The 72,089-nt window shown below is 41.4% G+C and overlaps 1 protein-coding gene across 3 annotated transcripts; it reads left to right on the forward strand.

The window, feature by feature from the left end:
* Positions 1 to 5,686: 5,686 nt before the first annotated feature.
* On the forward strand, positions 5,687 to 46,671 carry ZDHHC1 (zinc finger DHHC-type containing 1). Of its 3 annotated transcripts, none has more exons than XM_063437342.1 (12): positions 5,687 to 5,757; positions 7,817 to 8,215; positions 16,766 to 16,987; positions 17,667 to 17,842; positions 19,449 to 19,550; positions 20,135 to 20,259; positions 21,819 to 21,977; positions 24,643 to 24,764; positions 25,963 to 26,045; positions 27,093 to 27,186; positions 38,290 to 38,404; positions 46,093 to 46,671. In XM_063437342.1, exons 3-12 carry the CDS (start codon positions 16,766 to 16,768, stop codon positions 46,608 to 46,610), a joined length of 1,716 nt encoding a protein of 571 aa, XP_063293412.1. In that variant the 5' UTR covers positions 5,687 to 5,757; positions 7,817 to 8,215; the 3' UTR covers positions 46,611 to 46,671. The 3 variants fall into 3 exon arrangements, with proteins under 3 accessions (XP_063293412.1, XP_063293411.1, XP_063293413.1); XM_063437341.1 differs by having other exon boundaries at positions 5,740 to 5,806; XM_063437343.1 differs by having other exon boundaries at positions 5,740 to 5,806; positions 38,293 to 38,404.
* Positions 46,672 to 72,089: the final 25,418 nt, after the last annotated feature.

Raw genomic sequence — 72,089 nt, forward strand, 5'->3', positions numbered from 1 at the left:
ACGTGGTTCGTATGCAGAACGGCGACCACACAGGCACATACAATGGATCAATTAAGCTGCGGTTTGCAGAGTGTAAACGCTTAATGAGGCACATACTTCTCACTGGGGTGGTCTGATGGTTCGGTAGCTTCATTCGTATGAAACTACCGAACAATCATACAAACACTACATACACTTTACAGATATACAGGGAAACAATTGCACGAATACATTTTCTATACGAATTTCTAAGGACAGCCTCAATACAATCTGCTACATTCACAATCTCAGTAAATTAGAATATTGTGAAAAGGTGCAATATTCTATGCTCACAGTGTCCCACTCTAATGAGATAAGTAAGCCATAACACCTGCAAAGGGTTTCTGAGCCTTTAAATGGTCTCTCAGTCTAGTTAAGCAGGAATCACAATCATGGGGAAGACTGCTGACCTGACAGTTGTGCAGAAAATCCTCCATAAGAAGGGAAATCCTCAAAAAAGGTAACTGCGAAGGAAGTTGGATGTTCCCAAAATGCTGTATCAAAGCACATTAATAGAAAGTTACGTGGAAGGAAAAAGTGTGGAAGAAAAAGGTGCACAAGCAGCAGGGATGACCGCGCCCTTGAGAGGATTGTCAGGAAAAGGCCATTCAAATGTGTTGGAGACTTTCACAAGGAGTAGACTGGGGCTGGAGTCAGTGCATCAAGAGCCACCACACACAGACGGATCCTGGACATGGCCTTCAGATGTCGTATTCATCTTGTCAAGCCGCTCCTGAACAACAAATAACGTCAGAAGGTTCTTACCTGGGCTAAAGAAAAACAGACCTGGTCTGTTGCTCAGTGGTCCAAAGTCCTCTTTTCTGATGAGAGCAACTTTTGCATCTCATTTGGAAACCAAGGACCCAGAGTCTGGAGGAAGAATGGAGAGGCACACACTGCAATATGCTTGAAGTCCAGTGTGAAGTTTCCACAGTCTGTATTGATTTTTGGGAGCCATGTCATCTGCTGGTGTTGGTCCACTGTGCTTCATTAAGTCCAGGGTCAACGCAGCTGTCTACCAGGAGATTTTGGAGCACTTCATGGTTTCTTCTGCAGACGAGCTTTATGGGGATGCAAACTTAATTTTCCAGCAGGAAAATGCCTGCCCACAGTGACAAAAGCACCAAATCCTGGTTCAATGACCATGGGATTACTGTGCTTGATTGGCCTGCAAACTCGCCTGACCTGAACCCCATAGAAAATCTATGGGGCATTGCCAAGAGAAAGATGAGAGACATGAGACCGAACAATGCAGAAGAGCTGAAGGCCGCTGTTGAAGCATCCTGGTCTTCCATAACACCTCAGCAATGCCACAGGCTGATCGCTTCCATGCCATGCCTCATTTAGGCAGTATTTGCTGCAAAAAGGGGCCCAAACCAAATACTGAGTCCATATGCATGCTTATACTTTTCAGAGGTCCGATATTGTTCTACGGATTGCATGTAATATTCTAATTTACTGAGATTGTGGATTTGGGGTTTTCATGAGCTGTAAGCCATAATCATAGCACTTATGACAAATCACGAACTATCTTGCTTTGCATGTAATGTGTCTCTCTCATATATTAGTTTCCCCTTTTACGTTGCATTACTGAAATAAATGAACTTTTGCACGATATTCTAAATTTTCGAGTATCACCTGTATACAGGCTCAAAATAGTAATACAACAGAGGCACTTATAAAAGAGTCCTTCTCTTCTCCCATGCATGGTCCCTCAGGTTTTAACCCTTCAGATGCAAACATAGCAGTTTCAGGGAAACTGCTATGTTAACATTTGGGGTTGATCCAGCCTCTAGTGGCTGTCTTCCGGACAGCCACTAGAGGCGCATTTGCGATGCTGGAGGCATATTTCGCCTCCATCGCGCAGAGCGTCTATAGGAAAGCATTGAGAAGTGCTTTCCTATGGACACTTTGAATGCGCACGCGGCACTTGCCGCGTATGCGCATTCGGCTCCGCTGACGTCGGACGGGGAGGAGAGGTCACCAGCGCCAAGGGAGCCCAGTGCTGGATTAAGTTTTAACCCCTTCAGCGCCACGGGAGGGGGGCCCTGAGGGTGGGGGCACCCTCAAGGCACTATAATGTCAGGAAAACCCGCTTTGTTTTCCTGACACTATAGTGATCCTTTAAGCCATGCTGAAAGTGAAGAGCGTAGTGTGTTTACAGAGCAGTTAAAAATCAATGCTACTTAAAGGGATCCTATGTGCTGGAACTGACCCATTTTCTAATGCAATATAAAGATGTTAAAAATATGCAAGGAAAATAAATCAATAAATAAATGGAGGGAAAAAAGCTAGATAGAAAGTTTCTGCAATCAGAAACTGGTGGCAAAACACTTCCAGAGCATTAAGAGGCTCTGCAAGTCAAGAGCCTCTCATTTTGGTCTACAAGGTTTAATTTCTTGCCTAATAAAGTCCTGTTCAGCTAGACTTTATAGGATGTGCGATTTAGTACCCAGATGTAGTTCAGCTCATCAGTTTGCTCAATGTGAATACGGTGGCTGCTAGCTTAAGATAGATATTTTTGTTGTTTTTTTTAATTTTATCATTTTGAAAAATTTATGGTAGAAGCTTTCCACACATCCTCCCCCCCCCCCCCCCCCCCCCCCGTCAGCCCCACACACATTACACTTTGTCTCATAAATCCAATTCAGTCAAACCCCACATCAATGCTATATCCATTTCTAAACACATCACACTCAGCCAACCATATGAAATCACACTTTGACAACTTCCCCATACACATACATTTGGGGAGGGGGCTTTAATTATTCCACTGTAGTTTCTAGTTCGCCTCCCTAAAAGCTCAGAATTTCTCTCCAGGAACACCACAAGCAGGGATAAATATATTCCTGTGTGTCCAACTCGTCTGGTTACAAATACATGTCTGTTAGTCTACCCATTGTACAGTACTGCAGAATTTGTTGTCGCTTTATAAATAATAATTCACACTATCAGTCCTCCCGATACCAGGTTACAGAGCGAGGCTGTCAAGGGAGGACTATTCTCAAACCATTTTGTGTGACTAATATAAGTAACTACTGAACTCAATCACTAGTAAAATAAGGACTGCAGTGGATTTTACTAGTGATTTAGTTCAGTAGTTACTTATGATATTATTTTCCATAATAACCTAAGGTGGTGGCTATATTTTCCAGTGAGGTGGTGGTTATGGTAGTTTTATTTAGTCTCTCCATTTAACTTCAGCAGGGTATTTCATCATCCATTTTGGTGTGTTAACCTGTCTAATAGTTGTTTATACTCATTTTGTGTGACTGGTCAGACATAAAACGGAACATTTTAAGAAATTAAAAGCACACTTTTACTAAGCTAGTGGTTGTGCTAAAACCTCAGCAGTGACATTTTCTATTTAAATAAATTCATACAGTTATTTTTCCTCCGATCCATAAAGAAAACAACTATATATTTATCAGCCCTTTCTGTAACTAGTGACTGATAGAGAGTCATCATGAAGCACTATGTGATTAGCAACCGTTGCCTAGCAGCCAATACATGCAGCTTCCTGTTTGGATCTGTGCATCCATCGCAAGGCAACTCCACCCACCTACACTGGGTACACAGGATCACATCAATGGAAAAACATCACATCACTTACAATCATAAGTGTGCAGTAGATTTTGGTGAAATAAAATTACATTTCCATGGTTATTCATTAAAGTGAGAATGCAATGTGAATTTCAAATTAATGGTAACCGTAGCTGAAATGAAAAAAAAATAGGCAGATGTGCTTATAATTTGGCTATTTTGCCCTTAAATTTGAAATTCACTCAGAGTCTCACATTAGTGACTAACTCTGTTAGTGATGATAATGTGTATACCGAGATAGACCCGAATGTTTATTTTCTTCATAAACAATACAACTTAAAGTTGTAAAACGTACAAACGTATCCCTAACCTGTTATTATGGGGTGCCTGGGAAGACGCTCTGCTTATACTTTACCAACGTTAATTAAGCACCCTTTTCGCTTACAATACTTTATGTAAATCATCAGTACAGTTTGTATTTTCACTTGATTACTGGATTTCTAGATTTATCACAGACAAGATTTCTAGAAAAAAAATATATGTCAATTCCGCATTCCATCAAATCGATAGCAAAAATTATTTTAAATCTGGATTTACGTTTTAAATCATTTAAAAATGTTCCCACTAGAAAGTAACACATTACAGAATATTATAGCGGTTGGGAATACAAACGTGTTCCTCAAGCTATAGTGATCCCCTAACAAATTAAGTCTAAATTTAAAAGGCAAGTCTTAGTGATCTCAGCTGCCAGTCCAAAGCTTCTTGTACAGTGTGGTTATTTTATACAGTATTATATTACTTGCTGTGTTGCTGCACTAAACATACTGTGGTTTTAATTTGTTTATTTTTAATAAACTTCGTATCCAACTTTACATTGTATTTAATGACTCTGGGTTAGTTACAACTTACTTATATGAGCTATTTATTGTGAGACAGCAATTTTCCAGTGTGCTGCTTTTGTTTGTATATTTATTTATAAAAAATATTTTACCAGGAAAGATACATTGAGATTTCTCTCGTTTTCCAGTATGTCCTGGGTCCACAAAACATTGCGTTGATACAATAAGGTAAACTACAAAAACAATATTAAAGGACCACTCTAGTGCCAGGAAAGCATACTCGTTTTCCTGGCACTAGAGTGCCCTGAGGGTGCCCCCACCCTCAGGGACCCCCTCCTGCCCGGCTCTGGAAAGGGGAAAAGGGTTAAAACTTACCCTTTTCCAGCGCTGGGCGGGGAGCTCTCCTCCTCCTCTCCGCCTCCGTTCCTCCCCGTCGGCTCAATGCGCACGCGCGGCAAGAGCTGCGCGCGCATTCAGCCGGTCACATAGGAAAGCATTCATAATGCTTTCCTATGGACGCTTGCGTGCTCTCACTGTGATTTTCACAGTGAGAATCACGCAAGCGCCTCTAGCGGCTGTCAGTGAGACAGCCACTAGAGGATTAGGGGGAAGGCTTAACTAATTGATAAACATAGCAGTTTCTCTGAAACTGCTATGTTTATAAAAAAATTAGTTAACCCTAGAAGGACCTGGCACCCAGACCACTTCATTAAGCTGAAGTGGTCTGGGTGCCTAGAGTGGTCCTTTAATACACAATATATACAAAATTTAACATAGAACAGGTAGGAAATATATATTCTTACTACTACGTTATTTATATAGCGCCAACAAATTCTGCAGCGCTTTACAGTATATATATGGGGAATATATATATGGGGAGGGGTGAGGGGGTGATTGAAAACCCCTTTCCACCTGAAGTCGAGGGGGGAATATTTTTTGTAATGTTCAACCTTTAAAAGATTTCTGCCAATATCAACATCACTGTTTGTTTTTTTTTTTTTTTTTTTTTTTTTATTTCCACTCAATAACCTGGTAACTTGTCCATGCTTTATACATAGTGTACATTGTTATTAAAAATATATATATGATTTGTGAATGTATACTACTGTGCGTACAGATAACATTGCTACATAACAATTACAGAGCAGGTTTGTGCTGCTATGTTACAAAGCACAAACTAGCTTCCCACACTGCTGCCTTGATTGTTTTAGCTACCAGCTCAATCTGATAATTGTAAAGGTAGTTTGATCCTTACCAGACACCATACTGTATCCTCCCAAACCCCCCTCCTTTCAGTGTACACTTCATGTCTGCAGTGTTGTTAGTGACCTCCCATTGAGCCCAGGATACAGAGGAGGTAATCAGTTTCTGTGCTTGTTGGTGCTGCTGTGTAACTATATCAGGGGGTGGGTGAGCGAGCATCTATATATTTTATTCTCTATAATAAATGTGGGGCTGGTGCATAGGATTGCAGTAAACAGAAGGGAGTGTATTCTGTGTAGCACAGGGTAACTGTTTTACCTGATGTATATTTACTATTGTGGCAGGAGGATAAGATCAATGTCTTTTTATATGGGGATTGCTGCTGCAAATTATATGAAATTCGAGGAGTATATGCCGCTTTTTTTTTTGTTTTTTTCTAGGAATAATTGTGTTTTGTATATCTGTTCAGCAGCTCTTTGAAGATTATATACACACATACAGTATATTATGGAAATATACTGTCATTCATGGATTCTGGAGAATTAATAAAAAATAAATAAATAAATATATACACACTAAAAACTAAAAGAATGTTGCTTGAGTGATATAAATATCTCCAGAACTCCAAATTGGTGTCTCCCCCCCCCCCCCCCCCATATGATTACAACACGCCTGTAGTGCCACGAAGGCGTGTACAAGCTATTCAATGTCATGGCAGGGTAAACAGCACATTTAAAATATATGTAATGTTATTGAAGGTTGGTGCAAGCATTCAATAAAACCGGTCAATGTCTCAGTGCTGCCTGAGATTATTGGGAGTTAAAATGCCAGGCAGAGTCCATTTCAGTTGCCATCAGTCAAGTGGTACCCCAGACAGCATGGCGGTGATACGTGCCAAATTACATCACCAGCTGTGCTAAATGGATTCTAAAACTTGATAAAAAAAAATTAAATAAACACAAATACATACACACACACACACACACACACACACAATAGCCAGCACTTGTGGAACTTGTATGCAAATAAAATACAATGTATTAATCCATAGATAACGGCATTGTGGTCCAACCTATGGGAGCTTTACACTATTTTGGCCAGGATCTATGTACCTTAGATTTAAGAAACAGTGTTGCCATGTTTCAACTTTTCAAATATCTATCTATCTAGTGTGTGTTTTGTAAAGAGTAAATATTAAAGAACAATATAAGTATTTTCATTTAATTTCTAAGTTCTGCAGAAGTCAGAACCAAGGTGAGCAGGTGCCCTGCGGGACCCAGGGAAGAGGGCAAACCATTGCACAACTGTTTGGCTATTACCAGGACAGTCGCCAGGGTACTCCATGGAATAACTACCACTATGATGCTCAGATTTAATTTCTAGTCTCGGTTTTATTAATTGGTAAATCACTGTTAATTTTTTGTTATGTGATCGGAAAGTACAGGGATTTGTCCATGCATTGATTTGTAAAGATCATCGCAGTCAAATTGAAACGGCTTTGGGTAGACAGCGTTAGAACCGTTCCATTTTTGGCCCAAGTTTTACAACTCTCCTGATAATCCCGATATCGTTGTCAGCTCACTAGAATTTGCCAACTACATTAGCCATAATGTTTTGATGTACTTCAAACATAACACTTTTGACAACAAAAAAAACCCCGAAACATCTGTTTCTTTTTGGTCCTTCAAATCAATTTTAGGTAGCACTACCTGTGCGCAAGTAGTTCGGCTTCTTGGATTTTTTTTCTGTAATACCTTTTCCTGGTTTCATAAATGGACAATCTCCCCGACCTCTGATAACCGGTTGTTGACGTATATTGAAGCAGAATTGGCTGATATATCTCTCAGCTTTTCCTTGTTCCACATTTCATTATTAGTCAGTCATGAGTAGATAAAGGTCACATGTTCTCGCACTAGCCATGTTTCTGCACAATCCCTCTGTCCCTAGTTTGGCGGCCTGTTTGAAATTCAGAATTTCATCCTTAGTAGTTTCTGGGTCTAACACAGGAGGAAAACGTTTCTATTCAGAACAGCGTGAGTGCATCAATGGATGCTCTCCTGCTGCCCATAGTAAAATGAGAGCATTTCAATAGCGCTTTAATTATGGACTCTCCACAGTGGGGAAAGCTAGCCAGAATGTAAGTCAGTGTGTCATGCCGGCTGTGAGGTTAAACCAAATAATCACCTGTGTTTTTTTTTTTTTTCCACCCACAGTTTCTTATTTTACAGTCCAATTTCTGCAAATTGATATGGGCCTTGAACACAAATCCTCACCCAATTCAGACTGGTCCAGACAGTGTTCCCGTACTCTACACAGCTATACCCAGTTATGATCATGGAAGTTTTTCCAGACTGGATTTTAATTTTTTTCCATACCTCAGAAACAATGCCATCTTAAACCACATGGATTATTAACCCTGCGACTATCAGACTTACAGGAAGTTTTCAAGTTGTCAATTTGCAAGTTTCAACTCATTTTAGACCTCATGCATCTTCACATGCACACATATTTTGTGGGCAGCTACCAAAAAAGAGAAAAGTCTTCATATAATAGTTATTTTTCTTCTCATCGAGAGCTTCCAGCAACCAGCCTGATAGGCTGAATCAACTCTGGTAAGTTTACAAGCCAATGGCAAAAGCAACAGTTTTCCACATTTATCCTGTTTGCACCCTTCCTTGCAGTTTCTGACCTTGCTGACTTTTTCATCTCAAAGTAAAATGCTACCCCCTCTTATTTTTTCTTGCAGTGGGGGTGTAGAATCTAAATAGGGACTAGAACACTATAGCGTTACGAATATATGTTTGTATTCCTAACGCTACAGTGTTCCTTTAAAGCGACACTGTCACCATTTGGGGACTTTGTTGCTATGGTGACATCACAGTTATGGGTGCAGTGGTCGACAGGGGAAGGTAAAGGAGAGTTTACTTACCTGAACCTGTCCCTCTAGGGTGATGGCATCATTGTCCAGAATGGTCGTCCTTGGAGCAGATGTCACTGCAGTTCTCATGCATGCGCAAGAGTACAGCTTTGTGGTGTATTGGGGATCCCGCGATACTGCGGGATCCTCTATAGAGGCAGCTAATTCCCTGCAGCCGTGCTCAGATCTCAAGCTGGTTACAAAAAGAACCAGGGCTATTTGCATATCAGAATGAAATCTTGGCTAAGTTAGGAGTTACAGATATTATTCACAGAAAATATCTGGCAAAGGTCTGCTGCCAGATGTTAAGGGAATAGCAATATTTTACCCCAAAGGATTTATCGTTATTCTTTTGTATTACTTTGTGTTGAAACATACTGTTTGTCATTTGCAAGCAGATTGGAATTTTACATGCATGACTGTTTTGTTTATCCCCTAATGAGGCTATAGTATATATAGAAATAATAAAATCATTTCTTACTAACCTTCCAGCCACTAGTATATGTCTGGAAGAAAATGGAGCTGTGTGCTACAAAAGTCCTTCTGATCATCAAACAGAGCAGCTCCTACATATTGTCAGGAGGACTGAGGCAAAGTTGGGAGCAATCCCGTTGCCAGTGACACCAATTGTAGAGTGTCCCATTAAATGGCATAGGTGGTTTTGTTGCTATTTTAGTTACTCACAGTATCCAGGGTAATCAAGTGGAACCATATCTCCAGGGCTGTGACACTCTTCATTATCCCGTTTGTTAAGGTATTAATTTGCAGGCTGCATGTGGCATTTTGAACTCAGCCATACAAGTTGGACACAGAGTCTACTGAAATGTCAATCAATACATTAACCATGCGGTGGTGATCCTAGCCAGTGGAGCCCGATTGATCCCATTCCCTACTAGTGGTAATGGCTGCTAACTTTCAAGATGTGATACAAATGAGCCTTGCCCTTTATTTACAGAAAACATTATTCATTCGCTTTCATAATCATCGGCTTTCCAATTCCTCCACAGTAAATGGAAAAGGCTGCCAGATTCGCCATGCTAACACAGATCACTTTAGGTTGACTAGCCGCATATGTAAAGTGCTACCCTGCAGTATGTAGAATGCCTAGGCTCAAGGTTTCCACAATGTTTAATAACTTGTTTTCCTTCCTATAGTGTTTGAATTTTATATACTGCAAGACAGCACCTTTCTTGCACTGCCCATCAATACGTTGACAAGGTATTAACAGTAAACATTTAGTGGATGTGCAAGCTGGGGTTGATTCCTTAGAGGTAGTCAACCCTGTATTGTAATGTATGATAAGTCTTTTAAAAGGGACACTGTAGTGTCACCAAGACATCTTTAGTTCACTGAAGCAGTTATGGTGTATAGATGATGCCCCTGCAGTCTCACTGCTCAATTCTCTGCCACTTAGGATTTAAATCACTTTGTTTATACAGCTATAGTCACATCTCCGTGCATGTGACTTACACAGTCTTCCTAAACACTTACTGAGAGGAAAAGTCATATGTTTAAACTATGGATAGAACTATCATCAATGACGATATTCAGCATTTTACAGATTATCGAAATCTGCCATGTAATTTTCCAATATTACTGATAATTTACCTCCTCCAGTCACCACACACTGTCTTCTGCGGAGCTCAGCTATAGGCAGGGAGCGGAGACTGAATAATCTACTGTATTGTACTGGGCTGGCTGACTTGGTGATAGCTGTCAGCAATCACACTCCTATTAATAACAGCACTGTACATGCGGAGATCTCACTCACCCCAGCAATGTACAGGCTGTCTAAGGGTGATAGTAGTGTGATTGCGGTCAGTATGTTCAGTTAATGCTAGATTTGTGTAGAGATGTTACTTTTTTTCAAAACTTTAAATGTAAGACAATTGTATCGACAATTGTCCCAAAAGGCGACCCATAGTCGGTATCAGCTCTGAAAAAAATTATATATCAGTTGATCCCTATTTTAAAACATGATGTTTAACTTAGACTTTCTTATCTCCTGCTATGTGAAATAGCCTTCTAGATCCTGCAGAAACAAGGAGTGATTTATCTCTGAAGTGGCAGAGATTGATCAGTGGGACTGCAGGGGCATGATCTATACACCAAAACTGCTTCATTAAGTTAAAGTTGTTTTAATGCCTCTAATGTCTCTTTAAAGCACAATATGCTTCTTTCAGCAGTCATATTATATCCCATAATATAATCTCTATAGAACTGCCACAAACCTTACCTCAATGTCTTCACATTACACCTCTTTTTCTCTAAGAATTTTCACAATCCTGAAGCTGTTTAGGATCCTAAAGAGTTTTTCTAACTACCAACCCAGAAACATTTTAAACAGAAAAAAGGAGCTACCAATTCTCGTAGATCCTAATACAAGAGCTTACATTCTTCTAGCTCTTTGCATGAGCAGCTTTTTTTTTAACAGGTGAAATCATTCTGTTGATTGAATTCAGTGACTCTCTAGCTTTAACGCTTTGCTTACCAGAGTCCAGCAGTTGTAACAGAGTTGCTACGTAAACTATCAGGGTTACTCACTAAACTCAGAATATCCGAATGGCAAAACGGAATAAAAAAATAGCCAAATTGTGACGAGGTCAACTATTTTTACTCCAGTTTTTTTTTCATTCAGATTTAATATGCAAAAATTCTGACTCCCCAGCAATACTTATAATTAACATGTAACCAGGGAAAATTAAAGCACCACTCCACTAGATAAAAACAGCACTATTTAGTAGATATGCCCGCAATAATAACATGCAATAATTTAATTATGCATTTTTCTTTGGGGATATATCTAAAAATGTCTTGCACAAATTGTTTACCTGTAGTCTGCAGCTTTTGTAACCCCTCCCCTCTTTCAGGCCTTCTTCCACAGTTGTAATGACTGGTACCTAACGTGGGATAAAGTCCTATTTCGTTGTGTCATTTATCTCTCTTCCTTTGAAATTTGGAACCCCTGAAGCATTGGTTACTCCAATCATCCTTTTTCATAAATATAAGTTTTACTTACCTTAAATCCAGTGCTGGGTGAAGCCCCCAGAGCTGCTCCACATGCCCCACGCCATGCAGACATCCAATGATTGAACCATTTAACCGACTCAGAGAAGGCTGGGGATGAAGGGAGAGAGGGTAAAAGATAAAAAATAAAAAAATAGCAGAGATTCTAGGGAGGAAGGTGGGCAGCAGTTAAGAAGGTTTGGATGAAGAGAGGGCAGACACAAACTTCCATTACACCAGAAAGTAAAATATGCACAGAATTGATATTTGGCAGTCTGAAACAGAGTTCTTGGATGACAAAATCATGTATGCTGGGAGTGTAACTATCACCTGGCATACAAGTACAAATATCTCAGTATGTGCTGATTAAGTGCGGGAAGCTCGAATGCTCTTGTGCATCTGGTCCCTAACGCTATTCTATGATGAGCATTGGACTGGACCATCGCTGGAGGTCAGGCCTCCTCTGTGACAATGTGGGAGGAGGAGAGGTATGTAGAGCTGAGAGAGCCTCTCATTTTTATGGCACACACTGGGAGTGGGCCCACTATAACTAGGGACAAAGACAAGTAAACATTGCAAATACAGGTATGTTTTCCTAATGCTCCACTGGAATGGGGTTTTTTTTTTTTGTGTTTTTTTTTTTTAACAATTTAGTAGATATACCCAGAAAGAAAGCAGGCATGTTTTATAATTATTTCTGCACGTTTCTCCAGTCAGCAGTTTTTGCAAGCCCTCACCTTTTTCACGAGCACAGACTACTTGATCAGACGCTTCTCATTCAGAGGTATCTGTGCTGTAACACCTATTGTTCTCAGAGAGCTGTAATACTGCTCACTGAAAAGTCAAGCACACCTTCTGCTCCTATTAGCTCCGTGGATGACACAAAGGGCAGGGAGGTGCTGGTAGAACAATATTGTTAAAAACTTTACTTGGCACAAATATTAAAGTCACTAACTATAGTCACCAAAACAACTTTAGCTTAATGAAGCAGTTTTGGTGTATAGATCTGTAGTCTCACTGCTCAATTATCTGCCATTTAGGAGTTAAATCACTTTGTTTATAAACCCTATTCACACCTCCCTGCATGTGACTTACTTCCTAAACACTTCCTGTAAAGAGTCATCTAAAGTTTATCCTTCCTTTATTGCAAGTTCTGTTTAATTTAGATTTTCTTATCCCCTGCTATGTTAATAGCTTGCTAGACCCTCCTGTATGTGATTAAAGTTCAATTTACAGAGATACAATTGTTTAAGGTAAATGACATCTGATTGAAAGTGAAACCATTTGTTTTGTTTAATGGAGGCTGTGTTAATCAGAGTCAGGGGAGGTGTGACAAGGGCTGCATAAACAGAATCAAAGTGATTTAACTCCCAAATAGCAGTGAATTGAGCAATGAAACCTGAGAAGCATGATCTATACACTAAAACTGCTTCATTAAGCTAAAGTTGTTTAGGTGACTATAGTGTTCTTTTAAAAACTCATAATAAAAATAAAACACAAATACAGCATATAAACAGGGCCCCCGTAAATCCCCCAAACACACTCTGTATTGATATACTGTGATCTTCCGCACATCTGAATACACTCTGCCCCTGAAGATGATAAAAGAAGCTCCTTCCGTGACCTGTTTCGCTCCAAGTCATGTGCTTCATCAAACAGCTGAGGATTCGGTGGATTAACGAAGTCCTGTTTATTTGCTGTATTTCTTTTTTTTTTTCAAATAAGAGTTTTTAAGCTTCTTGCTAAATAAAGTGTTTTATGCCTTTCCTACCCTTCAGACTTTCTCCCCGGATACTGAACAAGAGGTTGCTGCGCTTCTCATTTCCTCTCGCCCCACCACTTACCCGCTTGATCCTGTCCCATCTCTCCTTATCAGATCTCTCTCCCCTTGTCTTGTGCCTTCCTTAATACACATCTTCAACTGCTCTCTCTTTTCTGGCATTGTCCCTGCTAACCTTAAACATGCTACTGTAGTACCTATCCTGAAAAAAACATCCCTTGAACCATCCATCCCTCTATCTATCATCCCATATCCCTGCTCCCTTTTTACTCAAAGCTTCTGGAAAGACTTGTCTTTACCCGTATGTCTCATTTCCTCAATTCCAACTCTCTCCTTGACCCTTTTCAATCTGGCTTCCGTCCCCTCCACCCTACTGAGACTGCTCTTATCAAAGTTACTAATGACCTAATCACAGCTAAATCCAAAGGCCACTACTCCATAGTCATACTTCTTGACCTCTCTGGTGCCTTTGACACCGTTGATCATGCTCTACTTCTTCAAACTCTTCAATCACTCGCTCTCTGTGACACTGTCCTCTCTTGGTTTACCTTCTATCTCTTCCAACACTCATTCAGTGTCTCCTTTTCTAATAATACCTCCTTCATTCATCCTGTCTCTGTTGGAGTCCCCCAAGGCTCTTTTCTTGGTCTCCTTCTATTTTCTCTTTATACTGTCTCTCTTGGCAAACTTATTGCCTCATTTGGATTCCACTACAACCTGTACGCTGATAACACCTAGCTATATCTCTACTCCCCAGACCTCTCCCCTGCCGTCCTGCAACGTGTCACTGCTTGCCTTTCCTCCATCTCTGACTGGATGTCCTCCCGCTTTCTAAAACTAAATCTCTCTGAAACTTAACTCCTTTTCTTTCCTCCACCTAATACTGATCCTCTTCTTTCGCTCTCCCTTCAAGTCAGTGGTATCCACATCAATTCATCCTTGCAAGCGCGCTGTCTTGGTGTCATATTTGATTCTAGCCTCACCTTTGAGCCTCACATCCAGCATGTTACCAAATCCTGTAGATTCCATCTTAAAAACATAGCCTGCATCCGCCCCTTTCTTGCGCAAGATGGTACCAAAGAGCTTGTCCATGCTCTAGTAATTTCCCGCATGTATTATTGTAACCCTCTCCTTTTGGTCTTCCCAAAAACCGTATTGCCCTGCTACAGTCTGTAATGAATGCTGCCGCCAGATTGATTTTCTTCTCTAGGCGGCCCTCTCACACCTCACCCCTTTGTCAGCCCTTACATTGGCTTCCTGTATTCTATAGAAGTCAATTTAAAAACCCATACATATAAAGCAGTGACCATTTCTAGCCCCTCTTGTATATCTTCACAGATCCATAGGTATGCCCCGTCTCTGTCTCTCCGCTCCGCTCTGACCTTTTCCTGTCCACTACTCACACCCATGCGGCCAACTCACGCTTGCAGGACTTCTCGCGGGCAGCTCCCTTCCTATGGAACAGCCTGCTTACTGCCATCAGACTTTCCTCTAGTCTTCAATCGTTTGAAAAGTGCCTTAAAACCCATCTTTTTAGGAAAGCTTATGACGTCCGAGAGTAACCTCTACCTCACATACCTGTCTCTTGCTCTTTCCTGAAGGGCAGCACTTTACTCTCTCCTCCAGCTCTGCTTCACTCCCACCTATTATGATTGCTATTCCCTGTCCTATTGTGTTTTACACCCCACCTCCTATAGACTGTAAGCTCGTTTGAGCAGGGTCCTCTTCAACCTATCGTTCCTGTAAGTTTTCTTGTAATTGTCCTATTTATAGCTAAATCCCCCCTCTTTTAATATTGTAAAGCGCTACGGAATCTGTTGGCGCTATATAAATGTGCGATAATAATAATAATGCCGCTATTTTAAAGGTTTTATACACATATATTTGAGTTAAGTGCCTTGCACACTGTATTTGTGGTGCTATTTTTGGACTGCTTTATGTGCCTGGATTGTTCCTTTAAAGCCATAATAGCTAAATGGAAAGCATGGCTGATTAGGGAAAATTTCCATTTAGTCTATTTTTAACTTAAATTTTAAATTAATTTAGATTTCCTAACTTTTCCCACTGTAGAAAATACCCCTGACAGTTCAAGTGAACCACTTTTTTTTTTGGTTTTTAATATAACTAGCCCTCGGCCACTTCTCTTCAAAGTCATGGCGACACTTACTATGAGAGCATAAAATATATACAAATTGTTGGTAACATTTTTCATCCCTTTATAACACGTAGGTAATAAAAGAGGAGGTGCAATATTTTATTGGTGTATTTGGCAAGGACTAACTGCCCTTTGTCAATGCTGCCACCAGAGGTCCCTGCTTTTAAATATTAATAACGTTTTGAATTGTGCTGCACTAAGAAGCTATAAAATTGCATGGGGAAATGGATTTATGGGTGCAACTATTATATATTTCCTGATGAATCATGGCAGCATTTACTCATGGGTTAGCTCCTCCCCTCACAGCAGAAAGGACAGGAAATAAACCTCTGAAACTGGTATAAATAGATCCTCCCCCTTCCCATCAGGCAGTCTTTTTTCCTGTTCTTCACAGCAGTTTGGAAGGAGTCTGCTGATGCATGATTACCATAGTGTCAACAATTGACTTTCTGTGGGATTCTTTTGAGTAGTGGATTGAGGCTAAATTAGTGAAATGGAACTTTGCTGAAACTCCAACCATTGCAAAAAAAATAATGCCAAAGATCATGCTCCCCATATGAAAAAGTAGTCCCTACACTGTCATATGTATAACTAAAAAGAGGTTAATGAACAAAATAAATTAATAAATAGAAATATGAAATAGAGAAATAAATAAATAGAAATATGAAATAGAGCTACCCAAAAAGCATTAAAGAAGCACTTTTGGTGTATAGATCATGCCCCTGTAGTCTAACTGCTCAATTCCTAAACACTTCCTGTAACGAGTCGTCTAATGTTTACACTTACTTTATTGCAAATTCAGTTTAATTTAGAATTTCGTATCTCCTGTTCTGTTAATAGCTAGCTAGATCCTACAGGACTCTCTTGTGTGTGATTAACGTTCGATTTACAGAGCTGAAGATACGTCTTTTAAAGTAGGTTACTTATCACTAAAAAGGAAACCATTTTGTTTTCATGTAGGCTGTGGTGTGGCTAGGACTGCATAAACAGATACAGAAGTGATTCAACTTCTAAATGGCAGAGAATTGAACAGTGAAACTTTAGAGGCATGATCTATACACAAAAAACGCTTTATTAAGCTGAAGTGGTATTGGTGACTATAATAATATACCTTTAATCTAAAAACAAAACATGCAAAGTAACCGTATTAATTTGCATTTTGTTGCCGTGATGTCACTATGATTTAGATTCTTTGGGTTTTCCATATATCTTCTATAAGGTCTGTCTCACATCAAGATCTATAACATTACTGTGAAGGTTGCATATTGCCCTTATACAATTTAATTGGTCTGAACTCTTCCCAGATGACTAACTGCAAGAAGCAATCTTCGAAGACGGTGGTTCCTGCAAAGGAGGTTGGTGATGTATCAGCAGAGTCCCCTCAACATTCAAGGAAAAATGGCTGGAGCTGGCCTCCTCATCCATTGCAGTTTGTTGCCTGGGTCACATACCTCTTTTTTGCAATCGTAGGATTTGGAATTCTTGTTCCACTATTACCTCCGCATTGGCTGGCAGCTGGTTATATTGTATCCTTTGACTTAACAATTTACAGCACAAATTTTCTCCCGTAAAGAAAAAGTTCAGGTAGACTTGTAAAAACCATACTCACATTCTGTGGAGCAAGTGAGGATTGCTCAGTCCAATAGACGTAGGTGGTTTTAAAACAAAAGATGAAATATACTTGCATAAAAATATAGGGCTGTGATATTGTTCATGCACATTATTTGCATGTGTTGGTGTGGTAGCCCTGTCTAGAGCCCAAATGCAAGAACACTCCAAGTCCTTTATGTTGCAGTCGCAACACATCTCCCTTACTATCTTTGCCCTACTTCTGACTGTGTTCCTTATTGACTCATGAGTCCTTCGTTATTTAGTTGTCTCAACTGCCTAATGGTCCATACGGATGAGTCATTCATCTCCCTTTCATCCCCCCCCCCCCCTGGAAATTTCCCAGTTGCATCTGCTCACATAACCCTGTATTTCTTGTGTATTTGTCTTCTATCCTGTACACTTTAAAATTAAAATAACTTGGTTTGCTTATTGTTATGCAGATTTAAATGTTGGTGAACCTAGTTTAAAAGCTCATTGAAGGTCACTTTTCCTCCATCATTATCCTGTTAGAATATTTGGGTTCCAAGAAAGTACAATGTGTCTACACAAAAAGCTTTGACTGAATATGATTATACCTTAACTATCAATTTGCAGTGTATGGGTGCCTTATTCGCTTTGCACCTGGTTGTTCACTTCCTAGCTGTTACCATCAATCCAGCTGATGACAATGTGCGTGCCAAGGGCTCTCCTGGTCCCCTTCCCGTGTTTGACCGCAACAAACATGCCCATGTCATTGAAAATATGCACTGCTACATCTGTGAGGTGGATGTGTACGTCAAAACATTCTTGTTTATTTCTTCATATTAATTTGTTAATTGCATTCTTTGGGTAACTAGGAATATACATGTTTAATGTACATATAGAATTCTGGGATAGGTCAGTGGCTCAGAGACTCCACCAGTTGTTTATGGGAAGACATTGGAAAGTTGATATGTATATATGTTACTTTTACTTAGGAGCACTATAAGATCAGGAACACAAACATATATTGCTGACCCTATAGTATTAAAACCACCATCTAGCCCCCTGGACCTCTCTTGCCTTTCTAAATATAGTAAAAATCTTTCTTGTATTCAAGCATGAAGCTGCTGGCTCTGCCCCTGTCTGCCTCAGACCAGCAAGCTGTCTGCTGACATCATCAGAAGTGTTGTTCCGAGCCAACTACAATGCTTCCCCATAGGATTGGCTGAGACTGTGAAGGAGGCAGATCATGGGCAGAGCCAGCACAAGCCAAACATAGCCCTGGCCAATCAGCATCTCCTCATAGAGATGAATTGAATCAATAAATCTCTATGAGGAAAGTAAAGTGTCTGCATGCAGAGGGAGGAGATACTGATATGTTGTGATGCACACTAGGCAAGACTGAGATCGGAAGCAGCTCTAGCAGCCATTTGAGGAGTGGCCAGGGAAGTTATCACTAGGCTGTAATGTAAACACTGCATTTTATCTGAAAAGACAAAAAGCCTGAAGGGAATGATTCTACTCACCAGAACAAATGCAATAAGTTGTAGTTGTTCTGGTGACTATAGTGTCCCTTGAAAGAAACCAGCATACCATAAAGCTTTAAGAACCATCTGTTAAACATTAACAAGGCTGTTTTCCTATTTAAAGGAACAATCCAAGCACTAAAACCATTACAGTAAGCTGTAGTTGTTAGGGTGCTTGGAGTGGACTGGGGCCTCTCCCTTAGAACTTTACAACGGAGATGGATGGAAAATTACAGGAATAGGCATGCTCAGGTACACCCAAATGGTTTTGCAGTGGTTATGATGCCAAGAGTGCCCTGCCCTCCCCTCCCCCCATTGTAGTCCAACTCTTTTAAAATAGTTTGACTTTTTACCTGGGGTACACTTGGCACCACCTCCTGACTTTTGAGAAAGCTGGAAGATTTCTGTCTGAGCTACCCCCTGCTATACAAGCTCAGGAAAACGAACAGAAGCTTCTAACTAGGAGCTTCTGGATCTCTGTTGGAAGTAGACGAGGAGCGGAAGCAGTACCCAGGGAATAAGTTAAACCTTTCTAAATTGGTTAGACTACTAAGAGTGGTGGGGCGCTAGGACACTCCTGGTACCATAGCCACATTTGGTCTGTCTAGACCAAAATTAATTGTACAAAGGAATGCCAATCTCTGGTGTGAAACATATTGGCTCTGTAGAATAGATATGACCAAGATGTGATGTCCAGGTGTTATATATAGCTGGAGATCCACTTGTTGGCCACCCCTGCTCTAGAATAATACAAGAGTTTGATGGGTTCTTTGAATAAAGTAGAATCGTTCAAATGTCTTCCTTTGTGTATCTCTGTTTAGTTTCTCTCTACAAACACTTGTGTACATTCATGAGAATAGTAAATCTCACTGTAATTTTTTGTTTCTAGGGGCCCAAAATCAAAGCACTGCAGTTTGTGTAATAAATGTGTCAGTCATTTTGATCATCACTGCAAATGGCTCAATAACTGCGTGGGAGGCAAAAATTACTGGTAAGAATACTATAGATCTCAGCAGTTAGAGCATCGTAGACACATAATGCATATAATGTACCTAGCAGAAGATATATTGGGTATATAATCTATAAAGCTTTTTCTGGCAAGAGGATCTGAAATGTTTGCATTTTTAAGCCCACATTTGCATATGCCGTGCCATGACTATCATAAAATTACTATAATAGGATTTACCAAATCCCTTGCTATGAAGATGGTGAATATACTTTTTGGCACAGTAAGTCAGTCTGTCACTTTAGCATGTTGAAGTGCTTTATGTGTGAAGAGTGTGACCTATTTTCTATAGAAATAGGCACTTTTGTAAATTAATCATGTTACACCTCCTGGCTTTTAAACAGACATGTACTGTTACTTCCTGGTTAGTTAAGCTTAATGGAACTAAACTCAACAGGCAGCAATTCCAGAGACCACCTGTCTTGCACATACTTCTCATTGAGCTGCATTGGAAAGTCTGTGATTGGACCGCCACAGAAAGTCTGCACGGCGTCAGCTGGGGAGGGCTTAATTGTTTCAGTTGTTATTTGGAATTCTTTTTGTGAATTTTTGTCATTTTTACCTTTTAGGCTATTTTTCAACAGTCTTATTTCTGGGTTCCTGGGCACATTTATCCTGACTATAATTTCATCATATGTGTTTGCTGCATACTTCATTGACCCAGCATTGTTAAGAACCAATGAACATTTTGAAGGTTTGTGGCATTTTATTCTGAATGAATGCATCTGGACCCACATGTAGTGCATATATACATATATACCCCAATAAAAGGAGTTGCCAGTTGTGTCTGCTATTCTTAATTCAGCCCCTCTCACTCTAATTATATACTGGAGTGGTGCTTGAAAGAGAAAGTCAGACACACAGGGTTTTGGGTTATTTACTAAGTACTAATTCACTAAGTATGAATCCAAAGTAAATTTCAAATTTAAGCACAAAATAGTCAAACGTAAAGAAAGCTGAATTGGACATATTTTTTTTAGTTTGGTAATTTTGACTTTGAATTCTAACTTTAGTGAATAGTCCAGAATTACATCACCCATCATATATGTATGTGTTTATGCAGGGCCGGCCTTAGGCATTTGGGCGCCCTGTGCAAAAAATCTTCACAGCGCCCCCCCTTCCCGTCCCCCCCTCCCCCACTCATTACCCCTTCCCACACACCCTGTCACACACACACACGCAGACAGTCACACACACACACGCGCAGACAGTCACACACACACACACGCGCAGACAGTCTCACACACACACACACACACACAGGCAAACAGACACACACACAGGCAGACAGCCACACACACAGGCAGACAGCCACACACACACACAGTCAGACACACACACTCACTAACAGACAAACACACTCACAGACACACACTAACAGACACAGACACACACTAACAGACACAGACACACACTAACAGACACAGACACACACTAACATACACACACACACTAACAGACACACACTAACATACACACACACTAACAGACACAGACACACACTAACATACACACACACTAACATACACACACACTAACAGACACAGACACACTAACATACACACACACACACACACTAACAGACACACACACTAACAGACACAGACACACACTAACATACACACACACACACTAACAGACAGACACACACTCACCCACATTAACACATTTTTTAACATTTATTTAGACCCCCCCCCCCTTACCTTTGGGAATGCTGGGGGGGGGGTCTCTTCCTCCCTGGTGGTCCAGTGGCTGCTGGGCTGTGCGGGCGGCTGGCGAGGGAGCACTTCCTCTGAGCTGTATGCTCAGCTCCCTCGCGCGCCGCAGAGTGAGGCTGGGAGCCGGAATATGACGTCATATTCCGGCTCCCAGCCTCACTCTGCGGCGCGCGAGGGAGCTGAGCATACAGCTCAGAGGAAGTGCTCCCTCGCCAGCCGCCCGCCAGCGCCGCCCGACCGCCCAGCAGCCCGGCATGTCTGTTAGCCGCAAGGCTAACAAGACATTTGCCTTGGGCATTTGGGGGCGGCTTTTTTTGCCGCCCCCTGGAAAATGCCGCCCAAGGCAAATGTCTTGTTAGCATTGCGGCTAACAGACATGCCGTGTGAGCTATGCGGCCGCAGGGCGCCCCCTGCACCATGGCGCCCTGTGCGGCCGCACAGCTCGCACACCCCTAAGGCCGGCCCTGTGTTTATGTAAACATAAGGTCTCTGAGTTTAACTAAACAAATCTCCTTTCTCTGCTTGTGTCTTGTAGTCTCAAAGAACCTCACTAGCGTGTGGTATGCGTTCCTTCCATCTGCCCCAGTGGAAACTCAGGCAGCCGCCATCTTGGCTCTAGCTGCAATAATTTCTCTAATGGGCTTTGTCACTATCCTACTATTGGGGCAACTGCTCTGCTTTCATATCTACCTCTGTAAGTATATCAAGTAATTGTGTATATATTGGCGAGAGCACTCTCAGTATTTTGCCTTTCTTTCACCATGAGACAGATCTAATTCCTATCAAGGGGTATATGCCACTCTGAGAGAGAACCCATGTTTCTAATTGTGCATGTACAACTCCCTGAGTTAAATATACATCCCTGTGTACACACCAACAATGGAATACATTCAAGCTTCTGTAAATGTACATACCAACAGTGGGCTTTATTACATATTACGCATTTTGTTTGACATGTCTCCATGCCATGTAATGCCACCTAGATATACCAGCAAGTGAACTCCACTATGGGTTAGTGTACCTTGAGTAAGATGAATTCATTCATATTGATTTCATTGGAAAATGTATTGTGGAATAATGATACTGGCAAGTCTAAATACTGAGGTCTGCAACAATTATCTTTCTCAGCCATATCCCTACTCGATGATGCTGGTTCCAGATAATAGTTACATAGCTGAAAAGAGACATGTGTCCATCAAGTTCAGTCTTTCGCAAGTCTGTTTTTGCTGTTGATCCAAAACATGCCTTCTGCTTATTTTCCTGTGTTGTGTTGTCTCCAATTATACCCAAATGTATCACAGGGATAGTCATGCTTTAGTCTCTCTGTTTATGTAAGGAACCTTAGCAAAGTTTTGCATTATATGTATGCATATATGTATGTACCTCTCCTGCAGCACTGAAAAATGTCAGGACTAGTTAAAAAAATGCATATGAGTAATGTACATTTAGGACCTCAACAAAAATACATGCTGTCACTGGTTGAACTACCGCGGTCGCAGGGGTCGCAGCTGCGACCGGGCCTGCAACTCTAGGGGGCACGGCCGCCCTGCGGACCCCTGCGACCGGGTTCCTGCCGCCATGTGTTGCGGCCCGGCCCGCACGGTGTAATCGTCGCATCGAAGGGGTCCATCGGGTGGCCCATGCTGTTAGGGCCACTCGATAACAATGAATATCCAGGGGGTACCAGTCAGCGCTGCGCGACCGGGCCCCCTGTGATGACGTCAGACGCTGGGAGGAAGTGACTGCCTCGGTCACTCCTCACAGCTATCAGAGAGAGACGCGCATGAGGAGTCAGAGTGGAAATTCTCAGCCTGAGCCACCACTGGACCCCAGGGAAAGTCACCCTCCTGCACCTAAAAGGTAGAAAACAGGTGGGTGACTTAAACATTTTGCATGTGTGTGTTAGTGTTTGTGTGTCTGTATGTATGGCTCTGTTTGTGTCTCTATATGTGTGTGTGTTTGTGTATGTGTCTGTATGTATGTTTCTGTGTACGTATGTGTGTGCATGTGTATGTGTGTGTATCTGTGTGTCTGTATGTATGTGTGTGTCTCTGTGTATATGTGTGTCTACATGTGTATCTTTTTGTCTGCATGTGTGTGTGGGGGGGGTGGACGTATGGGGGAGGGGAGAAGTAGACCTATGTGGGGGAGGGGCCCAGGGCAATTTTCACACTAGGTCCCTGTGGTTTGTAGTTACGCCTCTGCATGCTGTATAGAGAACCTCCTGGTCACGGGCTAAATGTGAATTGTTGGTGGTAAGACCAGGGCATTTCACATCTCAATGCGTTAATTAAAGGGCACAAATTGATGAGCCAGAGTTTCTGTTTTGAACTTTAGCTCTGCTAGCCTTGCTGTTCATCTACCGTAATTCTCTGGTGTACAATTGCTTAGGATTGACAGATGGAAGAGCCTTATGAATCTCCTGGCTTCACTGCGGAAGACGAGAGGGTGCTATGCTGCAAACTACAGCATGTACATTAATAATAAATTGCCCAGACATCACACAAAACACGAAATAGACAAATTATTATTATTATTATTTTAAACTGCTGTTGAGTGGAAATCATTCTCCCTCACCCTTATTTTTTTAAGGGTTCTTGCCTCAGGACACAAAATTGGGTATATATGCTATTTTTGTTGGTTCACAATGTTTGGGACAGACACAGTACAATCATCTGGCCCCACGAAAACAGCCACACTATTTTGATATATGTTGCATTTGAAACATTTAAGGAATGTTTTGAGGATCTGATGCCAAGTACAGATTTTGGGTCCCTGTCAAAAAACGTTATCTAGCACTGGTCTATCTATATTGAGGTTGTACCTGGAAATATGACCAATAATACAGAACCTACACTTTATAACATACAGTACTCTGTACTAGAGTGGACTATCTGATGGATTTTTTTTGTTTGCTATATCTCTTGCTGATTGCAGGGATAGCCAATGCAGTTTGTTTTTTAGGTTTCCCATAGCTGCAAGAAATGCTATTGTTTGCACATGATAACACGATAACATGATAATTGCTGTGAAAGTCAAACAAAACATTTTCACTGTGTATTCCAAGCTCTGATTGAAAGTGGTAGAATGTTTCATTGTTAAATGTAGATTCTTTTATCTTTAACAAATGAAACGTGAATGCCTTAAAGGAACACTCTTAACATTAAAAATACATACATTCTATTAAAGTTATCTAAAAGCAAGATGCGCTTTCATTACTATGCTAAATGTATCTCTGGCAACAGGATCCAGTCCCTGATTTGTTTACAGATTATTGTAATATGAATATCTATTGATACTGTTTTCTGGAGTATAAATGATAATGTCAGCCTGAAGCCAATTTTCTCTTTATACCCCAGTGTGGGAAAAACTCAGCACATATGAATATATAATGCACCAGCGACAAAAGCAAGAAATGAAATCGGGCAGCAGAAACCCAGAAGAGGGTGACTCGCCACCAGCAGGACAGGCACAGATAGAGGTATATTCACTCTACAAGTTCTTATTAAAACTGAAGAATTGTATTTAATGTTGCTTTGTTTTTATTGATTACCCAGTCCCATATTTTATTCAGATACGTCTCCTTAGACACATGATACAGGTGCCGGCATCGGTCACTGATAGTTCGTAGCTAAAGCAAGATTAAGTGCTCAAGGGGACTGGGTTGTTCTTTTAATTTGTTAATCTGATACTGTTACTTGAATCAGAACTCCCTTGAAAAAAAATGCTATGTTCTTGTCTTAGAAAAATAATTTTCTATACAAAGGCTTGTTCTGGTGTTTGGAAATACCTATGTCTTTGTTTTGTGCTCCTTTCACAACTATAATACTGCTTATGCTGCTTTTCAGTTCACTGAGCATAGTCACATTGATTATTATATACTCTATTTAAGCAGCAGTTCATACATTCAAATCTAATTTGTGCAGTTATAATATATAAACATACAAAATTAATCCCTGCGCTCAAACTCTGACTACTCCCGATGAGGAGGCAATGACTATATAAATATATACAAAAAACACAAAAGAAAAGAGTTACTTGCACACTATCCCAAATCCCTATACACATTTAAATAACTGGAGGTTTTTTAGTATCACTCCATTGGCCGTTAAAGTGTAAGCTTACCTGCCACATCAAGGCACAACCTCTTAGGTGAGTCCTACACTAACAATTCACCTTTCTTATTTAAGCTGAAAGGTAACATCTCTAATGACACAGAAAGGGGTATCTCTAAACCCCTACACACATATTAACCCTTAACAGGGAACACATCTATATAAAGTATATCTAATATATGCCTTCGCAGTCACTGTGTAGTATATATAAAGGAACGTTAGGCATACAAAAGTGTATTCCAAACTTTAGTGTCCATATGTTTGATAAAAATGATAAAATAAAAGGTTTTATTTACCTGTTTCCAGCACCAAAGCTTCCTTAGCGCTGCTTACCGCTCTGCCTCCAGCAATGTTGTGGAGGAGGCATCACTTACTCCTTCTTTGGTCCAATCCAATCCAATGATCCTCCTTGAGAATCACTGGGGACCTGATGCTCATGTGCCTCTGCCCACTATGTGCTTGTGTGTTTCAGAATATAACCATATGACATAAGAATATATGAACTGTTTAGTTTTTTTTTTAATTGTTTTGTGTTTTTAGTTAACACATTTGTTTGATTGCCAGGAGGAGGTTTATGGAGGAAGTCTCATTTACACTAACCCGGATGTACGAATCAAGGGACCTTCGAATGAATCATTAGGTAAAAGGTGAGTGCAACTCTTAGTAACAATTTATTTGCATTTATTTGCAATTTATTAGTTTTCTTTAATACATTATAGATTCCCTCTGCCACCGTGGCCCCCCTCCCTGCGCACACTTAAGAATGTGTAAAACCCATTTTTTCACCTAACTGATTCCAGCGGCTCAGCGCTTACAGCGTAACAGTGATCCAGGAACCTAACGCACAGCAGGTGCCGGGCGCATTACTGCTTCATAAGATAGGCATTGAATCAATGCTTTCCTGTGGAGTGTTTTAAAGTGCTGGTCTAGCTCGTTTCATTGAGATAAACTCTATGCAGAAAGCGCCTAAAGTAGTGGCTGTCTGGTAGACAGCTACTAGAGGTAATCTTAACACTGCAGTGTAAACATTGCAGTTTCTTAAAAACTGCAATGTTTTACATTGCAGAGTTAAGGGGATTGGGCCTACTTTAATAAGATGAGGTGTTTTGGCTACCTTCAGTGTCCCTTTAAATCCTCTGTTTACTGTTGGTCTATTTTCTCCCGTATGTTGTTTTAACTTACTGCACTAGAAGGATTTTCTTTGTGCTTTTACTTTTGAGTACAAGAGAAGAAAACGAGAAGAGGGAGGTTGTCACCTTAACACACCAAAGCAAATTCTCATTTACCCACCCCGGTAGATAAAATTGTTTACGGGGCTTAGTTGTGGAGTGGAGATAAGTAAAAAGCACACTTACCCGAGCAGCACTTACATATGCCAATACCACTCCATGATGCTCTGGACTTACTTATGTGTACTAGGACTGCAAGGATAGCGTCGTTCACGCTCATGATACCATGGGAGGTAAATTAATATACATAGTATGCTTTGGCTGTGCCAAGACAGTTAGGTGTAACATGTGAATAATTATTATTTTTTTGTTTTTTTTTAAAACCCTAAAACATAGGAATACATGTTGATACGAAAGGCATTGTCTTGTGTTGATCATAATTGTGTATATTTTAGGTTTAAAAAAATAAATAAAAAAATATTGTAGTAAACTCTAATCTAGTGGAAATGCTCTCTCTATATTTAGTTGCCCAACGTTGTCTATTGACAATGAAAAGCTGGATGGGGAGCTGCAGTCTGACCCTGGGCCATCATTATCAGTGCCAAAAAAGCCAAGAATGGTTTGTAGTAATTTATTTTATCAATATCTTTTCAACAAGAAATTTTTATTATTTTAGCTGGTACCGTACATGATTGAAAATATATTCCTTGAATAAACTGTTCATTCGTATTAACTGTATGCACTTGCTGTAGCTCCATCTACTGTTGGGTTTGTTGATCACACTCATATGATGATTGGTGGTGCTGCTACAACATCCTCTAATACTCTCTTTTTATATTTAAGTCCATTATCATATAATTCTCAGCCTTTTCTGTCAGCAAACACAGAAGTGAATACAATATATAAACCGGCTAGAAAGACCATTTCCAGAGGGAGGAAGATGGCGGTTATCACTTCACTGCATCTCACTCCCCAGGATTTGGTGAGCAAACGGTGGACTTTGATTTTTATCTTGTCGCTTGAAGGCTTTTTTATACCATATCAATAAAAGTTTTTACCTGACACCTTGGTCACAGGAGCATCTATCGGATCACATGTACTCTAAGGGCTGATCCTCCCTGGGTGATATAGCTTTGAGTGGGGCTTATACTACTCCCAACTTGTGAGTTGTATTCTTACACAGGGCATTTGTTCTTTATCTGATTTGAATAACTTTATTGCACTAGGAGTGCTTTCTCTGTTCCCTTTTTGTCTACCCTTTTACAGAAATCATCTCTGCATTTTGGCAGGTTATAAGTATACAAACATATGTGTTTGGTATATATGTTTTTAATGTCGGATAACACCAGTTCCACTGTATGTGCAGTCTAGAAACACTTCGTAACACTTGAGGTGTCTCTGTAAATATCCTTGCGCACCAGCACTTTCTGTTTTTAGCTATATTCGACTTGCATTTTTTCATTTGAGTCTCCATGCACCATTTTGATTTCCATACAGGCAGTGCGGCAAATTCTCAAACCTTTCTAGATTACTTACCTGCTCTCTTGTGTGCTCCCTTTGCACTTTCTGGGTTCTTCTTCATAAATGCTCAATGTTCACCAAGAGCCTCCTCTCTCATAGCTATTCTCTGCCTGGATCCATTATAGCTAGTACCTTGGATAACTGTCTTTTGTGGACCCTGTGATCCAGATGCTTGACTCATGTTGTCCAATTTAAACTGATTCCTGTCTCCTGTAGCTTTTGCAACTCGTATTTCTAGAATTCACCGTATGTTCTTCAAGGAGAATTGTCATCATTTGTCATTATTAAAAATAGTAGATTATCTGTAATATGGCCTTCCTATATATAATTTATGAAGAATACAAATAAGAACTTTTTAGTACATCTGCTGACTTTAAGAGTATCTGGCATCTCTGTAAAGGCAACCATCTTTAGTCACAAATACTTCTCATCAGCTATGACTATGCAAAATGTGAAGGTCTGAAGCCGTCCAACTATCCACACTTGTTATATGATATTGGCTGATGTTGCTACCTCAACATTCCAACATGGAGTGATATGAGGATGCTGCTGGACAACCTGGAGGAAAACCCAGCAGAAGGAAGAAAGCAGCAAATTTACTGAAAGGTTTTCAGGAATTCTTAGAGGTCCTACATGCAGGAGAATAAGAACCCAGCTAATGGAAGCAATAGGGCTTTCAAAGCAACATGAACCAAGCTAGTGGGAGCAATAGGGCTTTCAAAGATTAATTAAATTTGAAACTACAGATGTGGTATGCATTGTACGATGATGGACACAATGTTGTTGGAGTAGTAGTGTAAATCATCATCATAAAATGAGTGTGCTTGCTAGACTTCATCAGCAAGTGGATCTGGTGCAGATTCCTATAGTTGAATACAATGTACATTTTATGCCACTTGTTTGCATGTCTCTCTCGTTAACTGACACTTTGCTGTGTTTTCTGTTATTCTCTGTTTGTTCTTTTCTGAGTAAAGTCTGATCCGGTATCCTGCTTAAGGTTATTCCAGCAAGAATAATTATGAAACAGAACCAATAAAATCCATATCGTAAAAAAAAGTAATGTAGGGAAATATTTTGCTAAAGTGATGGTACAATGATCAGCAACTTTTTTTCCACATGCCATGTGTGTTAATGGGTGAAGAACCCATTGTACAGCGCTACGGATTTTGCTGGCACCACATAAATAATAAAATAGGAGGAAGAAGAAGAACCGCTTTCATCTATATAGCTAAAACATTATGATAATAGCAAATGGTTCCGTAATATGGTATTCTTATGTGGGATTGCCATGTTTAAGGCTACCAAATAAAGATTTTGTCATAGTCTTTTACATGCCCTAGTCTAGTTGGTGAATTCTGAATATTTTGGGAATGAGAGTTTAGGTATGTATCCTTGTGTCTGATATTTTGGACACTGCTATGTTTGGAGTTTTGCCGTGGTGCAGTACCCAACATCCACTTCTACTCTCAATCAAAACCACTGCTTTAATGTAACCTTTAATATAGGATTTTGAAATGCAAAAAAGAGTGCAGTGAATGCTACGCAAGAGTCTATCTTTGAGCATCTTTTCTATTGTTAATTTATAGAGCAGGGCATTTTAAATAATTATATCAAATAGATAACTACAGAAGGTGTCTTCACATTTGGAAGCCCAATTCAGGCAATAACAGAATCTGAGTAAAATCTAATCAGAATGCCAAACTTTTAAATGTGTCTACTGCAGACCACATCTTTCAAATAATCATAAGTTAACTGCAGTCCAAAATGTCATTTATAAATGATAGATGAAATAGTTATCTGAAGCAAGGGAATTTCCTTTCAAAACCCAAATAATCAAAAGTCTGGAATATAAATGACACAGTCTTCAAATATTGTCCTAAGTATTAAAGTGCCTTTGCTCGATATTGTCTGAATAAGCTAGCATGGAACCTAATTAACCAAGTGTCTTTAACTGCATTGACCAAGACCATCAAACGATTTGAAGAAACCAACACTCCTGAGGACAAAACGAGGACAGGCAAGCCAAGGTTGAGCTAAGAATGAAAGAACAAGTGTCTGCGAAACTGGCGATTTACTGCCGATACAGCTCAGATACAAGCTAAGCTGAATGCTCGTAGAAGTACATATTATTCAACATCAACTCAGCCATGGATATTGCTTGAACTGAACTAACTGGAGGATTTTCTGCAAACAAAAACTATTGTTAATGGTACCGAATAACAGAAAGAGATTTCTTACCTGAGCTAAAAATATTACTAAAGAAACTGGACATGTTTGAATATTGGAAGTCAATCTTGTAGTGCCAAAATTAAAAATGTCGAGTTCAAACCACTATGTGTTTATAAGAGAGGGAACACTTGAGTTGTTAATGTCTCATTCCTTCTTCTCCATGTTTGACTGTTGGAACCAGAAATGCAGAATTGTGTCACACATGCCTTACAGTACACAGTCTTACTACAAGCAGTCCAATTGTCAATGCAACACAAAAACATTTAAAAAACAAGTTACATTAAAACTGAAATTAAAGTTAAAATGTTTAATTATAACTGTCTACAAATGCTTCTGGGGCTAACTGTTGTACTCACTGCAGGGTGACAGTATTTGTATTATAAAGGTCCACATCAGTATAATAATCTTTTCTCTTTGATTGCTATCTGCATGGAGGATAACAGAGATTACAAACCCTTAAAACAACCAGTTAAAAAACAAACACACATACAATGCACTCAGGAATGCATTTGTTTCATATTTTCTTAAGGTTCATCCTTATTCTATGATTGTGTTTTTTTTTTGTTTTTATATCTAACTATACTCAATACCTCATAATGGCAAAGCAAAAACCACCATTGCAAATATATTAAACAGAAATATCACAATGTATTCAGACTCTTAGGTCTTTTTAGTTGAAGCACCTTTGTCAGCAGTTACAGCCTCAAGTATATTTATGTATGACGTGACAAGCTTTGCACACCTTGATTTGGGCAGTTTCTTCCATTATCTCTGCAGATCCTCTGAAGCTCTGTCGGGTTGGATGAGGACTGTCAGTAGATAGCCATTTTCTGGTCTCTCTAGAGATGTTCGATTGGGTTTACGTCCAGGCTCTAGGATATTTGCAGAGTTGTCCCTAAGCCACTCTTGTGTTGTCTTGGTTGTGTTAGGATCATTGTCCTGTGAACCTGAAGTCCTGAGCATCAGAGCTAAATTTCAAGTGTAATAGCAAAGGGTCTGAATACCAATTCAATGCAATGTCAATGTGATAGTTCAGTTTTTTTTATTCTTGATATTATTCATAAATTTGCAAAGTTTTCAAAAGTAATTTCTTTGCATTATAATTATGGAGTATTGGGGGGCTACTGACTTGCCATGTTTGTCAGCTCATGTTCAAAGTTGGCCAATCCCAGTGGTAATTCCAAACACACCTAATTCCTATAGATAGGTGAGATTAAACAAATATTAACATACATACATTTTTGTTTTAACTTGATTCATAGAAATAGTATTTTTAAGATGACAGTGCCACTTTGTTTGTTGAGGTAGGCTATTTTGTGGGTCCAATACGAACATGTTTTTCTACCTTATTTTTTTTTGAGTTTCTAATTTTATAAAATTTATTTGTTAGATGCAAAGCTGCTAGCTGAATGTTCTAAGGGTGTTTCAGTATGTTTTGGAGTGCAATGTGAGCAGATTTACATGAGATAGTAAAATATTTTTAATATGTCCGCTAGCTAATGTGTGTGTTTTACCTCAGAGAAAATTCCTAATTTCCTGTTATATAAACGATATTCCTTGCCATCTGTTTGGATTAAATTCATGCTTGGTTTATGATGTCCTATGTCTAGCCCTCCTCTACACATTTGTAATTAAGTATCCACACTTGATTGTCAAGGTCACTTAATAATATTTGATTTTCCCTGATCCAAATTGCCCAGAAGGTATGTTATCAGTACACTGGGAAATGGGAATTGTGACAGATGGAAGCCAAAAGATTAGTTATGTTTGCTCAGTTCTGACATATGTTCAAATCTGTTGCATGTTTGTTTTAACATTATAAAATTATTTTTTTTTAATCCAACTTGTGTGTTCCTCTGTTATTTCAATGTTCTGTTCTGTTATTGTTGCCTAAACATAGGTGCCACTTAAATGTTGGGCTAAATTCCGTAGTTGTAATATCAGAATATTTATTGGCTACATTTGCTTCATAACTTGATGCATGACTGAAGTTAAACAGGTGAGGTTACACGTTGAGATGTGAGAAAAAAGAGCTTTTAAAGTGGCTCTGTCACACGTAAAAAAAATTACCTTTGGAGTCCTAACTTCTCCTTTTCCATATTTCTTTGCTCCAAAATTCCCTCCCCTTACCTATAACTTTGCTAATTCTTCGCATGGGCGCCACCAACAATTTTGATTCAACTGAACCGAATTTAGTTTATTTATCCATTCGTTTTCTAATGAAATTTGGCCATTATTTTCACTTCAAAACTTCATTCAGATAAATGAAATCCTGATTAATGCTGCGGCTGCATCTTGCAACCGCTTAATAGATTACTCTCTAAACTGTATCCTTCTGGGATTGCCATATTTAAAGGTACCAAATTAGTGAGCTCTTCAGTAGATAACGCCTTTTTGGAAATCGCTGAAATAAGAGCCCTTCCCTTTTGAAATATTGGCCCTTCAGACAGCGTTACTAATACTAAGTAAAAAATACTTAGTATTTGTAAATAAGGGATGTTAAATCTTCCATCCTGCCCCTATCTGCCGTGCCTTAAGTAGGAACATGTCTACTTAACAGCGAACAGTTATAAATAAACACAAACATCTGGGTTGCTAATCCAATAAAGGGGAACCTGGCACAGTTCATATTGAACATAGTATCCTCCGTGTGCCCCCATCCATGCCCTGCAGGAGGAAACTATTAAACTAAACAAGGGGGCCTAGTGTCTCCCTCGAGCACTCAGGATTACAAAGCATCATGGGATTTGTAGTTCTATCATACTGCCATTTGACCACCCTCTGCTTTAAAACAGAACTGTCATTGAGATGCCTGTCACGTATGTTCAGTGCCTGTGGTAATATCTGTAAGATAACAAGTGCAGTTTCCATGTGAAAGTATTATGACAGCACTTCCCAGCCACATAAAGTTAATCAGTTCATTATTAAGTTTAATTTTAGTTTTAATGATCATGATATAACATAATGGATGTGGGCGTGGTTTTGAGTTAAAATGAGATGAAGATTTCGCAAGGCAGCGAAGGAAGGTCAGGACAGAAGGTAGTATTGTGGGAGAATGTTCTGTGACAAAGAATGTGGAGCTTGATTAAACTCCACCTTTTTTTTGCAAATAGAATTTTTTATTAATTTTTCAAAAAGTATTTAAGAAAGGGGTACAGAAAAAAGAAAAGGAGAGGGGTTACAAACATACAGATTGCATATATCATGGCAAACTTTCACATTATTGGGTACTACAGGTATCGTATGGTTCAGTTATCTTATATGACTTCTATAACCTTTTGGCCGCCCGTGCTATCTAAATATGAAGTTGTCATATATTATGTCTCGACCCAATTTAAAGATTAGAAACGTATACTTAAAAACTCCACCTTTTTATAACATTTGTCAAGCTTAGGAAAAATAAGTAAGACAAAGTAGTGTCTACTTTGGAAGCGAAGAGGCAACAATAGGAGAAAGGTAAGTTTTAGGTGACAGAGCCACTTTAAGAGCTGGATGCTGATTAATATAACTCGATTGGAGGTGGTTGTTAATAAAGGCCATAAAGTGCAGAAAAATAGGTCACACTGGAAAAGAAAAAAATGCGACATATCAAATCAGCTTCAATAATTCTTTATCCTCTTGGACAATGATTACCGTATATACTCGAGTATAAGCCGAGTTTTTCAGCCCATTTTTTGGACTGAAAAACCCCAACTCGGCTTATACTCGAGTCAGAGTCTGTATTATGGCAATTTGCATTGCCATAATACAGACTGGGGGGAGAGAGGGGCTGGCAGAGCTGTACTTACCTGTTCTGCAGCTCCTGTCAGCTCTCTCCTCCTCTGCGCCGTCCGTTCAGCACCTCGGTCAGCTCCCAGTGTAAGTCTCGCGAGAGCCGCGGCTCTCGCGAGACTTACACTGTGAGCTGACAGAGGGAGCTGCACAGACCGCGCGGAGGAGGAGAGAGCTGACAGGAGCTGCAGAACAGGTAAGTTACAGCTCTGCCAGCCCCCCTCTCCCCCCCACTGAACTGCCACTGGACCACCAGGGAAGGAGAGCCCCCCTCCCTGCCATGTATCAAGCAGGGAGGGGGGACGAATAAATAAATAAATAAAAAAAAATTAATAATAATAAAAAAAGGGGTATAAGGACCACTATGGGAGGGGGGGGGGGTATAAGGACCACTATGGGAGGGAGGGGGTGGGTTAAGGACCACTATGGGAGGGAGGGGGGTATAAGGACCGCTATGGGAGGGAGGGGGGGTATAAGGACCACTATGGGAGGGAGAGGGGGGGGGGGTAAGGACCACTATGGGAGGGAGGGGGGGATAAGGACCACAATGGGAGGGAGGGGGGGGATAAGGACCACTATGGGAGGGAGGGGGGGGATAAGGACCACTATGGGAGGGAGGGGGGGGATAAGGACCACTATGGGAGGGAGGGGGGTATAAGGACCACTATGGGAGGGAGGAGGGGTATAAGGACCACTATGGGAGGGAGGGGGGTATAAGGACCACTATGGGAGGGAGGGGGGGATAAGGACCACTATGGGAGGGAGGGAGGGGGGATAAGGACCACTATTGGAGGGAGGGGGGTATAAGGACCACTATGGGAGGGAGGGGGGGTATAAGGACCACTATGGGAGGGAGGGGGGTATAAGGACCACTATGGGAGGGGGTGGGATAAGGACCACTATGGGAGGGAGGGGGGGTATAAGGACCACTATGGGAGGGAGGGGGGTATAAGGACCACTATGGGAGGGGGTGGGATAAGGACCACTATGGGAGGGAGGGGGGGTATAAGGACCATTATGGGAGGGAGGGGGGGGGTATATGGACCACTATGGGAGGGATGGGGGGGGATAAGGAACACTATGGGAGGGAGAAGGGGGATAAGGACCACTATGAGAGGGAGGGGGTGGGATAAGGACCACTATGGGAGGGGAGGGGGAAGTAAGGACCACTAGGGGAGGGGTGAGTCAGGACCACTGGGGGGGGGAGTGAAGGAACACGGGGGTGGGGAGGTAAGGACCACTGAGGGAGGAGGAGGGGAAGTCAGGACATATGGGGGGGGAGGGGGCGGCAAAAATTTTTTTGCCTACGGCGGCAAATATCCTTGCACCGGCCCTGCACACACTGCATTCACACACTGCATTCATGCACACACACACTGCATTCATGCACACACACACTGCACTCATACACACACTGCACTCATACACACACGCTGCACTCATACACACACACATACGCACACACTGCATTCATTATACACACACTGTAAATAAATATTCAATTAATATATTTTTTTTAGGATCTAATTTTATTTAGAAATTTACCAGTAGCTGCTGCATTTCCCACCCTAGTCTTATACTCGAGTCAATAAGTTTTCCCAGTTTTTTGGGATAAAATTAGGGGCCTCGGCTTATATTCGGGTCGGCTTATACTCGAGTATATACGGTATTTAAATCACCAGGCTATCTTTGAGCTATGGTAGAATTTGCCCATTTCTATCCCTTTTAGTTCTCGGCATAATGGTGGTATTATCAATTAATATTTTTAGGAGAACCTTATCCTCCCCCCTGCCTTTCATTATTAGGGACCATGCATATTCCCCAAATTGCATACAAATAAAAACTCAATAGGAATATAAAATAATAATCGAATATAACAAAATAAGTATGATTGGACATTTCAAGACTGATAAAGGCCTACTGCTAGGCAGAAACGTTAATTCCTATATTATTGTGGATTAACATGCAGTATATTGACTGGAAATAAGTGACAGAATTGTAGTAGAGAAGTCATTATTTTAATATTAACAATATTTAAAAGGGCACTATAGTCAATAAAATGGCTTAATGGAGCAGTTTTTGTGTAGATCATGACGCTGATGGTTTTAGCTTCTCAATTCTCTGCCACTTAGCAGTTAAATCACTTTTCTTTTGTTTATGAAGCCTTAGTCACACCTCGCCTGGCTGTGACTTACACAGCCTGCATGAAAACAAAATCGTTTAATTTTAATCAGATTTAACTTATTTTAAAAATGTATATCTCCTGCTCTGTAAATTGAACTTTAGTTAAATACAGGAGGCTCCTGCAGGGTTTAGCAAGCTATTAATAGAGCAGGAAATAAGAAAAAATCTAAATTAAACATAATTTGCAATAAAGGCAGTTTAAACATTAGATAACTCTTTACAGGAAGTGTTTAGTAAGGCTGGGTATGTCACATGCAGTGAGGTGTGACTAGGGATGCAAACAAAGTGATTTAACTCTTAAATGGCAGATAATTGAGCAGTGAGACTGCAGGGGCATATCCTATACAACAAAACTGCTTCATTAAGCTAAATTTATTTTGGTGACTATAGTGTTTTACATGCTGTATATCGACTGGAACAAAGAACTTTTACTTCTGTGATAGTTCTTCTCCTTTTTGTTCCTTCACTCGAGTAAAGACTATTACACCATTTCCTTCGCCCACCCCTTTAAACCTTGAGAGTGTACGTCTAAGAAAGAAATTCAATACATGAATTCTCAGTTGCAGTACCATTGCAAGAGTTAACTAATTTACATACTATGACCTGGCTGACAAAGTATGCAATTAAAGTGTAATGATAGAAAATATATTTTAGAAAACTTTTGCACAACCAATAGCTTACATTTAGTGAAGTGACAGTTCCTCTGCAAATGTGAGGTAAAAAGGCGCATCCACCATTATACTAACATTTCACAGCTATTATTGTTGAAATCCACTCACTGGGTTAATTACAATAACAATCAATAGTTTTCATTATTGATACTCTCCATTGACAACATTTGTCAACCAGGCCAGGCAGTTATTTACTGCGTCCAGAGTACACTTGACAATAACCTGGTGGAATTGTTCCCGGGTCGACACAAGGATTTTTGCCACCGTAGGCAAAAATCAGTCATGATGCTCTATTTGTCTCCCGCTCAAAACCTTTTCTCCTCTCTCTTCAATTGTTTCCTATCTCTTTATTTTCCCCTTGTTAGTTAATTAGTCTTTGTTCCTGATGTCTCTTTACTTTAACATATGTCTAATAACTCTCGTTTTACTGTCTCTTTTAGTCCTTTTTCATAGAGGTTTAAGTGAGCAGTGCTAATGACTTTAGCTGGTGGAGGCACATACAGCTGATTCCATGTCCGTGGGCCGGTCACAATGTTCTGATCTCACAATTGGTCCATGAACCTTTATGTGCCCCTAGGGGGACTATTGTCTTCCATTACCAGATTACTGGATTATAGATATTTCCTGACATTTAGCCTTAATCATGTCATTCCTGCCCAGAAATTCTTTGAATTGTTACAGTGCTTTATTTCATTACATAATTCGATGTGAAGAGTGATAGAAACATTAGGTCCTAGAAGATTTGGCGTTACAATTTTACAAGTTTAGGATCTCTTTGATTGGACTTTTTGTTCATTTGGTTCCCCAATGTTTTCCCTTTGTAATTAATGATAGGCCTCTGAATAAATTCTGAATTCAAAAGCTTCAAGGTTTTGAAGTATGCACTGCTCACACATTTTCTGGGTTTGATACAGTTAAAAAGTGCAACTATGTAATTTGAATCAGGTTTTTTTTTAAATCCAATATAGTTATCCAAGAGTCTGTTTAGTGTAGTTTCTAGTGTGCACATAAAATTGATCATTGATTTGATGTGGACTGGACTTGGGTTATGGCTGACATTTCGTCCTCATTAAAAAGGTTGGGTGATACTCAATTATAGTATTAAATATATAAACTGATCAGGCAGGTGTGGTCCATATTACTGTGTAGCACTAACATAAGAAAAAAAGCCTTGGCTGAGTTAGTATGTAAGTTTCTGTATGATGGATCACTTGAGCATTTCCTGCCTCTTCAACCTGGAATGAATCAAGTAGAAGATTGCTTATGTGTAGACATGTTATATTAGGACATTAGTTGTATTGGTAAAAGTAGTCTCTTTTTAATGTAATTCTTATTATTTTTACTAGAAGAAGAAGAAGAAAAGAAAAAAATCGAATCAAGTCTCACCAAGAGCAACAGAAAACCATTCCGAAGATGGACCTCCACAACACGTATTTCCTCTGCCACCTCGCACAAATAATGGTAGGAAACCTAAATATATAAACAGTTATTATATTTAAACCCATCCCACATTATTAATTGAGTCATGGTCATCTTGGACATAGAGGACCATAAATGAATAATTATATCATGTAACAGTTACATTAGCAGGGTCTGTATCAATGCTGGTATTGGAGAAACCCTAATATTCCTCGATACCTGGGCCAAAATTGACCCACTGTGACTGATAAACTGTGTGCAGTGTTGTGTGAGTCAAACATATAAGTGATACTTAACATCTGTATTTAGCTGTGGTCTTGAAGTATCCCTTTCAAGCTATGTAGTTTGCGTTTATTTTCTGTTTGTATCCTGCATGTTCTAGAGCTGAATTCCTGTTGACAAACAACCAAGTATATTAGTGCCAATAAGCTCTCCACATTTATCGCTTATGTACTTGTTCATTTTGTTTTGTAAAAGCGACACTCTAGATTTCTAAAGCACTTCAGCTCGCTGAAATGCTTTATGTTTGAGAACTGTGTTCACTTTTTAAAAAAAGTGAAGATTTCAATAGAAATTGGCACTGTTAAAAAACTAACCTTGGGGGGGAGGGGAGGGTGGAGCCAGCGACCTTCCGATTTAGATGCACAAAGCTAAAGCTCCGCACGAGCAGGCAACAGCGGCTACTAGCCACCCTTACCTGCCCTAAGAGCCTGGCATACAGTGCCTAAGACCTCACTGCCAATGGGGAAAAAGACCAAAAAATAGCGGGCCGATCCGAGCCCCGAATCTTGAGATATCTGCACTTTTATGCGACGGGCAGCCAGGCCTGAACAACCTAAAATGGCACCGGATGCTGCCTCCACCTTGGCGTTCTCGAATGAGGACAGCCTCCCTGAACAGCTTTCAACCTTCACTAAGGTACCTACAGTCGCCCAGGGCCCTCTGCTGGTGGATACACAGCCCCTTCAAATAAGGCTGACATTAAAGCCCTACTCCATGAACTTAGGGCAAAGTTTCAAGCTGACATGCCAGGGGTAAGGGAGGAGGTGGCCACACTGTCCAGCAGGATTGCCACTGTTAAGGGAGAAGTAGTAGACACCACAAAGGTGGCCCAATCTGTCACGGATGCAGCTCTCAGCACAGTGCAAAAGAGCAACACTGACATGCTCCACCGCATGGCCAACCTGAATGACAGGATCAAGGCCAAGAATGTGAGAATCAGAGAGGTCCCTGAAACTGTCACCAACGAAGAGATACCTCATTCTATTCGTAGGCTTCTGGCCTCACTCCTACCCCCAAAGCAGATGAAGTTAGTCGTGATGGACTATTGCTTTTGTTTACCAATGGTCCCCAGGGCGCCAAAGGAAACACCCATGGACATTTTGATAAAATTTGTTCGGGACTCGGACAGAGGGATTGTCATGATGGCAACCAAGGGGACTTCTACCACAGCATTTGAAGGCTGTCAACTTACCTTTTACCAAGTGTCCCATCACACCACCATATGGAGACAGTCCCTCCAACATGTTACCCAACGCCTGAGGGAGCACAATGTGCCTTGCAAATGGGGCACACGCAGGCTTATAGCAGAGAAAGGAGGCAAAGCCCACTCCCTCACGCACCTTACTTAAGTGCCAGCCTTGTTCCGAATGCTGGGTATACCAGATGCACCTCACACACCAGCAAGCCAACCATCCTAACCCCATTTGTACCCAGAGCGCGACATCACAGCACAACGATCCTCCACCCTGAGGGGCACGACCGCGCGCACCCATGCCTACCTTGCATGCTTAATGTGTGAAATCTGTATCCTTATTTCTCATTTTCTCCTGTTTAATATGTTCACTGTTGTTCTGTTATGATTTTGTTTTACCTCCACTGGCTCCGTAAGCTAACGATTAGCAAAAGGCATCCAATCTGACACCCCCACACCCCACCCCCATACCCAAATTACCACTGGCAGACGTCCCTTACGCACAGAGGCCCAGCCATTCTACCAGCTGACAGCTCATAACCAGCCGTGATACCCCCACCCTAAAAGCAGACAGACAAGCAGACGACAGAGGGCCACAAGCCACGCACACATACAGGATAATTGTCCTACTTTTTACTTAAGCCTTATGGTTTCTAAGATGCACGATTAGTTGATTGTGGACCTCTAGGCCCTTATTAACATATATTTTTATTTATCTTGTTATTAAAAATAATGTGCTGTGAGGCGGAGCCAAGAGCTTGAAGCGGACGGTCGCATGGCCGCAGACCTCCGGGCCAGAAAGCCAAACAACCGAGACTTAAGGGCTCACACACCCAACTTAAACTCGCCGGAACCCGCAAGAACCAGATGGGTCGCAAAAATAAAAAAGCTAAACCGGATAGCCCCCGCCAGAACAGGGCTATCGGGGAACTGTGGCGGCTAGCGCACGAGGCGGCGGAGACCAAGATGGCGTACCTGCACGGCGGCTGCTCCGACTTCACGGATGGCTCATCAGACGAGGAAGGGAGTGCTTCCATGGTGGCCAAACCAGCCCCAGCAACAACACAGGCGCCAACTCACACGAAAACCTCCACTCCAGGTGATCGGGGAACTAATGGCGACCCACCACGAGAAAATTGCGGCCGACGTGGCCCTCATAAGAACAGACATTAAGGGCATAACGGCGAGGCTGAGAGCGGTGGAAGCCTCCTACACTGACCACACCACCCAGCTAGCAGACCTCCAAACGGCGGTCCAGGCGCTACAACAAAAATCCTGGCAGCATGAGCAACAAATCTCTGCTCAGGAAGACAAGAACCGCAGAAATAATTTAAGGCTCTGGGGAGTCGCCGACTCAATACCCGACGAAGAACTTCCACACTTTATCAGACGGCTCATTACCGAACTACTGACCCCTAAAGCGGCAAAAGCAATCGCCCCGGAAGGCCTTTTCCGCGTACCAACACCAGCGAAGGCCCCACTGGCTGCCCCGAGGGACTTAATAGTCCAGTTTCAATCCGCCAAAGACAAGAGAGCGGTGCTGGAAGCCACAAGAAAACAAGCCACCTACCACTTCGAAGGGATGACCCTCTCCTTCTTCGCAGACCTTTCAGGCGGGACACTAGCGTGGAGAAGATCCATGCACACATTCACGGCCTTGCTTCGGCTCCACCAAATCAGGTATCGCTGGGGACCCAGCTGCACCATACACATCGACAAAGGGGATTCCAAACACGTTATACGAGACATGCAAGAAGCGGTTGGGACATTGGGCATACTCAACTTACCCGCAGGCTCGCTCACAATCCCGCCGCACCCAACAGACCGCACAAACACACTTGGAGGTAATGCCGTGAATGCCCCAGAGTTTATCCCCCGGGAGAGGACTTCGGACCCGTACGCCAAGGCTACCACTTGAAGCCGGACTCCAACCCAGTTGTTTTTGTTTTTGTGTAAACTATCGTGAGTAGGTTGTTAACATGTTTTCACTGAACAACCTAGCATTTGTCTGAAAAACAGATTGCCAACTTAGCTCAAACATAACTTATGTTGTAGAACAGGAACAGAGCCAATGTCATCACTTTCAGATTTTAAGTTGTGTAATTAATAGCCTTTTGTATATGTGAGTCTATCTCCTTCGACAATTGTGCCCCAACCTGCATGCCCCATGTATTTACGATATTTATAATGTTTAGCCGCGATGTCCTTAATGAGCGCGAAAGTAAATGTTTGCTCAGGCTACCGGTGTGTACCTCAAGGTGGTGCCAAACCTGTGCTGAGGGATATAGCGCACATTGGACAATTTAGTCTAGAGAGAGATGACACACTAGATATACGAAGCATATATATTTCCCCTCCCCCCCATCTTTAATTATACAGCGACACTTAAGAGGCTACAGACCTAGCCACTCACAACAAACGCTACCACTGGCTCCTGATACTGACGTAGCTAATCGATGTCAGCTAAACACTTGCTGTTATCATAGTTTTAAAAAATGCTCACTCTAGCGGGATAAGCAGACACATACGCGGGTTAATACCCCTGAACCGAACGAATACTTAAGCCAATATGTAAAATGTACGACTCTCACATTATACGTAGCCTATCCATCAATTATTCCTCTAGCGAGAAGTTAAACTGAACCCCAAACAAACTAACACTAACTATAGGCGAGACGAGCTACACAAACTTAACCTAATTTACCAATGCTATCGAACAGGTTCTCTCTTTATGTATTCTCATTATAAAAAAAAAAAGTGCTGTTTGATCTATTACGCCATACTATGTTAACATGTTATGAAAATGCATGCAGCAGCTATCGTGGCCCTCTATGCCTGTTGTTCTTTCATGCACAATGAAAATAAAGAATTTAAAAAAAAAATAATAATGTGCTGTACCTTTTGACATGCACCATATATCTTAATCTGCAATATTTTAATGTGGACTCTGCTATGTCCAAACAAGTTTTATGCAGCGGTTTATAGCACAACAAAAACAAAGATAGTTACTTACTGATAGTTTTGCACAGTGAAGCTAAACGCAAGAGGCAGCAATTGCTCAGAGCACAGTTTGTGATTGGACAGGCTGGGCTGGTTAGGCTGGGATAAAAGGGGCGCTTGTAAAGGCTTCAGACAAGAGATCTGTAGCTATAGCAAGCTGTTTTACATGTATCCCCAATAAATGCATAATTAAATGCATGCGTTTTTTTCATTTGGGATATATACGAAGTGATTTTTTTTAATCTGGGTAGTGACGTGTCCCTTTAATTTCTAGTATGGTAATTTTGAGTATTGTGGCCCATTGCCCAATTTATATGTTAGCTAAATAGCACATCTATTTAAGTTATAAATGGTTGTAGATTTTCATTTTTAATTGCTTTAACCTGGCCAATAAAATCATTGCACAGTAAGTTTTTCGTACTCCCATAATTAAGACAACTTGCTGACTCTTCCATTTTTACTCTATATTTTATTTTTTTATTCAGAAAGTTCAGAACTAAGTTTATTCAATGTGTGTGCAGCATCCATAATTAGAGGCAATACATGTTAGGACAAGTGGAACAAGGAAATGAGAGATCGTAGACTCTAAGCAGGGCCGGCGCTACCTGTAAGGCGGACTAGGCAGCCGCCTAGGGCGCCCCTTGGGAAGGGGCGCCGCCAGGAGCGCCGGCCCCCCTAATGCTGCAGCCGCCCGAGCGCTCTGTAGAGAGCCTCAGGCGGCTGCAGCTTTACCCGGGCTGGTGCGTCCATGAGGGCGCACCGCCTGGGCGCAGCATGAGGAGAGGGAGGGGGCTGACAGGAGGGAAGCGCTCAGCGCTCCCTCCTGTCACTCCCTCTCTGTAGCGTGACCGAGCGCAGTATAGTCCGCCGGTACAGGGAGCATCTGTCTCCTGTACTCGGACGGACTAACAGGAAGTGAACACTGGTGTTCACTTCCTGTTAGTCCGCCGGGTACAGGAAACAAAAGCTCCCTGTACCCGCGGACCATGATACAGAGCTCGGCCACGCTACTATACAGGTAGGGGAGGGTGGGGGGGAATAAATAGAGAGGGGGGGGGGGAGATAAATAAATGGAGAGGGAGGGGAGGAGGAGAAATCAATGAAGAGGGAGGGGGGGAGAAATAAATGGAGAGGGAGGGGAGGAGGAGAAATCAATGAAGAGGGAGGGGGGGAGAAATAAATGGAGAGGGAGGGGAGGAGGAGAAATCAATGAAGAGGGGGGCGGGGGGGGAGAAATAAATTGACAGGGAAGGGGGAGAAATAAATGGACAGGGAGGGGGGGGAATAAATGGACAGGGAGGGGGGGAATAAATGGACAGGGAGGGGGGGAAATAAATGGACAGGGAGGGGGGGAAATAAATGGACAGGGAGGGGGGGAAATAAATGGACAGGGAGGGGGGAATAAATGGACAGGCAGGGTGGGGGGAATAAATGGACAGACAGGGAGGGGGGAATAAATGGACAGGAAGGGGGGGATAAATGGACAGGGGGGGGAATAAATGGACAGGGAGGGGGGTAAATAAATGGACAGGGAGGGGGAGGGAATAAATGGACAGGAGGGGGAGGGAATAAATGGACAGGGAGGGGGGGGATAAATGGACAGGCAGGGTGGGGGGAATAAATTGAAAGGGGGGGGATAAATTGACAGGGAGGGGAATTGACGGGATTAGGAGGGGGAATGAGAGTGGGGAGGGGGAGAAGAGAGGGACACGCAGGGGAGAAGAGTGACAAGGGAGGAGGGGGGAGAAGAGAGGGACAAGAGGGGGGAGAAGAGAGGGACAAGGGGGGTTGAGAAGAGAGTGACGAGGGAGGGAGAGGGGGAGAAGAGAGTGACAAGGGAGGGGGGAGAGATTGACATCCATCACACACACACTTGCACACAGAAAAACACACAATGCATTACACACACAGACACACACACACAAGCAATTCAACCCTTACACACAATGCATCCCTTACACACACAGAAACACACAATGCATTCCTTACACACACTCAATGCACCCCTTACAGACGCACACACTGCATCCCGTACATACACAGAAACACTCATTGCAGCCCTTACACATACAAACACAGATTCACACAATGCATTCCTTACACACATATCAGGACATCCCCTACTCCTGTGAACAAACTAATTGGTGGAACATGAAGGTGGACCCTGGGGCCCAGACCTTGAGCTGTGCAAAGGGCCTTAAAAAAAATGGAGCCTTCTTCCTGTTCTCCCAGAACACAAACAGCCTCCAGAGAGCCTGTTCTACACCAGACCAGTGGAGCCAGACTGCAGGTAGAGCCTATCACCATCCTCATCTGATTGTAAGTAGGCAATCTAGTATATTATTTGTGGAACTAATCTCTAATTTACCTCACATTAAAGGGACACTTTAGTCCACAGAACCACTGCAGCTTAATGTAGTGGTTCTGGTGTCTAAAGCCTGTCCCTGCAGGCCTTTTAATGTAAACACGGTGGCACTGCAGCACTTGCGTTAGTTAACATGGGGCATTGTGATGTCATATCGGGGGGGGGATGGGGGGCGGCAAACTTTACTTTTGCCTAGGGCGGCAAAAATCCTTGCACCGGCCCTGACTCTAAGTAGTTGGCATTATACATGATGCCATATAGTGAAAATGGATTCCATATATACTCTGAATTTGCGTACTGGTAATCTCTTCACTGGAAAGTTTAGTGGCTGCATTTTTTTATGCCATTTCGGTTTCTGATTTGTATTTCTAAGCACATGTTGATGCTCTCAAAACAAAATATTTTTCAAAAAAATTATAATCTAGCAAAAGGCCCCAATTGTAAAACCAAATAGATCTGCATGTTTAATAACATTCTGATAATTTTGATACCATGTGTGTTGGAATGACAATTTTTGTCTCCAAGTTCTTTCCTATTTTTTCAAGTCTTGACAATACAGTTTGGATCTTAAAATGTACCATAGATCAGTTTGTGTCTGTTTGCAGTGTGTTCTGTTCAGTTTATTACCTATAACATAACTGTATGCCTTCCCACCATGGTCCTGCATTTTAGATCTTGTTTTTGGTCACCAATGGTTTCAAAATCCAAACTAGAATATTTTGGGACAATCAGTATTTTACCAATGTTTCCAAAGTTTGGTTGGATGTAAATTAAATGAACTATTTTTGCATATCTAAAAATGCATTTCTTAACAATATTCACCAGGTTGCTTGTTAAAAGTACTGTTGGAACATGTGTATTTATGTTTTCTTCTTTGGTTGTGTATTCCAGAAAGTCCAATTTCTCCTACTCCTCCTGGTCGGGCAGTACAATCTCCAGCTTATCAATCACAGTCCTTGCCTGTGTTTGCCTCCATCAACAACCGGCCAATCCAGGCTTCTGGACCACCTGCAGAATATCACTCTGACTCTGCCGAGTCAATGGAGGAAATCCCAGTGGCACAAACTCATCTTGGTAGTTCTTCCATGAGTGAAAATTTGTTCCTTAGCCAGAGCATGCCCAAAGATTTATCGAATGGCTCAGAGCATGGACTAAAGCAAAGCTACTTGAGGCCTGTTATCAGGCAGCAAAAATTTGAGCTACTATCAAAGGTTCCTTCTGTCTTTGTCAGTGAGACCAGTGGACAACCTCTGCCCAATGGACATTTAATGGAAGCTAGAGTGACAGACAATCTGCCTAATAAACAACATAAAAACATGCGGGTAACAAAGGGCAAAGGAGGAGAGCAGGCTCTCTCTTTTTCCAATACAAATGGACCTTCCAATAGCACCACAAGTCCAAGAAGTTAGTTATTTTATATGGAAGTACCTAACTATGCTGGTTTTATAAATAAAATACTTTTTACCTCAATTGGTGTGTTACATATAAGGATTGATTCCTGTGGATCAATTATGAATTCATGAAGATGGACAAAATTGGATGTATTCCAAAATGTAAAAGCAGGTGTTTGTTCAATTTCCATTCCTACCTCTATTAACAAAACACACAAGAAGGTGGCTGAACCGTTTATCTTGCAGAGACCACCACTACTTCAGAGTACTCCAAAGTGGTTTGTTTGATAAGATACTGTTTGACTAAATCCTCATATTTGGAAATTGAAAGAAATTTTAAGTAACAGACATTTAGGAAATTTCAGGAGTATCCATGTTATATTACTTAACATATTCCTACATTAATTTGGGCAAATAAGAAATCGCAGTAAAAAACAAAGTGTAAAAAAGTACAGCCAAAAATCACCTTAATCACCTTAGTCCCTTAAAACACTTACATACAGACAATTGGATACAAAGATAGGATGATTGCGCACTTTATGGTAGATGGTTCTTTTGGTATTGTTGTAAAAGTGAATACAAATACAAAAAGAGAAGTCCTGCTCTCACTCCCATCACTCCTGGGCGGCAGCAATGACCACAGTACACATCAGCCCCAATATATAGTAAGAACCAAAGAAAAAAGTTACCTTCGCTCTCTTTTTAATCCCTATGTATATTTAGACAAATGGAGGTCATTTAGTTGCTCCAATGGCCATTGGAGGGAATGCCCGCCTGCCAATATCAAGGCAGACCCCCCTAAGCGGGTCCTAACACTGACCCTTCAGCCTGCTTCCTTGAGCTTCTGGCAAAGATATCTCTAATGAGACAGAGAGGGGTATTTTTTATATACACCCCTATATACTTATTAACCCTCAATAGGGAACACATGGGATGGGTGGCAGCATTGTAACAAAGCTGTGTGATACAAAAAGTGAATACAAATTCAAAAAGATAGTTTTATTTTTTTTAACCTTTTATTTTTGTACATACATACTGTCCTATGATGGCATTTTATGTTTACAATATCTAGGTACTTTTACAACAATAAAGAACCAGCTACCATAGTGTGCGCAATCATCCTATCTTTGTATCCAAATATAAGAAATCGTATAACAAACCCAATTAACTGAACTAATTTGAAGAAGACAAAAAATACGTTTCTATTTCTTAAAGTGTGATTTTGTTCTAACTATTGTATCTTTGACACGCCATGCATTTGCAACATGGTGTTTGGTTATCTAAAGGGCTTATATTGGGGAATAGAATTTCAAGTCGTACACTACTTGTTAAGCCTAAAAAATACTTACCACTGCAAACCTGGATTTCCACGGCATTCACCAGGGTTGAATTTCCACTCAACGGGGCTGAATTGTCACTCTCCAATGACTAGTGAGCAAGTGGAAATTGAGAAAGATTGTATATAAAAGAAGAGGGGGATGGTGAAGGTGAAGGCATAGGTGCAAGTAAATGCCTTCAGAACTCAAGCAAAAGATCCAGATTCCAATATTATGATATCTGTTATAAAACAACTTTTAGGCAACAGAAGATATCGATCTTTATTACCCCTTTCTCCTATACCATATGAGCCAATTCATTTCTAGAGGTTATCACAATACCTGTCCATTGTGGTGCTCTGCGATCACAGAAATAATTTATTTTCTTTTTGATGCACACACATTTATCCCTAGCTTCCTTGTGCCTTATTATGACATCACATATGATGCATTGGCGGATCGGGGGGGGGGGGGGAGAACGGGGCAATTGCTTCCCCCGAGATTCTCCTCTGCCGGCTAGTGCAGGGCTGGCATTGTCCAAGTGCCAGCCCTACTATGTGCCTGCGGACCGGGGAGGGAGATCAGAGATCTCCCTCCCCGGTCCGCAGACACATTGCTGACAGCCGGCAGGGGAGGGAGAGGGAGGAGAGAGGACCCGGGAGCTCAGCCTGCAGCTCCTCCGGGTCCTCCTCTCGCGAGATTTGGAGCGTTGCCACGGCAACGCTCCAAATCTCGCGAGAATGAACTCTAGCACTGGAGCCACGGGCTAGAGTTCACCTCACCACCACCAGGGATCCAGAAATGTCCCTCTCCTCCCAGTAAAGGTAAGAAGGGACATAATTTATATATTGTATTAAATATATATATTTTTTATTATTGAAAAGCCTCCCAACCCTCCTTCCCCCCCCCATACACACACTGTCCCCTTACACACACTGCCCCCCAAACACTGTCCACATACACACACTGCCCCACAAACACACACTGCCCCACAAACACTGTCCCCATACACACTGCCCGCCTATACACACACTGCCCCACAAACACTGTCCCCATACACACACTGCCCCACAGACACTGTCCCCATACACACACTGCACACACACTGCATACCTATACAAACACTGCCCCCCATACACACTGCACACCCATACACACAGACACATACAGTGCCCTACACACACTGCTGCCCCCCATACACACATTGCCCTACACACACGACCCCCCATACACAAAGTGCCCTCCCATACACACACTGCCCCACACAGACATACAGTGCTCCCCATACACACACTGCCCCACACAGACATACAGTGCCCCCCATACACACACTGCCCCAAAAACACATACAGTGCCCCCCATACACACACTGCCCCATACATACACTGCCCCCTAACATACACACTTCACCCCTAACACACACCACTGATCCTATGCCCTATATCCCAGCAGACCCCAGGTAAGTTGTCAAACTGTTCTTAAACGGTATGACTACTTACTCCGGGGTGGGATCCTGGCACTACTGGCACCATAACTACTACACTGAGCTGTAGTAGTTATTGTGCCTGGATTATTTATTTAAATAATCTACAAGTGCCCCTCCCGAGATCAGGCTCTGGATCCGCCACTGATATGATGTGGACCCCTCCTATTAGTCTCTTTTTGTAGTGTCAGCTCATGTGTCGCTTTTTGATGATGTGTACAGACTTGTGACATCACAGTCCTCTGTGACCAATCATAACCCAGTATAGGGAATATATACGTCCTGGTTGTCCTTGTTTCTTTGCCCTGTCGTGGTTTTTGTTACCTTAGAGTGTGTTTATAAAGTGTATTTGATTTCCTGTTTTCTGACCTCGGCTTGTTTGACTATTCTTGCTCTCTGTTTTCTTGATCTTGGCCTGGCTATCGATTCCGTGTATTTCTGTAATTCTGACCTCTGCTTGTCTCTCATTTATTCTCTGTCTGCTTGCAGACATTTCATATATCTGTCTCAGGCACTAACCCAGCCACTCTAAGGACCGGTACGTATATGCCTTTACTGTTACCTTTAAGGTTTGCATGTTAGGGTAACTCTATTCCTGACACAGTTATTTAAGCGAATTGTCAGGAATTTAAATTTAAGTACTGATTATATTGGAAATTAATACATTCTCCATATTTGCTATGCTTCCAATTCATATAGTTTGACATTGAATGTGAAATTCCAATAATCCCCACAATAACCCCTTTAGACTACAAGAGGGAGCCAAAGCTTTAGTTTCTAATATATATTTCAATTTCATTCTGCTTCCAGTAGAGGGAGCACTCGCAAGGCATATTGACCTATGTTACATTTTAGTACGAACGATGTAACTTATTCCTCAAATATTCATAAATAAAAATACTACAAAATATGAATTGAGGTGATTGAACTAAAAAGCCCAAATCATAAAAGTAACATATCTAAGACTAGAGAGGTAAAAAATTATTGAACTATTATTATTATTGTTTTTTATAAAGCACCAGCATATTATGCAGTGACAGACATACATACAGATACTATTATTTTAAATTTCACTCCTAACCCTTACCTTTGTCAAGATTCGATAGTTATGGGACTGAAAATGTTAAGACAAGTCCTGCAATGTTTGTGAATGTTTCTTATATTTAACGACTGCCTACATGTCATGTAAAATGTAGAACACAAACATCTATATTATTATATCAAGCCTGTGATACATAGGCCTCAATGACGATCTATCAGTTGATAATTACCGATGTGTTAATAGTTGCCAATGTGCCATTAACAATGTTGATGAGATCACCCAGATTTCCACTTGTGTTTCTGCAACACTTTTTTACATTTTCTCAGTTCTGCAAAAAGAGGGTTATCTTAATAAATCACTTTTCAATTTTTACAATAACATTGTATAAGTCCTATCAGGGTTTTAATAGGAATATTTTACTTCAAATCAAATTCAGCAGCAAAATAGACATGACAAGCAACTAAACACAAATTGCATACAACTTATCATATCTGATGGCAAAAATGTTTAGACATGCTATCAGTTTTGATCAGTTAAATTAAAGGACCACTAATGTCATATGGACATTGATTTTGAATTAAGTGGTCTGGGTGCAGTGGTCCAACAGTTTTGAAACAACAATGTTTACCTTCAAGGGTTAAACATGCCTCTAGTGGCTGTTATACTGACAGCTACTAGGGGTGCTTTTGTTGCAACAACCGAGTTTGACTTGGTCACTGTCACGGGTTGCGGTCCGCAGAACGTGGCACTGTATGCCTGAAGATGGAAGGAGTAACAGCATGGAAATGAGCAATCAGGGTCTCCTGCTGGGTAAACACACACCCCCTGGTGTTGAGTACCAGAGTTTGTGCGGTCAAATACCAGGGCTCTGATGCAGCTTCTGCAGATCCCAGGAGCTAGATGATATGCAGACCTCCCAGATCTGGATAGGGAGGCTTTGCAGCAGATATGTATCCAGTACTAGAAAAAAGGCAAGAGTAGAATAGGCACCAAACAAGATAACAAGATAAGACTAGAAGAACCAAGAACAAGAAACGGACAGGACTAAGATTGACAGGAGCAGCACAGGTAAATTCCAGCCCCCTGTGCTAGACACAAGGCAAGAATAAACATCAGTCTGAAACAAGAACTGAAGTGTGGCTCATAGGTAAAACAGCAGGACCAGGATACAGAAGTACCACTGCTATCAGGAACACACTGAAACAAAAAGGATAAATGGCAAAGGAACGGGAGTGGCAACAAAAAACAACCCGTTAAAGGAATCAAGGAGACTGAGAATTCCAGGAACAGAATAAGGGAATGAACCTAGAAAACTCAGAAAAAAGGAAGTCAAACATGGAACAGAGAACCAGAAAAAACAAACAAGAATTGTAAAAAGAGTACTGGATATCAGAAGCCATGACCAGAAATATCCGCAGAATGTAACAGGACGTGACTGTCACATAGCATTCGAAATGGAGAAGGACGCTAACATAGAAACATTCGGCCCATCTAGTCTGCCCAATTTTCTAAATACTTTCATTAGTCCCTAGCCTTATCTTATAGTTAGGATAGCCTTATGCCTATCCCACGCATGCTTAAACTCCTTTACTGTGTTAACCTCTACCACTTCAGCTGGAAGGCTATTCCATGCATCCCCTAACCTCTCAGTAATGTAATAATTCCTAATATTATTTAAGACTATGTCCTCTTGTTCTGGTAGATTTTCTTTTTTTAAAATATAGTCTCCTTCTTTACTGTGTTGATTCCCTTTATGTATTTAAATAGAAAACGCAGGTGTAGGCGCTCTCTAAAATAACTAAGTATACGGCAGCAGTAAACCAGCAGGACTTCCTAATACCTGCTAATAACTAAAAAGTGCAAAAACAGAGTGGTAAACCGCGCCACAGAAGAATAAAAAGTGGTTAAAATATGATTTTGCGTACTGTTAATATCTTTACAGGAAAGTCTAGTGGCTGCAGTGTCTCTGACATCCAAGTCTGTATTTCTAAGCACATGTTGATGACGTTTCCTAAAACTAAAATATTTTCAAAAATTGATCACAGTTGTCCAAAATACATAGTCCTGCAATAATAATCTTGATATTATTGCAATTTTTGGTAACCTATTCTATTAAGTGTTCAGATGCAGGAAGGGCAATTCTCAAAAATAGTTTGTAAATTCCATAAAATTACAACATATTAAGGACTGCAACTATATCCATGTTGCAAACAGAACTAAGTAACTAGGTTCAAGTACATATTTCTATAAAAGGACTGTGATAGAGCAAACCATGAACATGGATATGAAATGTTATCGGTAATAAGGCCAAGTAGTACCAGAGCAATTCGGGCTCCTATACAGTGAATACAATTTGTACAGTTGCCTTTTGGCTTCCTCATCTGTCTCATACAGTCAATGCTCATCCATTACATAAAGTGTTTTGGCTCCCTGTAGTACTAGCCTATTCCCCACTTCTTTGTCTTAGCCTAGTTTCGTAAAATGACAATAATGTCAATGTTCCCTTGTGATATCACCTGAGACAGATTTATAAGTGTGGCATGTCCTTACTAGAATATTACTATGTTCCTATTAATATTCATAGTAGGCATGTCTAATGGGTTAAAAAGAGCAAATGGTACTTTGCTATGCTGTACCATAACAACTCTTAAATGTGGTATTTGAGGGTTTTGACCGTATATGGCCAGAGTTATATTCAAAAGGTCTGACATCATAATGGTCAGAGCAATATAGAATAGGGGACAAAGGACCACGAGGTCTTGCTGTGGCTTGCTGCTTGCTGCATGGGGTTCTTGTCCAGCTGTTCTCTAAATATGTATAGTCTAACGCTTCCTTCATGAGTCCAGCAATTACCATCTGCTGTTGAACGATGATACTGTAACATCCTTTGTTGTTATACTATGTATCTGTAACTGTAAGAATAAACCTGCAGAAACCGTAAGCTTGTGCATTAGTACTTTTGGTTAATATAGACGTGTATTAACCCGGCGAGCCTTTAACCCAAGAAGATATATACATAAAATACCTATTTCAATGAACCTGGAAAGCACACAGAAAGCAAATTTATACAAATGCATACATACACACACACACACACAGACACATACAGACAGACAGATACCGGTACATACAGACACATACATACATACAGACTGACACACACATACATACAAACAGACAGGCACACATACATACAGACACACATACAGACACACACAGACAGACACACACACACATACACAGACATGTACACATACAGACACAGACATGCACACACACACAGACAGGCACACATACAAACATACAAAGACATACATAAGACACACATACATGCAAAGACACTTTCATATATACATATAGACACACACAAGACATACATACAAAAAAGACACACACATACATACAGACACATACATACACATATACATAAGACACAGATACATACAAAAACACACATACATAAAAAGATACATAACGCATACATACATACACACACACACAAGACACACATACGTACAAAGACACATACACACATACATACAAACACACACACAAGACAAACATACAAAGACGCATACACACATACAAGACAGACAGACAGACACACACACAAGACATACAAACACACACACACAAAATATTTTAGTCACCCTCCTGTTTCCTACCTTTTAGGTGCAGGAGGGTGACATTCCCTGGGGTCCAGTGATGGCTCAGGTTGATGGGAGTTAGAGTTCCCACTCTGACTCCCTCCTCCTTCCTCCCGCGCGGTCTGTGTGTTAGCTGGGAGGAGTGACGTTCGGTCACTTCCTCCCAGCTCTGTGATGTAATCACAGGGGGCCCGGTCGCGCTGTTACAATCCATATCCATCGGGCCCCCTTACAATCCATATCCATCGGGTGGCCCTGACAGCATGGGCCACCCGATGGACCCCTTGGACACCGGTTTGATGGCGGGTGCCCGGTCGCAGGGGCCCGCAGCTACGACCCCTGCAGCCGCGGTATGTACGCCGCTGATTTGAATAGTAATTAGCACTTTTATAAATGAACCTTTTTATATTCCAGCGGCTGTCAATCAGTCAGCCAGACCTGTTACTTCCTGGTTTGGTTAATTAAGTGGAGCTAAACTCAAGAGGTAGCAATTGCCGAGAGCACCTGCACTGCAAAGACTTCTCATTCAGTTGCATTGGGAAGTGTCTGATTGGCCAGAATCAGAGGGTCTGGGCTGGGTTAGGAGAGGAGGGCTTGCAAAGGCTGCAGCTTTTGCAATCTATTTTTAGATATACCCACACCAAAAATAAAAGGAATGCATATGTTTTCATTGGCAGTGTATATACTAAACAGTGATTTCGACAGATAAAACAGTTTGAAAATAAAAGGAAAAATTCTGATAGTCACTTTTTTAGTACATTTTTTGAATATGCTGTAACTGAAGAAATCATTGTTGCAAGCCACCGTTGATGATTTTTTTTTTACAACTGTAATAATAATCCTAAAAAATTATCTCTGAATATGATTATAGTTTCCCATTTAAAAGACTAATAAAAAAAAAAATCCAAATATGCCTTTGAAAACCTGAGGACGTTGGGAGGTACATAATGTATGCCGATTACTTTTATCAGTGGGGCTTAGAATTGTCATCATAGTCCTCTCTCCCAAGTCTTCTGGATCACACCCAAAAAATATAAATGCTTCAGTGCAATATGAGCTCATCTAATGATGACTGAAACAAGTAATTTTATATACGTCTAGATCAGATAAACAGCATGAAAGAGACTGATGAAAAAAAAATGGTAGCTTTATTTATAATAATTCATATCTATACAGTAAGTAATGCAGGCTGAGTAAAGTGTTATTTGGGCCTAAGCAGAGATATAATGCTCAATTACATGCACAAGGGAACAAAACTATGCTTGTTAAAATGTCTAAACCAGGTTATATCATGAGAAGTATCGGGCTGCTGGCTTATTCTTAATCCCACTTAGCAACCAGATACAAACACAGTGAAGAAAATACAGTACTGTGTGCGATGACTCTATTGAAATATGACGATTGCCTGCCTTTAATCTTCACCTTAAAGTCCTAAATGAAGGGAGGCAACCACACGCAATTTAGAGATGTCTTCAGAGCATTGTGCAGAGCTAGCGTGAATACTCCCAACCAATCAGAACAGGATATGGCTATATGGAACAAGTTGTGTGATCTCTTGGGACAGATGTCGCTTTTAGACATAGTTGCATAAATAAACCATGATCGAAAAAAATTTAACTCTGCACCAACCCTGTTTGTAAACGTTTTGTAATCCTCTTCAGAGTTACTCAGTGGGTACTTATAGGTCATTCAATAAATACAGATGACCCCCAATCCTATGTATGTAAGCGACATTGTCAAAATATAATATCAGGCTGTAATGAACGAGTAAAAAAAAAAAAATTTATGAAAAGAAATTATGAATATACATATTTTCTTGATATGTTATACTTGCTGACTATTTTCGCTCAGCATTGTTGCTTGCCGTTTTCAAACTGTATGAAAGAGAGTAGGAGTTATATCAAAATAAATAGCAATTTTAAACCCATTTTATATCAGTGGTGAGAAGGATATTTTGATGGTGAATCTTACATGTTGAGCTACAAGGGTAAGATGTGCAGAGAGGCTGGTTGCAAGGGAAGCCAAGATGTATCTTTGAAAAAAAGTTTTATTGAGCTTATAACTCTTTTACAGAGAAAACAGAGATTCTGTGGAATGGGTGTAGCAAACAGATACAACAGGTTGATATTTAAAGTTTAAAGAAAGCAGCAGAGTGTGTTAGAGGAACACTGCAAGTACCATATCATGTAGTGTTAAAAGTGAGGGGTGGTAAGGGTGGTCCACCATGAGTGATAAGCCTGAGGGGGTGATAAGCATTCACACAGCACCCTTGTCCCTGCTGTCACAATTTATAGCGTGGCCATATGGGACTTAGGTGCAGAAATTCATTAGCCCCTACCCTGGTCTAGCAGGGAGTGAGCCGCCTCAACAATATAGGCAGCGAGGGCATAGTTATATTCCCCCGGCACCTACTGTGTTGTAACTGCAGTTTATCAACTTGGAAGCAGGAAGAGGGCTTGCTTCCCCAACCACTAGATACAAATCCGCTCCACTGTGTATAATTGTGTAATTATGTATACTATGACTGTGCACAATTGTGTGTATGTGACTGTGTATGTCCTTGTTTGTATGTTAGTAAATGCATGATTTGATGTCTATCTATGTATGTACAGGGGGTGGGGTGTTAAGAAATAAACAGTCAAGATGTATGGGGGGTTAATAGGTACACAGGAAGTAATGTTGGTTAATAGACACAAAAGAGGGCGAAAGGGGGAATTAAGAGATCCACATAAAGAGATGAGTGAGTGCAGAGCAACAGACAAACATTTTAAGTTTGGGAGGGTGACAACATACACATTCACCCTGGCTGCCAAGTGACCTAGGTATGCCACTGACAATAACCACTAAAGCTTTTTACCTGAGGTCTGCCAGAGACCACTCCGCATCTTCATCACTAATGGCGGAGAGCTGGAAGTTCCTCAATAGGAACTTCTGTTAGCTCTTCTGAACTAGGCACTACAGTGCAGAGCATAGCTCATTGGCTGCGAGTGTCAGCTGATCAATGTTAAAGCACTAAATGGCATGTTATAATGCTTGAAGTGTCACAGAGTTGTGCACAAAATCTTGATCTGATAGGATGTTTCCTGGTTGCTCCAAAGTCAATACTTTCATTTATACAGCTCATGATTTGATGCCCTGATTGTTGATTTTTCTCTCTTGGCACAGATACTTTCTATTGTTTTGAGTGGTGGAGTGTCAAAATATGTGAAAAAGCCAAAAGCTGGGTTGGCCAAATCGAATACACAACACAACATTCAACAGACGGTGCTGCTAAGCAAAGTTTACAGCTTTGCACTCAGACAACATTTGATTAGTCTTTCTTAGGAGACTGAAAAACAAAGAAAGCTGTGCTGCTCTAAAACAATTACGTTTATTTACGCAGAATAATCAGAATGTGTTAATTAAAGTGTGTCTTGTCTCTGTCATACACCCAAATGTTAATTTACTAAACTCAGTTTTTCCTGCATTTTATAATGTTGTTTGAAGAGCAGAAAATGGAGTGTATGCATTTGAACTGATATACCCTTATGAAAACTGCTTTACTTTATGTCAATGCAAAAAATATTGAACCTATATATCAGAATATTACTTGTTAATAACTGGAAATTCTTTTTAAAACCTCCTAACAACCCACTCATTAGTAAATAACACCGTTTAGCTCAACTGAGAGAGTGCTAACAGTTTTTGACAATGAAAGAGCAATGGCAAAAATGGCAAATATGTGTGCAAGTGCAAGTACAGATCTTGTCTCCTTCACTGTGGATAGGGTAATTACATAGGGTTTCTAAATCCGTTAGGACCTGATTATTAGGGAGGCTGCTCTGATCTCTGCTACATCACTACATGCACACAAATCACAATGCTCTGACATAATTCGCTTACACAAATTACCAGGAAAGTCTTTCTAGAACTCAACCAATCATAGTATTCCAATTGCAAGAAGCCAGCTAATCAGAGTGTTCTAAGATAGAAGAAGTGTATATAAAGTCCTCTCTCCAGTCCTACCACCCATACACACACATGGGGTGGATGTCATGTGCTGGGCCTCCCCAGATTAAATGGGGTCCAATGGGTTGCATATTCTTTTTATATATTAGATATATGCATTATATATAAGGGTTAATTTGACTACCTCAGGGGTATTGGAAAATTGACTTTTGCAAAGCCCTTGGTCTCATTTTAGCTGATGTAAGCTGCTGACCCCAAGTCCCTCACAAGCCACGTAGCAGTAAGGAAGATGTGATAGTGCATGGAATTCATGGGGTTACACCACTGCAAGAAACTGTAGAGTGTGCAGAGTTCCAGATCTTTGGTGATCTCATTCACTGTGCACGGAAGACCAAATTGTCCTGGAGGGCCGGGAAAGCTAGTTGGGTGGAACAAATATAGTTCTTATGCTTAATGCTGCTCCAGCTAAGAATGTCATCATTGATGATCTCTCACTGTGCGATCTCAGAAATTCAATGATGAGGCTGGTTAAACAAACATATAATCTGTTACCTCCTTCCTCAAAGTCCATGGCCCTTGCAGCATATGTTGAGCTGATGCAAGTGAACAAGGTACAGGAAGCAGTAGATGGGGTATGGAAAACTGTGGAGGGGTTTTGTTGGTCTTCAGGAGGGAGCAAAACTGTTTTAAGCTCAAGCTCCAGGTATTTTTCAAACCTAACAAATCTGACTGACATAACTAGCCTAGTGAGACCTTACATCTGGTCTCCAAAGGTATATCATTTATTTAAAAAAATATGGTCTACTGATGAAACCATAACTCCATTTAGTAAATAGCAAATAACGCTGTGGTTTCTATGGTTTCCTTTGAAGCAACTTTACTTTTGTCAGAACCTCTTACTAGATGTTGTCACAGAAAAGTTATGTCAGTTAGTAAATAGCACGTTTGGCGTAACTTTGCTGCAACCCCAATTTTTCCATCAAGCTCTTGAACATAAACCTGATGGGAAACAATTTCAAAATGTTAAATCATTATTTTAATGTTTGTATTCCAGACATAATTGCATATACATTTTGCATCCTACTATGGTATTTTAACACAGCGCACACAAAAGGACACAATATTATGATATCATTGTCTAAAATAAATAATTTGTAAATAGCTACTTTGTTTAGTCTGGGCAGAAATAAAACAGACAGTTTTAACATACATTTTAATTAAAATTCAAACTTGAAGGAGTATGTTTTTTGAGACTCGTAACAATGTACTTATTTGGTTCTAAAGGTCTATGTATGTAGTCTGATGGAAAGCGCTGATCATTTTCAATAACAAAGATAATAACTGTGCTAAAAATGAGTTACACTATCAAGCTGTGTACAATTTTAGGGCCTAGTCGTAAGTCTAATGGGTCTACAATGCAATTCTATATGTATGTTTTCTATGTATTATTATAAAAAGCATAGCTCAGAGTTACATACTATTCCAACGTAACTCAAACACCCTAAATACTTGCAACAAAACTACAAACATATATTTACACGCTACATAAATGTGTTGACACACATGTATCCACAGTGCTATGGAAAAAAACACATCTGACTTGAGCCCCAAAGCAATTGTGTGACTCCTAAAGCCTCATTCCTGACCCCTTACCCAAGCCATACCCCTGTCCACCCCTTAACATGCCTCTTGATTCACTCACTGTTACTTACAGACACACACAGTTAAACTGATACACATAGGTACAGATGGGACAGACATGCACAAGCACACACAGACACATATATAGATAAGCATACACAGACATTCACATAAAGGTACATACATACAGACACAGGCAGACACATACAGTCACAGAGAGTTACATTTAGACACAGTCAGATCGACACAGTCAGATTGAGACAGACACAGATAGGTACACATAGACACACACAGACAAAGTAAAGGTACACAAAAGCACAGACATACACATAGACACACAGAGAGACAGATACACACAGGCATAGACAAGCACAACCACAGACAAGCTTGCATCTACACAGAGACAGATACACATAGGCATAGACAAGCACAACCACAAACAAGCTTGCATCTACACAGAGACAGATACACACAGGTGTAGACAAGCACAAACACACACAGGCATACATCTACACCATGGTTATCTAACTGCACGGGTGAAGGGACAGCACTCAGGTAGCATGTCTCTGCTCCTATGCTTTTTTGTGGGGTAGCTTGATGGTCTCATCAGCTGCTTCTTCATCTGTTAGGCTGCTCTGCTCGCCCTGCCTCAGCCTGGTCTCCTCAGTGTATGTCAGCCGGGAGCAGCAAGGATTTTTGGCTACACAGGCGAAGATGAATTTTGCCGCCCCCCCACACACGAATAAGATGTATCTTTAGCGGTGTCTCATATCCAGCCTTCTGAAATCCCCATGTAGTGTATTGTACCCCCCTTTAGTGTGTCTTACACCCCCTTGTATGTCTCTCACAACCCCCATGTGTATCTCCTTTCCCCCCCAGCCCCTTTGTGTGTCTTTCTTTCCCACAGCCCTTTTCTGTGGGTCTCTCCCCTCAGCCTGTTTTTTGTGTGTCCCTCTTCCCCTCAGGCTCCTTTGTGTAACTTTTCCCTCCCAAGCCATATAGACATAGATATATAGCTACACAGACACATACAGGCACATAGTCACAGAAATATGCAGGCACACAATCAAACAAACACAGCCATACAGGCACACAGTCATACAATCAACACATACAGGTACACAGACATACAGTCATACAGACACACACACAGAGACATGCAGACACTGGCATATAGATAAATAAAAACACAGTTATACAAACACAGACATACAGAGACATGAAGATGCAGGCATACAGAGACATACAGAACAAGGCATACAGAGACATATATACACAGACAGTCACACAAAGATATACAGAACAAGGCATACAGAGACATATGGATACAGTCATACAGGCATACAGGGACATTCAGAAACACACGGACACAGTCATATAGAGACATACAGACACAGACAGTCATACAGAGACATGCAGACAGGTATACAGAGCAGGGGCAGATCCAGAACCTAATCTATTGGGGGGATGGTAGTGAGTTTTAGTGGGGTAATAGGGGCTCTAATTAAGGAGTTAAGGGCTGTAGTAGGGGGACAGGGGCTGTAGTTGAGAGTTAGGGGCTGTAATTGGGGGCTTAGGAAATGTAGTGGGGAATTGGGGCTGTAGTAGGGGGTTAGGGACTGAAGTAGGTTGATGGCTGCAAGTGGGAACAGGGGCTGTAGTGTGGGGGATATGGGCAGCAATTGGGGGAGAGGGGCTGTAGTGGGGGTAAGGACTGTAGTAAGGGAATAGGGGCTGTACTGGAGCTATGGGGTAAAAGGGAGTGGAAGGGATGTGAAGTAAGGGAGTTAGAGGTTGTAGAAGGGAGTATAGGGGCTGTGGTGGGAGCAAAGGGGCAATGTGGTTGGAAATGGGCAGTAGAGGGGGGACACAGGGGCAGTAGAGGGGGACACAGGGGCAGTATGGTGTGGGCACAGGCTGTAACGAGGGACACTGAGGCAATAAAGTGGTGTCACAGGGACAGTACGGTAGGGGGTAAATGGGAAGTAGAGGGGGGGACAGGGGCTGTTGAGGCGGGTAGAGGAAGTAGAGGGGGGAGACAGGGGCAGTAGAGGCGTGTGAAAGGGGGGCAGAGGCAGGGGGCAGGGGCTGTAGAGGGAAATAGAAGTGCTGTAGAGGGGCACATGGGGCAGTAGAGGGGGCAGGGGCTATTGAGGGGCTGTAAAGGGGGCAGGGGTAGTATGATGGGGCAGGGGCTATAGAGGTGGCAGGGGTAGTATGGTGGGGGCAGGGGCTATAGAGGTGGCAGGGGTAGTATGGTGGGGGCTATAGAGGTGGCAGGGGAGTATGGTGGGGGCAGGGATAGTATGGTGGGGCAGGGGGAGTATGGTGGGGGCAGGGGGAGTATGGTGGGGGCAGGGGGAGTATGGTGGGGGCAGGGGGAGTATGGTGGGGGCAGGGGGGGTATGGTGGGGGCAGGGGGGGTATGGTGGGGGCAGGGGTGGTATGGTGGGGGCAGGGGGGTATGGTGGGGGCAGGGGGGTATGGTGGGGGCAGGGGGAGTATGGTGGGGCAGCGGGAGTATGGTGGGGCAGCGGGAGTATGGTGGGGCAGCGGGAGTATGGTGGGGCAGCGGGAGTATGGTGGGGGCAGGGGGAGTATGGTGGGGGCGGGGGAGTATGGTGGGGGCAGGGGCTGTAAAAGGGGCAGTATGGTGGGGGCAGGGTCTATAGAGGGAAATAGAAGTGCTGTAGAGGGGCACATGGGGCAGTAGAGGGGGCAGAAGCACTATGGTGGGGCAGGGGCTATAGAGGGGCTGTAAAGGGGGCAGGGGTAGTATGGTGGGGCAGTTTGGAGGGGTAGGGGCTGTAGAGGGGGCAGGGGCTATAGAGGTGGCAGGGGTAGTATGGTGGGGCAGGGGCTATAGAGGTGGCAGGGGAGTATAGTGGGGGCAGGGGCCGTATGGTGGGGGCAGGGGGAGTATGGTGGGGGCAGGGGGAGTATGGTGGGGGCAGGGGGAGTATGGTGGGGACAGGGGCCATATGGTGGGGACAGGGGGAGTATAGTGGGGACAGGGGGAGTATAGTGGGGACAGGGGGAGTATAGTGGGGGCAGGGGCCGTATAGTGGGGGCAGGGGCCGTATAGTGGGGGCAGGGGCCGTATAGTGGGGGCAGGGGCCGTATAGTGGGGGCAGGGGCCGTATAGTGGGGGCAGGGGCCGTATAGTGGGGGCAAGGGGTGTATAGTGGGGGCAGGGGGTGTATAGTGGGGGCAGGGGGTGTATGGTGGGGGCAGGGATAGTATGGTGGGGGCAGGGATAGTATGGTGGGGGCAGGGATAGTATGGTGGGGGCAGGGGGAGTATAGTGGGGGAAGGGGAGCATAGTGGGGGCAGGGGGAGTATAGTGGGGGCAGTATAGTGGGGGAAGGGGCAGTATAGTGGGGGCAGGGGCAGTATAGTGGGGGCAGGGATAGTATGGTGGGGCAGGGAGAGTATGGTAGGGGCAGGGAGAGTATGGTAGGGGCAGGGAGAGTATGGTGGGGGCAGGAGGAGTATGGTGGGGGCAGGAGGAGTATGGTGGGGGCAGGAGGAGTATGGTGGGGGCAGGGGGAGTATGGTGGGGGCAGGGGGGAGTATGGTGGGGGCAGGGGCTGTAGAAAGGGGCTGAAAAAAAAAACTTTTGATTTAAAAAAAAAAAAAAAAATGCTACAAGTTCTTCCCCCACCCCCTTCCCCTCCCAGAGACTTACCTTGGGCCAGGAGGGAGAACCTTACCCCTGGTGGTCAGATGGAACGGGCTGCACTGGAGGCTGGAGGCTGGAGCTGCAATCAGGACCGCTGGGGAGTCTGGGAGCAGTAGAAGTCCCGCCCCCTTCTGACATCATCAGAGGAGGACGGCTGACTTCACTGCCCTGCTCCTGCTGTGTGCTGGCTGCAGGGAGAGAGGTGAGATTAAAAATCCGAGTCTCCAGCCAGAGGCAGGGGATTCGGATTTTTGCGCCCCCCTTCTCTGGCGCCCTAAGGCGGCCGCCTGTGCCGCCTTATGGACGCGCCGGCCCTGACTGTGATAGAGACAAACAGGAAATGGCACTCTATGTGTGTCTCTATCACTGCACTGACTCTGCTCCTACCTAGGCCAATATCTAGATTCACCAAGAAAAAAAAAGCAGAGTGGGAGAGCACATTGGCACACAAAAGAGCTACAGGGCCCAACATTTACGGCTGGAGCCCCTTCCAGCCTCCCACTAGCGATGTCACTGTTTCAAATCTTTGTACAAAATGTAACATAAAACAAAGAATATGAGTGAACAAAGGTTTTTAAAAAAATGTATTCAAAAAAAATTAATATGAAGATGTATTCTTAACACTAACGTGTTATGAAGTCAAACTCCGTGAAACTCCTAGAAGCGCCTCTACTGGCCTGGGTGCCTATAATTTCTGCACTTGGTGGCAACTGTTGTACACTGTACATCATTTTGAAAAAGAGCATTTAAAGGAACACTATAGTCAACTAAATTACTTTAGCTAAATAAAGCAGTTTTGGTGTATAGATCATTCCCCTGCAATTTCACTGCTCAATTCACTGTCATTTAGGAGTTAAATCACTTTGTTTCTGTTTATGCAGCCCTAGCCACACCTCCCCTGGCTATGATTGACAGAGCCTGCATGAAAAAAAAAACTGGTTTCACTTTCAAACAGATGTAATTTACCTTAAATAATTGTATCTCAATCTCTAAATTGAACTTTTTTCACATACAGGAGGCTCTTGCAGGGTCTAGCAAGCTATTAACATAGCAGGGGATAAGAAAATCTTAATTAAACAGAACTTGCAATAAAGAAAGCCTAAATAGGGCTCTCTTTACAGGAAGTGTTTATGGAAGGCTCTGCAGGTCACATGCAGGGAGGTGTGACTAGGGTTCATAAACAAAGGGATTTAACTCCTAAATGGCAGAGGATAGAGCAGTGAGGCTGCAGGGGCATGTTCTATACACCAAAACTGCTTCATTAAGCTAAAGTTGTTCAGGTTACTATAGTGTCCCTTTAAACTGTGGGTCTTACTGATAGCTTGTCCTTGGCTCCTCACAATTGAGACACTCCAGATACATAGACCCTTACCAGCCAAGGAATCCTGAGGCACCCAATTATTTTGACAGCACTTTCTGCTGGCTAGTACCCTATGCCACTGGCTAGCCAGTCCCCTGCCTGCATTCCTTGCACTCCTGGGAGGTATGTTGATTAGACAAGTGGCTGTATGGATTATAATTCATACCATGATTCTCTTTGGCCAGAAACTGTAACTGTGATGAAGTAATGCTTTCATTTATGTCTGCAATTTATATATATAAATATATGCTTACTCTACAGAAGAAAAAAAAAAGTAATTTCATTTTTATCATGTAATATGCAGCAAAGGTCCTTTAATAAAGGGTTAATAGAAGGCATACTGTGTTGTGGCTGAATTTAACCTGTTTAATGTTTTGTAGACCAAGTAATGAGAACAGTGCTATTTTATGGATACTGAAATGCTATTACCAAAAAGGACACTTTAATGCCAGCCAATTTTCATTACAATTTCCACTAACAGAAGTGCATTTGTACCCATTTTAAAGTCCTTTCAATTACTTTAATGCTGCTTCTTTTGCCAAAAACCATTTCCCATTACACCCTCCCATGCCCCCCCCCTTCCTTACTGGCTCCTAGATTTAAATCCGCAGAAACAGTTGCCTAAAGGAGAAAAGACCCATTGATTTGGCTGGGCCTGTCTGTTACAAGGCACAATATTTGATCACCATCCTGTACGTATCTAGGGAGAAGCTTGTGTTTATACATCAAAGTACTGGAAAACACACCACTAATTGACAATGTTAAAATTGCTGCCTGTTGAACTTCTGATAGAAGTGTTTGTAAGTAAAGAAGTACTTTAAGCCTTTATGATGCAAGGTATGATGTGTAGCAGACAAAGAGATGCATTAAAAATATGCACCCTAGTAGCCGTATGCGGAACCTTAGGTCATATATATATATAAGTAAATTGCTCATGCCCCACAATTCCTTGAAACTGTACAACCCAACAAGATTTTGTCTCTCGTTTTAACAATCCTCCCAATTCATCCCTGATTTGGCATAGAAATTTTCAAATAGTTAAAGAGAACATTTTAAGACAAGTTCACCCTTTATTATATAGGTACTATTTTAAATGCAGAACTAGCAGCAATGTGTGTGTTTTCTCTCACCCAACTTCCTAAACATGAGCAGAACATGTGATTAGAGAGTGTACCAGTCATTTTTTTAATGTATTTATTTATTTTCAAAATGAATATTTATCAGATGAAATAATATTTACGAAGAAATATATGCTCCAGCTAAATTATAACTTCTAAATTAAATTAAAAGTTACAAAATGTAACCAGTGACAACATGTTCTAGTGCAGCGGTTCTCAACCCAGTCCTCAAGGACCCCCTACCAGTCCAGGATTTAGGGGTTACCTTAGACTCTATGGCGTTTTTTTTTTCTTTTTCTAAACACCTTAGACACACACAGGTAATCCCTAAATTCTGGACTGGTAGGGGGTCCTTGAGGACTGGGTGGAGAACCCCTGTTCTAGTGATAACCAAGATCATATAAAGATACCATTAATTTCCATGTTCTATATTCAAACACCATAGTCTACTGCTAAAGTTGTTGTGGTGCCAGAAGTGCCCTGGTGCCCCTCCCATTGTTGTAGTAACCCATTTTAAAATGGTCTGGCTCTTTACCTGAGCTGCACTAGATGCAGCTCCCAGCTTTTCTACTGGCTTAAGGGGTGGAAATTCTTTCATAGGAAGCTCTTAGAAGCCTCCCATGCCTTTTGAGAGCTGATCAATCTCTCTCTATTAGCCAATAAAACCTGGGCCCCAGGTAAGAATTCAAATCTTTCTAAAATGGTCTGACTTTTGGACTTCTTATAGTGGAGAGGTTGCCAGAACAATCTTGGCACCATAACCGCTACAGTGGATTCTATTTTTGTGATGGTTGGAGTGTTCCTTTAATGGAGAACAGAGGTGTGGCTGAGTATACTTATGCCTAATGCTGTATTTTGTCATTCATCTCAGTCTTAAAGTTTTAGAGTTCTACTAAAATTCTATTTAAATGGCTAAGCGTGTAAGATTGGAACCTCACAACCTCGCGGGCAAGTGTGCACAATTCACAATTCCCAGACCTCAACAGGCCCTGCTTGTATGTAGGTATTCTTAGCACTTTATTGTTACTCTGACGGGGTTTGGGACTATTGCTCTAACATATTTTGCACTGTTTTATGCACTTCTTCTTCTGTTAAATCTGTTTAATCTATTACTGTAATGCATGAATAAAAATATTTATGTGCAAATTCTGGTGTGCCTTGGGTCCATTTCCTATTTTCTGTTTGTATATATATCTGGTGGGGGAACAGATTTTTCCCTTAGGATCACCCAGTCCCTTTTTTTTACCACGATACCTATCACCCACCCCAGTTGAGCTTTTCCTGTAATTATATATGCAAATATTGCTTTCCTCATATCCCTATTTCTCTGATCCCTGGGTCCCCTGCCTCTTTTATCACATGCTAACTACTAAAATATACATGAATTCCCCTTTTGACTCCATACCACCTATATGTCAAAAAGGAAATCATTGCTTGGCGATCAGGGCAACAATATAAGATGTTATTGCCTCCAGTGACAGATGATGAAGTTTAAAGATAGTGGTATAATGTCCCTGATCTGTTAAGCTCTAACCACTTAACCCCTTGTATCCAGCCTCTGATACAATGAGATATCATGCCCTGTTCTCAACACCATACATCTATAGATACACATATTCATGGAAGCAACTCATTTATGGAGTCCACTTCCACTTCCTCTTACCCAACGGTACCCAATATCAGCCCAAGAATGTAGGACATTATGCAGATCTCTCTTTTAACCTTTTAAGATTCTTCCAAAAGCCTAACATGATCAGTTGTTCAGCCATTCTGTAGATCCAGGATCCAGTCATTAATAATTGAGGAGGAAACTGCTGATAGAATTATGATATACATAACATTATAGTAACATCCCCTAAATGTTGTCAACAGTAACATCCCCAGGATGAACTTGGAAACCAGAGTAATATAAATGTACTGTTCCCGGTTAAATACTTTGTTGTTATTATTATTTACAACACACACTTACCATAAGTCTTTACCACTCCAACAGATTTAATTAATTTTTTTCTTCTAACACAAACTGGAGGTCTGCCTCACATGGCCCATGATGGACAAGCCCTCACCGATAACCTGAATTCTGATTAATTTTAAAACATTATGCTGTGATACAGTGGAGATAGAGTTCTGTGTTGTCAGTAGACACTCACATTACATGCTTCCACACAATGGCAATGTGACATTCATGGACTGGTTTCCAACGAACCAATAGTGGACACATGGACTCTGTGGACGTAAAGACCTGTAAGGACAAGGATAGGGGATTTACGACATTGACACTGAGCAGCTGCCTATAAGGATCTGTAAAAAAGCTGGTTATTTCTTCTAAATACCAATGATAAGCTAACCTTGACTCCACAAACCATGCTATACATTTTTACAACTAATCTCAACTTAACATATCTAGAACAGAACGTACTTTCAACAAGCTGAGCATTATAGTAAATGCTTCACACGAACATCTGCGGTGAGTGTCGATGTTGGTATTAATATGGTTTAATATACAAAATCTTTGCGTTTTCAGTGGTTGATACTCTAGCACAGAAAAAAATAGTAAAACCTGCATCCCACTTCAAGAAACTTTGGACGGCAGTTGCCTCAATAGGCTATTAAGAACGGATTTGTGATTTATTAACCTTCACATTTTTCCTTCCGGATATTTAAAGGAGAAAAAAAAAAAAAAACAACAAATCATTTGAGAGTTAATGTTGTAAAAGGCAAATTTGAAGAGCAATTCCAATAACCCTTCATTTCTCTTTGAAACGACATGAACTTTACTTTTCTGCTTTTTATAACAGCCAAGATGTTGTTAATCTCCATGGCAATATCTCTGTAAACAAATGCAAAGCATAAAAGGCTCGTTCATCTTTTTATTTTTTGGGGATGGTTTGTGTGATGGACAACATTTTTTTCTAAGTACATTTTAAAAGCAGGCCTCTATTGGAAGTCACCACAAAAGAACAATCTGTGTTTAATTAGGGCCGGTTGTCTGTAATCTCCAAACGTCTTTACACATGGGATTCTTTGTGCTAAGTGGACCACTTCAAGCAACTGTAGGTTATGTGTATTCTGCTGTATCATAGCTACAAACCCAAATTATCATTTCTGTTGTCAGCAACATCAGATAAGATTAGCTGTGTGTATATTTGTCAAGTGACCTTACAAATATGAGATGCAGGAAATGCTCAGTCCACAAGAACAGAGGGACAGGCTCTATTAAAGTCCCTGAATTTGGAAATCAGAGGAGATTTAGAAATAAAGACATACATGCAACTGATATGGTTATTCACTAACATCTGCATTTTTAACAAATTTAATCCAAATGGCAAAAAAAATATTGCCGAGTTCGAGAATGTTTCCATATCAGATATGTTTGCCTCAAGTCATCCATTTAGATTTAATTATCGACTATGTCGTGGCTTAGTGAATAACCCTTTATATATTGTTCTGGAGCATATCCACTAATGCACTCATTGGCAACAGGCAAACGTGCTCCATTCAAAAGCTTATTAATAAATAACAAGTAGATCAAGTGCCAAAAGGGCATGTTTAAAGCAGATGGATTATAACAGGGTGTAACTTACACAGTTGAGACAGACAGCCAGCCAGCCAGCCAGCCAGCCAGCCAGCCAGCCAGCCAGCCAGCCAGCCAGCCAGCCTTATATCTTGCACTCAATAACCTGCCATATACTGCAAGTGTACACCAAAATAAAAAATCACTCCAGGGTCTTATTAGTATTGCCAAACTCTCCGAAAATTACCATCTGGTCATCATTTCAGTTTGACATACTAAATGTTCATTAAGACCTGATAAAGAGCATGCACCTATACGACCCCGTTTAGATAAGTAGCAGTCCCTTCCATGACGAATATATCATTTAGTAGAGGCAACATTGTTAACCTTCGACTACACACACAACACAGAGGAATAGACAGAAATGTGGAAACATATCTTTTAAGGGACATTAGTTAGGAGGAACAGAAGGTCTTTGCAAAATCACTGTTTCCATTTATTTTCTGTCCTTTTTCCTCCGGTTAAAGTGTTTCTTTGAGTGTATCGTAGAACTGTAATACAATATAGTAATACGAATCTATATTCAGATTGCAATAAATATATGAAAAATATTAGGGTATTCTAAATTAATTGTAATATACACTTAAACAGAATTATACACTTGAAAGGTCAAACTCACTTGTACATATGCAGTAATCCCCAGACTCCTAACTATGGCCTAAAACAATTGTCCAATAAAAAAAAATAAAAAAAAGTTTTTGCCTATTTAAAATACAGATACAATGGAAACAATAATACAGTAATTAGACTGTTCAACAAAAAACAAACAAACAAACAAAACAAAACAAAACATTGTTAATTGTTTCGTTACTGAAAATTGCCATACTTTACTAATTTGGGTCAAGAAAAATAAATATGACCTCAGAATTCTTTTAATTAGGTCTATTTTTGAGATTTTGTTTTTTTAACCCCTTAAGGACACATGCCATGTGTGACATGTCATGATTCCCTTTTATTCCAGAAGTTTGGTCCTTAAGGAGTTAAGGAAAATAATTGCCATTATGCTGTAACACGGCTTTTAAACTAAGCTTTGAGGCACAGTTTATTTCCATTTTACAATATGGAAGCAAATACTATCATCGGGATGGCAAAAGCCATCTCACCACCCCTGTTAACTCGTGTCTCTAACTGCCTCTGTGCTATTTCCAACTGGATGGCTGCTCATTTCCTTAAACTGAACCTGTCCAAAACAGAACTTCTGGTCTTCCCTCCCTCAAGTGTTGCTACTCCCTTGTCTGTGTCCCTCCAAATCAATTGCGCTACCATCCGCTCTACCTCTAAGGCTCGCTGCCTAGGTGTTCTCTTTGACTCTGACCCTCATGTTCAATCAATCGCCAAATACTATCGCTTCAATCTCAAAAACATTGCGCGCATCCAACCCTATTTAACGTCTGATGCGGCAGACGTGCTTGTCCATGCTGCTGTCCTCTCTCGCCTTGACTACTGTAATCCACTTCTCAGTGGTCTTAGGTGTTCCCAACTTGCCCCGATAAGTCTATAATGAATGCAGCGGCGAGGCTCATCTTCCTGTCCGCCCGCACTTCCAATTACTCAGTTCCTACATTGGCTTCCCGTAAGATATAGGACTCAATTTAAGATCCTGATACTTGCTTATAAATCTCTACACAATACTGCTCCAATCTACCTATACTCACTAATACACAAATATGTTCAGTCAAGGCCCCTATGCTCTGTCAGAGACCTACGTCTAACCTCTGTTCATACTCCTACCTCTGATGCACACCTTAAAGACTTCACAAGGGCTGCACCTTTCCTATGGAACAATCTTCCCCTCTCTTTTAGACTTTCACCCAATCTCCACTCCTTCAAATATCTTTGAAAACTTACTTCTTTAGGAAAGCATATCAATTAAACTGTGAACAGTTTTCCCTCCCCACACCCTGATTCCTCTCCTGAAACTGTCATCAAAACAAAACACTAAGCCCTCAATACACTATCCTAGCAACCTACTTTTTTACCCTAACCTCTCCTTTTGTGTCACTATACCCCACTCCCTCTAGCATGTAAGCTCACTGAGCAGGGCCCTCTTGTCTGGTTACGAATACGTGTCTGCTAGTCCATCCATTGTACAGCACTACGAAACTTGTTGGTGCTTTATAAATAATAATAATAACAACTTTTTTATTTTTTATTTAACCATCCACAGAAATTCACAGAACATGTATTGCAGCAAATATGAGGTACCCGGGATTGTCCTGATCCTGTACCTGGATGCCAAAATTATCTTGATAGGTTGGCTATCTTCACAAGTCAAGGAATTGGTTGTTTCTGAGTAGAAAATGTCACATCACCACACACCTAACAATAATTGTCAGTAATGTTAACACATATACGTGGCATCTTGGCTTTTAACATAAAGTAAAACCACAAAACAATGAAAGGTACAACACTCCAACCATAACCTTCACTTCATACAAGCTACACATACATAAACAAAGCAAGGCCAACAGTGACTTATCATTCCTGTATGCAGGTTTAACACACCCTTTATTCGATACCCAAACCCTACATACAGGGCTAGATTTACACATGTAGGTACAGAATACTAAGTCGCCCCCTGCCTCCCACTCCAAAAAAGAGGAAGCGGATAAAATGTGTTAACTGGACATCGCAGGCATAAAAGCATCTAAATCCTTGAGTGCTTAAATTTAGAGATAAGGAAAGG

The sequence above is a fragment of the Pelobates fuscus genome, chromosome 12 (genome assembly GCF_036172605.1).
Source record: "Pelobates fuscus isolate aPelFus1 chromosome 12, aPelFus1.pri, whole genome shotgun sequence".
Lineage (NCBI taxonomy): Eukaryota > Metazoa > Chordata > Amphibia > Anura > Pelobatidae > Pelobates > Pelobates fuscus.

Excerpts from the sequence above, each read along its gene's own strand:
- ZDHHC1 (XM_063437342.1), top strand. The coding sequence starts at position 16,766 with ATGACTAACTGCAAGAAGCAATCTTCGAAGACGGTGGTTCCTGCAAAG. Across the intron at positions 16,988-17,666 it reads GGCTGGCAGCTGGTTATATT|TGTATGGGTGCCTTATTCGC; the intron begins GTATCCTTTGAC and ends ATCAATTTGCAG. Across the intron at positions 17,843-19,448 it reads TACATCTGTGAGGTGGATGT|GGGCCCAAAATCAAAGCACT; the intron begins GTACGTCAAAAC and ends TTTTGTTTCTAG.